The sequence below is a fragment of the Saccostrea cucullata genome, unplaced genomic scaffold (genome assembly GCF_032062105.1).
Source record: "Saccostrea cucullata isolate Sc308-1 unplaced genomic scaffold, CSIRO_AGI_Scuc_v1 ctg212, whole genome shotgun sequence".
Classification (NCBI taxonomy): domain Eukaryota; kingdom Metazoa; phylum Mollusca; class Bivalvia; order Ostreida; family Ostreidae; genus Saccostrea; species Saccostrea cuccullata.
In genome coordinates, this window is record NW_026928197.1 from 1 (window position 1) to 57,341 (window position 57,341).

A 57,341-nucleotide genomic window follows, 5' to 3' on the forward strand; every position below is an offset into this window, starting at 1 on the left:
ATTTTTACGTGTATGACTTTATAAAATTCAATGAATATTTTTTTTTACTTTTGAATACTTTGTTACCATAGTAACGTATGTAATAGTTGATTTACCAAACATGTTTATCATGCATTTGAGATATCTGACCTTCAACTTTTGGAAACAGTCATTGCCAGTTGTTTGCTTTGCCGCAAATGTTAACTATGGGGCTCTAAACATGTTAAAAACTGCCATTTTTCGAACTTTAAGACATGTTGCCATGGTAACTATAAAACATAGCAACCAATTTTTGCCTGATTTCAGTTTAGGGTATCAATGACTTTTATCATAGAGAGTTTGGAGAAATTCTGAGACTATGCGTGCCACAGCTTGTATATAAAATTTCAAATCATTACAGAGAATGGCTCTTAATATATTTGTGGTCTTATTGCTTCAATCTGATAAAGCATTGGTTATTTATATCTTTTAAAGTTATTATTAATGCATCATTTACATCTTTATTAAGTAACTTTAAACTGGCGTCATAATTTCTTTAATAGAATGGATTCTGTGGAAGATTACACAAGGCAATGAGCAAAACATGAAAAAGAAGTCCTTGACATGTTGTCAGAATAAATTATTTGTATTAGATGTATGTTAAATAATCAAATTATATACGCAATTAAGGGACAAAATGAAAACTTATTATCCTTCTGTGTACAGTTATTCAAAATAAAGTGAAAAAAGAGGTAGATTACACGGTCATTATGAACTGGTCCCTGCTGAGAAGGCAGGCAACAACATTATCTTCGTATGTTAGGCTCGTTATTTAATTGTATTTAGCGGAACTTCGATCCTACTTATGGTAATCCAACTTACACCCATAGCTCACTTTCTAAGGAGGGATTTCTTCAAAATCATATTTCAGTTTTTAAAATACCTTTTTTAAATATTTCAAAAACACAAAAACATGAACTTGAACTAAACTATCTATATTGGATTCGAAAACATTATAAAATACTTAGAAACAAAGAGAAATAGCGGCTTCCAGTAAATGTTTTAGCAAGCCTCTTTCTTTACCCCTCTCTAAAATGTTAATAGCTGTAAGGAGAAAACTTAAGGAATAATACTGTGCAACAATATATTCGAGATTTGGTGTTAATCAGATGTAGATACTCATGAACAATTTGAAAACACAAGATTTTACCAAAATCAACAGCTTAAAAACTGACGACTTTTCAACTTGATACACAACCATTCTCCACGATAAATTAAAGTCCAGGCTTTTTGATATCATTGATAGGTGCTTTTCATTAAAAATGGAACTCATAAATTTACTTACCTGCAAAATTGTTTTTGTTAAACACATTCTTATTGCATACACAAATACTCTGAAAGTTGACATAAAAAGATGCTTGAGTTTCTGATTAACAATATCTTTGTGGTCTTTGGAGACCAGGTCTTAAAACAATCTATTGGAATTCCCATGGCTAGAAATTGCGTTCCTTCTTAACAGTTCTATTTTTGTATTCATATGAAGCAGGCCCCGTGGGGATCCGGGTTAGAATAGGTCCTCAGTACCCCCGTGCTTGTCGTAAAAGGCGACTAAATGGGGCGGTTCTTCGGATAAACCGAATAAACCGAGGCCCCGTGTCACAGCAGGTGTGGCACGAAAAAGATCCCTCCCTGCTCAAAGGCCGTAAGTGCCGAGCATAGGCCTAAAGTTGCAGCCCTTCATGATCACCGGCAATGGTGACGTCTCCATATCTGTGAAATATTCTGGAGAATGACGTTAAACAGTATACAATCAATCAATCAATCATATGAAGCAGAATTTTTGCAAAAGCTTGTGTGTGAAAAGAAGAAAACACTTGTTTTGGCCTTCAAATCGACATTTAGATATATCGACGACGTATTGTCAATTAACAATGGTAATTTCCATTCCTACGTCGATACGATATATTGTGGTGAGCTTGAGATAAAAGATACCACAGAGTCTGACACATATCTTTCATAATTGGATATTTTACTTGATAAAGACGTTAATGGTAATCGAACAACAAAGCTCTATGATAAACGTGACAACTTTAACTTTTCTATCGTCAACTTCCCTTACTTATGCAGCAATATACCTTCATCACCTGCATACGGAGTTTATCTATTTCAGTTGATTTGATGGATTTTCTCGTTATTTCCCGATCATGACAAAGGAGCACATGGCGGGTGTGACTGGTCGGCAGAGTATCCTCAATCCTCCATGACATCCGATCCCACCTCTGATGGTTTGGAAGTCCTTGTTTGCTCTGCTCCTACCGTATAAGTGGAAATTTTAGCGAGACGCAAATTTAGCGATTTGTCCTTAAAACCCGGTAATTTATTTTTAGCGAGATGTTAAATTAGCGATTTTAAAATGCAAATTCAAGAAACTATTACAAATAAGACGCAATTAATTTTTAGCGATATTCAATTTTAGCGATCTCGACACCCTCGCTAATAATGCCAAAATTAAATCCTCGCTAAAAATTCTACTTATACGGTATTTTGTATTGATTTATCGACTTTTGCTCTTGAATAGTGTTTGCTTTCTCCATATGTTTCACCTATAAAAGTCGATCCTATCATAAAACATGAATTCCGCTATGGACTAAGAGGATCAAATTATCGCTTTATCGACTGCATAACTTTATATATATATACTAGTACCTATTTCTTCTTATATGTCTCTTTGTCCTTTATTTGGTTTAAGTAATCTTAAAACAGTAGTCAAGAAACCAACATTAAAATTGCACTTGAAAATTGAAAGAACCAAGCCTTTAAATGCTATTTAATAATTTACAATAAGTCAAAAATCAAAACATAACAGATGAAAAAAAAAACTCCTCTAAGTGCTTTACTTTGATGACTGATGTTTGATATAACCGAGGAGTGAAAAATTAATGAACATCGTGATCGATTCTTACCAATGTATTTTGTTGATATACCGAAACCAATCCATTTCTTTACACTAAAAAAATACATGGAAACTTACAAATTCATACAGCTTCTATCGAAAATTGGACGAGTTTTGGACAGTTTTACTTGTGTATGTGAAAACTTCTTTGAATTTTCTTGAACAACCTAAGAGTGATCCTCAGCATTTTTTCCCCGAGAATCAAATTTTAATGACGCTTTAATCTGCTGGAGGTGGTAGCTGAGAACAATTTCAATATACAGGTAAAAGTGGCTGACTTTTGTCAATAATCTTCTCTTCTGCTTACCAGATAATATTATCAATTATTTATATTGAAAGTGTAATGCAGCTTCTTTGAATATGTCTTTTGTTAAATGACATGTTTTGTTTAGAAAATGTAAAAACCTAACAGACTAGGTTTTAACTACAAAATCACCTTCAATAAATTGTGGACTTGATGAAAAAAGGGTAAACAAACACATGATTGTTGGGAATTTTTTTCTTCAGATTAAAAGATTACTATTAGTATGTGAAAAATACTGTGAAACGATTTCAAAGACTATTGATGAAAACCTTTCACTTTTACATATTTCAAAATTAATCAAAATGGAAGAAAGATAAGCCTCCAAGCGTTTGTTTGTCTTACAATTTTGTTTTAAATTTACTTATATTACTTAATTTTAATTTTTAGATACTATCGTGGATTAAGATAAGATAAGATAATTCGAGGATAGAATGTAGGCGAGTTTTAATACTGCAATATTGGAATGAGGGGTTTTCTATCAGTCAGGAGGAAAATCAAAAAGATTCTCAAGGAAATGTTGAAACTGAAAACAATGTTTGAAAAGATTTCAAATAAGAGATCCTTTATTTCAAAGATATCTTTAAGAGAAACATCCCAATTGACAGGGAAAGAGTATTCTTTTTTGAATGTTTTATAACAAAGATAATGTTGGTAAGATATGAACTGGAAGAAGTTTGTCCTTGTAATTAGGAATGGATAAGAATGGGGATGAAATTGACAAAAATCAGCTTAAACACTAGTCATTATATTAAAAACAATTACACGACATACGTGTAATAACGATTAAAACGGTTTGTCATTTAGTCGATAAAAATAATAAGCTAAGTCACTTTCCACGCTTAAAATTGCTCTCCCAAAGGAGTGGCATTATTGCTCAAGTTTAAATTCATCTGAAATGATTTTTAAACTCAATCTTGCGTTTTAAATCATCAAGTATCATATATTCAGTCAGCAGGGATATTTATTTGTTAGTTTTTGTAACCTGACCAGACATAAAACTAATGGTCAAGTATTGATGAGAAGCATTTTGTTTTAAATCTAGATGCAATTTAAAGTCTCCCCTAACCCAAACCTTTTTAGGGGACAATGTTTCTTTCTAAAAAACAAAAGCATGCTGTGAAAAATTATGCCCTTAGCCTTCTAATATAGCTAGATAGGAATTGTCCCAAACTAATATCAGTTTTGGGTATCAGGAAAACAAACTTAAAATCAGCTAGATTTTGAATAGCGTCCGAGTTTTTAACATCTGAACAAAAATATTTATACTTGTTCAAAGTACCTCTTGATTCGCACAATTAATCCTGTATAATGAATATTTTATGTATGGATGTTTCAAAATTCGTTTGACATTACAAATGTTCAATACGTAAATCGAAAGTTTAAGAGAAGCATGTAGCAGAAAATATACGCATCTATACTTCACACTTTGATTTATTAATGAAAGCATAATCTGGATTTAGAGAATTTCACTCATGTCAGAGAGCTCTAACAAAACTAATTGATAATTGGCTGCATGCAATAGATCAAGGAAATTTCGTTGGCATTACTTATTTGGATTTTAGCAAAGCATTTGATCTTGTAAATCATGATATACTTATTAGTAAACTCAAATGCTACCACTTCGATCCAATATCAATTAAATGTTTTCAATCATATTTAAATGATCGAACTCAAAAATTGGTTTTGTACACATCTGAATCACTGCCCGTCACAGCAGGTGTGCCACAGGGCTCTATTTTAGGTCCCTTGTTATTTCTGTTACTGTATAGGGGGAAAATAACTCGCGGTGTTAATATTCGCTATATTCACGGTTATAATAAATCCGTGAATTCAAGAAACAGTGAATAATTTTTCAAAAATCTCAATGTTTTATTTTGAAATTTGAAAATACCGGTAGACTACGATAGGTTTAAATGCATGTACCATTGACAGTAAATGGTCATTTCACTAACTACGAGTAGTACTTGTCATTCAATTATTTTAATTAGCACATTTTACATTAATTCAAATCAACAGATAATAACCTGTATTTGTTAAAAGGCTTTTTAATAGCTAACGCTACATGTTTCATCAATTAAAACACGTGGGCCTTGAGTTTTGATTACCCGTGCGTAACTAATGTTACCACGCACAGTGTATTTGTTACCTGCATTATCATGCATATTATAGTTTTTATCGACATTTTGATTTTTAAAAATTGTCAAATAAATATTGAACTTATTGACGATGTGGAAGGATATTCTTTCGTCAACCTACATTAACACATTTATTACCGTCCAGTGGTTTTTCGCCGCGTTGTTTTGAAGATCTTGAAGTGTATACAGACAATTCATTTGACGTTTATTGTCAAGGACTTTTGATAATAGCACCTGTTTTAATTAATTGTCAATTATTTGATAAGTCTAACTATTCCATTTTAACTTACCCTGTTGTTGGTGAAATAAAGACATACCAATAAAAAATGTCGTTTACTACGTGTAGCTTTGCTATGGATTAAACGGATATAGACACGGGAGGTAACTTCTATGACATAAGAATTCCGCGAATTCAAGAAACCGCGATCGTGTCCGATGAGAGAAATCCGTGAAAATTACAACCCGTGAAATTAATCCCCTATACAGTATATATTAATCATTTACCATTATCTGTTGAACATTGTAATGTTGATATGTTTGCTGATGACACAACAATGCATTTTCATGGTAACAATATTTCAAATATTGAAGCAACTCTCAATCATGACCTGTATCAAATACAAACCAGGTGTCAACAGAATCAGATGATTTTGAATACTGATAAAACAAAGTGAATGTTAATGGGAACACACCAAAAGAAATCAAAATTAGAAAACGTTAATTTTATCTACAACTTTCTGACCATCCCCTTGAAAATGTTAGAACAAAGAAATTATTAGGTATTCATATTGATCATACTCTTCAATATACTTGTCATGTAGATGCGTTTGCAAAACCCTTACTTATAAATTATTTACTTTACGGAAAATTAAAAAGTTTCTACCATTGCATACGAGAAAGTTATTTTATAATGCATTTATTTTGCCATCAATTTTATATTGCCTTTCTATTTGGGGTAACTCTCCTCAAACTCACATCGATAGAATATACAAACTTCAGAAACGAGCAGATAGGATTATTTTAAATGAAAAATATGATGCACCTTCAATGCCCTTGTTTAACATTTTAGGCTGATTAACAGTATACGAACTTCTATATTTACAGAAAAGCATTCTGATGTTCAAAATATTTCATCATATGTCTCCGGATTATATGAATGATTTTTTTTGAATTTCAAAGTTCTGGATCATACATGTTACGCTCAGAGACAAATTCAGAACTTCGTTTACCAAAATATTTTTATTCAAAAATTCTTTACAATATTCAGGGGTTATTATCTGGAATGAGTTGCCTATTAGTATTAGGAATTCCCAGTCCCTTTCAATATTTAAAAGTATTGTTGAAATTTTTTTACTTATGAAACGTACTGGTTCTACATAAAATTTATGTTTTCCTTTCCTTTCAATGAAATGTCAATATTTAATTTATTCTGTTTTAACAAAGTGTTTATATTTTATTGTTTCATGTTTGTAATTATTGTCTTTATTGTATAAAACATTGTATATATGTTATAAAGAAGGCCCTGAGGAAGACTAGTGCTTGCACTAATCGGGTTACCTTCTGTAAATAAAGTATTATTATTATTACATTATTAATATTATTACTTTATGATGCTTCAATCCTGAAGTCTTTTATCAGGAAACAAAAAAACCCATTTTAGTTCATTGATCGTGAAATACTTAGGTTTGTTTTAATTTTTAATATTCATACATGCTGAAGGTTTTCTTCTGTTTTAGAACTTTTTCTAATGGAATAAGGCAACTTATGCCCTGTTCACACGGAAAGTTGAATTCGAATTAAACGTAAGTTACTGTATCAAATATTCTTTACACTAGTTGCAGCAAATCAGCAGATACTTTTATTGTCTACATATGCCTTTCTTTGATTGTGATTTCAGAGGGGAATTTCATGGTTAAATATGAAAGAAGAAATGATAGCAGTGGTGTTTTTCCTTCTTTTACCATACATCAGAGGTAATATAATTTAGGAAAAATTTAAATAAGATAATAAGAACCCTCTTTACACTGCACACTAAAAGAGTTTTGATTCTATGGTATTTTTCTGCAGTTAGAGTGATCTGCCCTTAGATCTTAAGTCTAAAAAATAAAAATTTACAGTATATTTCTCAATTTGTGATCACTACAAGTGTTAAGATTTTAAAAGATTTTAAAAGGCCAAGATAAATGAAATGACATGTAATTAACATTCATTTTCTCTATGGAAGTAATTAATACTGATTTTTATTCCTTATTGTATTTGAACATTTTTCCTGGGAGTAAATGCCGTATACCATACAGTAAAAATTAAATAAATAAGCACAATATTAACACTTTTATGAAATATATTTTTTTAATGTCAAAAAACATTTTATAATGGTGTAGAGAGGGTCCTTAAGCCACTGTAACTTTTCCGAAACGATGAAAACATAAATTATGATCTTCAACAATGCAGTAATCATTTCAATAAACTAGTGATCAGAATACATTCTATTTTAACTGTTTGTGAAGAATTTGCATTTTAGAAACGTTAAGTGTTACTCCCTCTGTGAATAATAAAAAAATGGTTAATTAGATATTTCACTTTCTTTGGAGAGATTGTTTTTATATTGTACTTGCCACACTACTCTTAATCTCCATTAACTTAAATCACTAAAATGAGTATTGCTGTAAACACAGGTAGTCCCGTCTTTGAATTCGCTAGCCAAGGGTGACGATCTGCTCTTCTCTATTTACAGGAGTTTTCATATTGAGCCTTTTTATACTCCGTAATCGAAATACGGGGTTATATAGTTTTTGCTCTGTCCGTCTGTCTGTTAATCTGTTTGTCTGATTGTCCGTGTGAAAAGAGGAGATGATCGTCACCCTTATCTAGCGAAGATGAGGAAGTCCACACTACAGTTTTGACAACACAAAGTCACATACATGAAACATATGGAGATAACGAACAGTATTTAAGATCGAAATTCCGAAAAACAATACAAAATAGGAGAAGAGCAAACTCGGACCTCCAAAACATTAGAGGTGGGATCAGGTGCCATGGACGAGTGAGCATCCCCTGCCTACCGGTCACACCCAATTAACGTGTGCTCCTTGTCATAATCGGGAAATAACGGGAAAATCTGTTGTCAGTTCAGTGTATAAATGTTTTAGCGATTTAAATTTAAGAGGACTACTACCAAAACGACAAAATAAGCATCCCACTAAAATAACCCTCTAGATGGTAAGTCACACAATCAGAAAGATGAACTTTAAAAATGTTATTTAGAAAGAAGAAAACAAATTTGTTCAAATGATTTTTTAACAATTAGGATAATCACGTATCGATCTCATGCAATTAAAACCCAATAAAATATTGTCCATATATATATCAATATGAAAGTTCACTCCCTTCAGTTCCACACTATACGCCAAACCTCCGGGGCTGTAGTCCTCGGCTGTTGTCGATTCAGTTGGTGCTAAAATATTTACTCTCCTTATAATCCGAAAATAATTATTTACTCTACGTATGGCAATATTATTGTACAGGTATACTTGGTTTTCATTGAAATATCATTTAGTCATGTTTAAACATGACTTTTGGGCTCAATTTATGATATAAACATTTAGATATTTTCAATATCATCGTTTTTTAGCTCACCTGAGCCGAAGTCTCAAGTGAGCTCTTCTGATCAAAATTTGTCCGTTGTCTGTCCTCGTTGTCGTCGTCGTTGTTGTCGTAACCTTTTCACATCTTCATCTTCTTCTCAAGAACCACTGGACCTATTTCAACCAAACTTGCTACAAAGTATCCTTGGGTAAAGGGAATTTACGTTTGTTCAAATGAACCACCACGCCCTCTTTCAAGGGGAGATAATTATGAATAAGTGAAAAATTAATGGTATTTTTAAAAAATCTTCTTCTCCAGAACCACTGGACCAGAAAAGATGAAACTCATTTGGAATCATCTTCAGGTAGTGTAGATTTAAATTTGTTCAAATCATGACCCCCGGGGCAAGGGTGGGGCCATAATGGCCGATCAAAGTTTTGCATAGGAATATATAGGAAAAATCTTTAAAAATCTTCTTCTCAAGAACCATTGGGACAGGAAAGATGAAACTCATGTTGAATCATCCTCATATAATGTAGATTCAAGTTTGTTCAAATCAGGACCCCGGGGGCTAGGATGGGGCCACAATGGCCGATCAAAGTTTTACATAGGGAATATATAGGGAAATCTTTAAAAAAAATCTCTTCTCGAGTACTACAAAGCCATTATTAGTGATATTTATATGGAAGCATCCTCAGGTACTGTAGATTCTAGTTTGTTTAAATCATAACCCCCAGGGGTAGGGTGGGGCCACAATGGGGGATCCAAGTTTTACAAAGGAAGATAAAGGGAAAATTCTCAATATCAGAAAAGCTATGTTAAGTCATATTGACATGTAAGCATCCTCATGTATTGAAGATTTAAATTTGTTCAAATCATGAGTATACCCTTTGGGGTAGGGAGGGAAACAATGGAGAGTCAAATTGAAATTATTACAAAGCAATATATACAAACAAAATGATTTAAAGAAATCTATAAAAATCTTGTTCTCAAGAACTTCTCAAGAAGTTATATGCAGAATTGATATGGAGGCATTCTCAAGTAGTATTAGAATTCAAGCCCCCTCCACCACCCCCTCAGTAAACTTTTTAATATTCTGATCTGATCTGTGCTTTTTCCTAGCCGATGTGCTCAGGTGAGCGATGTGGCCTCTGGGCCTCTTGTTTACAGTTGGCATAGATACCAAATCGCTTACAATACTTTCGGTCGATTACTTCCGCTTCTTCATTTAAAAGAAAAAAAGTATATATACTTTTGTATATATAAGATATAGAATCAGACTTTATATGTATAGAGTCGTCCGCTTGGCACAGTGGTTGAGTGTTTGCTCTAGATCGCAGACAAAAGAGTTTATCCTTATGTCGCGGGTTCGAAGCTCACTGTGAGGCATGGAAACCGTTTCTTCGGATAAAACCGTATAAATCAAAGTCCGTTGTAACAGTAGATGCTGGTTCGAAAAAGATCCTCACTGTTTCCTGAGTGTCGAGCATATGTCGAAATTTGTAGCTCTCCATATGAGTGAAAAATTCTCGAGAAGTACGTGAAACAACAAACAAACGATCAAACACAAATGTGAAGAATTTTGTTTGTCTGTTTGTTATTTAACGTCTCTCTCGGGAATTTTTCACTGATATAAAGACGCCACAACTTACCGGTGGAGAGCTGCAAATTTTTTCCTATGCTCTGCACCTACGACAGGGAGAAATCTTCTTCGTGCCAGCACCTACTGCAACATGGGACCTCGGTCTATAGGGTCTAATCCTAAGGACCGGTTTCCACGTCCCAAGTGGGATTCTAGACCGCAACGTACTGTTAAACAGGTCTAGACGATTTCCAAATATGGAAGTCAAGAACGATAACCGAAAGTTGCTATAAATGGACATCAAGTAAACGCAATTATTTTTCTGACCAATCAGACTACAGCATTTTAACACACCCCAAAACATATTTTAAAAGAACAAAAAGAATTAACACGTGCTTTTGTTTTTTCCTCAGAAAGACATTTTCAACAAAAAATCTGTAGAAGTGAGACGAAAACTTTTGAAGAATAAGGTATTCCCCTACGGAAGCCTGTTGAGGCCACTTTAGAGAGAAAAATATTTTTTATTTAAACTTTGCGTTTAATCGCAATAATCATTGCGTTTAAACGCAAAACACTTTGCGTTTAATCGCAATAATTATTACGTTTAATCGCAATAAATATTGCGTTTAATCACAATAATTTTTTGCATTTAATCGCAATAATTATTTGCATTTAAACACAGTAATTTGTTGCATCGCAATAATCCTTCCTTTTTAGGATTCATTTTGCATTTAACCACAATGATTCAGTGCTGTAGTTTGAAATCAAACATCGGCTAGCCAAAAACTGTTATGAATACTATGATCTGATTCTATAAAGAAGAACCGTTTGGTTCTGTGTCTTGTTGCAAAATGTTGCAGTGTATGAGATTTGAAGTTGGCATCCTAAGTAAACAACCAGAGTTTCTTAAACCTGTTAGAATCCAACAATTTTAAAGCAGCCGTTAATCAATTCCTTAGGTATCACAGCAAATTAAGAATGTTTCAGTGGTATTAATAGCCATATCAATTTGGTAGTACAAATCGATCAATCTGTTTTCATTTTATTTATTTTTGATTTCATATGATTCCATCTCCTAAATTTTCATGTTCTCGTGCCTACTGTATGTGATCAAAGGAAAGGTTTTGAATATACAGGAATATAGACATCTATACATTCTAAAGCTTTGTTTCATTCTAAGGTTGTCTTTGTTTTTACAGACCGTCACCTCTTTCTCCTCTTTAAATCCATACCAATGATTTAATCATTCGGAAAATGCTTGTTCAGAAGAATCTGATTCTATAATGCTTAACAATACACAATTCTCCTCATAGGTTATGTACAAAAGAAAAAAGAAACGAATATCAGCGTGGATCCATTGCACTTTTCAAAAATCGATAGAAATGATTGCTTTTAAATACAAAGATTATTGCGTTTAAATGCAAAAAATATTGCGTTTAATCGCAATATTATTGCGTTTAATCGCAAAAGTATTGCGTTTAATCGCAATATTATTGCGATTAAACGCAAGAATTATTGCGATTAAAGGCAAAAATATTATTGCGATAAAACGCAATATTATTGCGTTTAATCGCAATCTTTTGCGATTAAACGCAAAGTGCTTTGCGTTTAAACGCAACGATTATTGCGATTAAACGCAAAGTTTTGCGATTAAACGCAATAATTATTGCGTTTAAACGCAATAAAAATATTTCTTTCTCTGAACTGGCCTCAACGGGCTTCCGTATTCCCCACATATTTACCGTGAACAACCTTGACATTTTTATCTCATGATAGAATGTAATCGTTCAGTACAGAGGTATAGATCGCACCAGCAAGTTCCTATCACATTCAATTATAACATAAACCAGAATATATCATATGTTGGTAAATATAATTATGCTTATCCGCCGAATACTAAGCTATGCAGACTTAAATGAGTACAAGTTTGGCTTTCCAGAAAGCCTGAAATGTTATCTCTTTGGCTTCGTTAATGTCACAGAATAGACAGTGAAATGTAACTTTTTCTCAGCTATTACATACACTGTATTTTTCTATACTATTCCTCCAGGGAAGGGGAGTGGCATTTTATCTGAACAATATTAGATAAAGAAAATAAGAGTTAAAATCCTATATTGTGGATAGGAAGGAAATATCTTTTTATTTGGGGAAGCTGTATATTCATTGCGCACAAAAAAGTGCGCTGTTTTCTTATTATTTCTCCATTCTCCTCCTGGCCCTGAAAGTAAGATGATCGAAAAAAAAATTGTTTGCAAGATAAAAAAAAAATCATTTTATGCATATATATGCATATTTGTTCTGCGAAAAGGTCTGTTGATTATGCATTGTATATCATTTGTTAAGTTTTTATGGTCATTGAAATTAAAATAATTGTTTGTTTTCTCATTATGGTAATTTTTGCCCTTTCCGCTGCCCATAGATATCTATTCGATAAAATTTTTATGTCAGGCTATAAAAACTGAAAATTTTCCGTATTTATATCAAATTTTTAACGTAAGTTAAACTTTTAGGATTGCTACCTCCTAGTGACAGATTTTTTTAACCCACTTAAAAGGTATTCTAAGCTTTCAAGTCGTGTTTGTCCACGGTAGAATTGTCATAAATATTATATTATTCCCAAATGCGCTTAAAGTTTACAAAAATTTTGTTCTAAAAAAACATTTAAGCAAAAAACTTATTAACCACGTGTTTTATTTATTTTCTCATGGGTTTGTCTAAATGCTTTTATCTGATTGGTCAGAAGGACTAGCTCCTTGTTTATTCTGTGTATTAATAGCAATTTATGGTTATCGTTCTTGACTTCCTTATTTGGAAATCATCCAGACCTGTTAAACTTTGGACAAGATAACCTCCTCAAACACCCTCGCTAATGTCACACCTGAACGCACACACAGGTAACTCACTGATTAGTACATGCAAGGGTGAATTTTAAAATTACATCAAATATAGCTAGAAATACTGCATAATATACTCACCACGGTATATTATGCTAAACTTATACAATATAACATTTGTGCTGTCCCATTAAACTGTGTCTTGATAACTGAACAGTTCTGCCGGTAATGACTCATTATCTATTGTTATCTGTCGACTGAATTTGTTTGTATAGAAATCTGGGTGCTAATAAAGAGGTTTTTGAAGGAGTAAAATTTGCAAAAAAAATAAAAGGAGTACTCAAGGGATCAAACTAGTGATTGTTACATACAGCATAAAAAGAAATCATAAACTGACGGTAGAATGCACGTTCATGTGCACTGGGAAATACAAACTTTTAATCTATTTCAATCTGTCTCCATAGTGACAAATAAAAATTGATAGATTAAAATTTTAAGAACGATTTGTATTAAAAAAAATTGTAATCTCTTTGTGATGGTTTTGTCTTAACGCTTTTCTTTTTATCCTACAGCTTCCGCAATCATCGAAGTTTTGACAGAGGATGATACGCAATATATCAAGCTTAGTACGCATTGTATCACTGCAGCAGAAAGATCATTCTTCTCTTTTGAAGTCAAGGCAAAAAATGATGCTCACTTTGCCTTAATGAGTGCGGATGACGACAACGAGCCTCTGTATGAAATCGTTCTTGGAGGATGGACAAATACGAAGTCGTGTGTTAGAGTAGAGAAGCAGGGTACATGCTACGGTACAAAACAAGCCCAAGTTTTACAGGAAAGCAGCTTTAAGACATTTTGGGTGTATTGGCTAAATGGTAACATCACCGTTGGTTTAGGAAATATACGTGATGGAAATGTATTTTTGAAATATTATCACTCTACTCCATATCCCGTGAATTACTTTTCTGTAATGACCGGCTATGGTTCAACGGGACACTGGAAATTTACAAACGGTTAGTTTTAATGTATTCTTATAAAACCACGAGATAGCAAATTCTAAGCAGAGTTGTGATAAATAAATATTAAAATGAATTGTGATAACGAAAAATAGAATTTTACATATTAGAAATACTGTAGTCCATTATTTAAAAAAAAATATTTTTTATTGAAAAGATGTTCGATGCAATTTTGAGGTCTTTAACAATACCAAAGTTGTCGAGAACAACACAAATTGCCATGGAACCGTGAAGTATGAGTGCGACCAAGGGTTCTATCTTTACAGTGGAAACATACAACGCACCTGTTTAATGAACAGGACATGGTCGGGAGAACCCCCTCATTGTAAACGTAAGAATATGTAATATTTCAGCTAAAACTATGAAAAGAGAGAGTTCTTCCTCACATGGGTTCGTCCCTGGGAAGATCAGGAATATTATGATATTAATCAGTTAATCTCTTTCGGTAAAAATATTGATTAATGAATAGTATAGAAAGTAAACAACATGAATTATTGATTGTATTGTAATTTACAAAATGGTTATAAAGTGTCAATATTTTTTTTATCAAACATAATCAACACATCAATTTTAACATACCCCATTTTATTTGAACCGTAACATAGTCAGTGATAAGATAACCTTAATTTGTGTTCTAGGAATTTTGTGTCCACAGCTTTCGTCGACAGCCTCGTACACAATTCAACACCAGGACACCTATGCTGGGGGGAATGTCACTGTCGCGTGTTCTAATAACTTTCGACATTTCTCGGGTCACCTGACCAGGAAATGTGCATTAAGTGGATTATGGGAAGGCGAGGAACCTGTGTGCTTTCGTAAGTTTCAGACAGGAGTTTGTGGTATACCTGTTTTTGAATATATGCTTGAATATCTATATACTATAAATTACCCTTTTCTCTAAATTACAACACCTGGATAATGATTGTATATTGTTTTATGCCCCTCTCGGGAATTTTTCCCTCATGTGGAGACTCCACTACTTGCCGGTGGAAAGCTGCAAATTTTCTCCTACACTCGGCACGCATGGCCATTGAGCAGAGAGGGATCTTTTTCGTGCCAGCACCTACTAAGACACGGGACCTCTGTCTCATCCGAAAGACCGGTCTCCACGTCCCACATCCGCGATGATTTATCCGCGACGTAACGACAAATTCCTTACTTCGCTACTCTAGAGCAGTACCTGGGTGATGAAGACCTATTGAATTCCTTTGCCCTGAAACCAGAGGAGGAGGAGAGGCTGTCCCATATTTTAGGCGTCACATTAAGTCACCCTGAACTATTGCCTTCCTATCTGTTGTATACTGCGACGACACCATCTTTGAAAATCGCCGGATTTCATTATCGAAAATCTGCGTTTTTTATTTCATTTCCGACAATTTTTTTTTCATCCGACACTTAGAAACAAATTTAGACAGGATTCCGTACTGTTAAAACATGCGAAATAGTAAAACAACAAAACGGAAAGAAATATACACATGTATCGTACAGCTGAAGCAAAATTCTCTCGCTCTCAAGTGTTCTTGCTCTTCTTCTTTCAACTACAGTCCCTCTAAACAACTAGTCGTCAATATAGTTGACAATGAAGATCCTAGAGCACACATCTTAAAACAAGAGGCCCAGGGGCCACATCGCTCACCTGAGCAATTGGCTAGGAAAAAGCACATATCAGATCAGAACTGAAAGTTTACTGAGGGGGGTGGGAGGGGGCTTGAATTTTAACCCCCCCAGGGGGGTCATGATTTGAACAAACTTGAATCTACATTACCTAAGGATGATTCCCTATAAATATCACTAAGCATGGCTTTGAATACTTGAAAAGAAGATTTTAAAAGGCTTCCTTACATATTCCTATGTAAAACTTTGATCGGCCATTTTGGCCCCATCCTACCCCCGGGGGTCATGATTTGAACAAACTTGAATCTACACTGCCTGAGGATGATTCCACATGAGTTTAATCTTTCCTGGCCCAGTGGTTCTTGAGAAGAAGATTTTTAAAGATTTTTCCTATATATTCCTATGTAAAACTTTGATCAGCCAATTGGCCCAACCCTACCCCCCGGGGGTCATGATTTTTGAACAAATTTAAATCTACACTACCTGAGGATGATTCCACATGAGTTTAATCTTTCCTGGCCCAGTGGTTCTTGAGAAGAAGATTTTTAAAGATTTTTCCTATATATTCCCATGTAAAACTTTGATCGGCCATTTTGGCCCCACCCTACCCCCAGGGGTCATGATTTGAACAAACTTGAATCTACACTACCTGAGGATGATTCCACATGAGTTTCATTGTTCCTGGCCCAGTGGTTCTTGAGAAGAAGATTTTTAAAGATTTTTCCTATATATTCCTATGTAAAACTTTGATCAGCCATTTTGGCCCCACCCTACCCCCAGGGGTCATGATTTGAACAAATTTGAATCTACACTATCTGAGGATGATTCCACATGAGTTTCATTTTTCCTGGCCCAGTGGTTCTTGAGAAGAAGATTTTTAAACATTTTCCCTATATATTCCTATGTAAAACTTAGATCAGCCATTTTGGCCCCACCCTACCCCCGGGGGTCATGATTCGAACAAACTTGAATCTACACTACCTGAGGATGATTCCACATGAGTTTCATCTTTCCTGGCCCAGTGGTTCTTGAGAAGAAGATTTTTTAAAAATGCTATTAATTTTTCTCTAATTCATAATTATCTCCCCTTGGAAAAGAGTGTGGCCCTTCATTTGAACAAACTTGAATCCCCTTTACCCAAGGATACTTTGTAGCAAGTTTGGTTGAAATTGGCCCAGTGGTTCTTGAGAAGAAGATGAAAATGTGAAAAGTTTACAACGACGACAACGACGACGACGACAACGACGACGACAACAACGACAGACAACGGACAAATTGTGATCACAAAAGCTCACTTGAGCCTTTGGCTCAGGTAAGCTAAAAACCTAAATAAGTAAATTTATGAATATTCGAACCATTTGTCCTTTTCTGTTTTCACTTAATCAAAGAATTAGAAAGGCTAGCTAAACAATGATTCCATGTAACCGACAATGGTTGTGTCAATATCGTCTTTCTTTGCATGGCTTGTAATTACCAAAATTTAGAAGAACTTGGTTTCGATTTAATTTATAACATATACTCACAATTCCCTTTATATCAATCTTCTTTAAATAAAATTCTTCAAGATCATATACATATTACAAAATCAATAGTTATGGGAGACAATTATTATTATTATCAGATTATAGTTAACCTCAAGAGAAATTCTGGGTAAATCCAGGATCCTGGATTTACACAATGCATTTCAGTTTAGATACGCGCCGATAACTCGATAGATTAAATGTTAACAAGAGGCAATATTATCCTTGTCACATGATTATATATAACCAATAAAAATGCTCTATCGCGACATTTCACCAATCACGACGAAGAATGACACTGTACAAAATAAAAAGAAAAGAAAAGTTTATTATAAATATTATTATTTGTACATTGTTTTATAGTTTTCCTTTCTAAGAGAAAAGTTAAAGAAAAGTAAATATACTCATTAATATCACGGCGGAGAATCTACGTCATCGGACGGGATTAGGACACACAAAAATGGAGGACAAATGCTCCGCTTCGACGTAAGAAGTTGATATTTTTGCATTTATAAAGAATGAATATTAAATCAGTATCCTGCCTAAAGTATGCCAAAGAACGTCAACTACAATAGACAATGTACGTTTGCTCGTGATAGAATCTTATTGTTCCAAACACTTCGACACAGTTTGAAAACAAGTGAGAAAAAACCGGGATGTGGGGTACACATTTTTAAAATTCGATCAATTATTCGCATGTCCAGATGTACTAGACATTTTATTCTTCCGCGTTTACACTAGAACTAATATTTTTTAAAAATCCTGATTTTTAAAATAGTTTATTATGCTTTAATTATCCAAGAAAAAAGTATAAATCATTTTGTTTTCAGAAATGATGTAGGGCACACCAACACTAAAACGGATATGGGACACACAATAAGTTACTTTCAAATTGAAACATCGAGCATTCACATCTTAAAGTTTCCATTTAAATGACTGCCATTTGATAGTATATGAACAATAACCTGTACAACTCATCTTTGTAATACTCATCCAAATACTTGATTCCCTTGGTTTGCTTGTATCCATACAAAAATTATAAGTTGAAAACGCTGGTCTGATCTCCAACAAAAGCTTCCAACATGAATTTTAAATTTTGACTTTTATTAAATTCCATGTAGAAATTTACAGGTGTTCACTTCTGCAGATCCATAGAAAGAGGGGGGGGGTTCGAAGTCCGGAGATTGTGTTTATTTTATGATATTTCTATTTAAAGTTTCACGACATCCGCCCCCCCCCCCTTGGAAAAAAAACACCCCCCCCCCAAAAAAAAAAAAACAACACACACACACACACACACACACACACACACACACCTGTACAAACTCACGAAATAAGTTTTTTTTAGCTTTGTCTTACTTTTCTGCTTGTCAAAATAGTTTTGAGTCAGAAAAATCTTTAATTGGAATTCCCTTGGTTTGCTTGTATCCATACAAAAATTCAAATATTATAAGTTGAAATGGCCGGTCTGATCCTCAACAAAAGCTCATTAGCTGCCAAAATGAATTTTAAATTTTGACTTTTATTAAATATCATATTGAAAGATACTGGTATTTACATGTGGGGATCTAAAAGGAGGGTTGAAGTCCGGAGTCTATGTATATGATTTTACGTACTCTACGATATTTTTGTGTTAAGTAACACGACCCAGACCCAATTAAATACATATAAAATAGCTTTTTGAGGTTGATTGTTTAATTTCTTTGCTTGTAAAAATATTTTGGAGTCAGAACTTCTTTTTCTTTCTGATTTTGTGTGGACACCCCCCCCCCTTCGAAAAGTTTCTGTATTTGCATATTCAATGTTTGTTTTTATTAGATCTTTGTAGGTAAGACTCTAGTATGTCAGCTGATAGGAAGCGGAGATTAGGGAATTTTTCTTATGCTCAAATATTTGCAACAGCTGACAAACTTCTTTCAAAATTCTAATAGTTAATTACCGACTCCATATATTTGAGAAAAAAAGACAAAATTGAATATTGTACTTCGAAGTTAACATCATCGTATTGATTGAAAAAAAAATTATTGTTTTATTATGTGTCTTTCCTGATATACTTTATTTTATCAAATAAAATATACAACATGACTATATGAAGATAGTCATGTTGTATATTTTATTTGATAAAATAAAGTATATCAGGAAAGACACATGTATGAATCAGTGATTAAATATTACGTACTCATAAAGCAGTTCATGTCATCTTATTTACATTCGCTGGAATATTAGCCAAAAGCAATGATAGGAGCCGGCTTAAGTAAACATTACCAGCCGTATAAATTGGGATTTTTTTGTTGTAAAAAGTACTTTCGTAGCTATACATAAAAAAGAAATAATGTCAGGCTCTTTTATATGATAAGGTTTGAAAAGGGGGGGGGGGTCATTATCAGAGAAAAATGACAGCTAAAAACCTTTGATTGGCACCCACGAAAAGACAATTTTTAACTTCAAGTTTTGTTTTGGCCCTGCCCATCACTGACAACCACTTTCATACATTCGATTTCTAATATTATGTTCACCTGAGTGCAAGCTAGGAGCAAATAAAATAGTTTTCCAAAACTATTTGTTGCAATTTGGAATTTCCCGATCAATTTTTAGACCACTGTGTAGGGAAAATAAATTCTTATTATCACCTGGAAGGTCAGTTGTTGCAAATATTTGAGCATAAGAAACGTTCTTGATCTCTTTCCCATATTAAAAGACATGCTAGTGTCAAAGATCTTATTAATACCAATTTGCAGATTTAAGAACTTTTTCGGGGGGGGGGGGGGGGGGGGAGTCCACACAAAGTCCAAAGAATTTTCTGACTCCAAACTATTTTCCAAACTATTTTGACAAGCAATAAAGTAAGCAACAAAGCTAAAAAAAACTTATTTCGTGAGTTTGTATGTGTGTGTGTGTTTTTCGTGTTTTTTTTCGGGGGGGGGGGGGGGGGGCGGATGTCATGTAACTTAAAATGGATATATCAATAAACACAATCTCCGGACTTCGACCCCCCCCCCTCCCTCTTTCTATGGATCTGCAGAAGTGAACACCGGTAAATTTCTACATGAAATTTAATAAAAGTCAAAATTTAAAATTCATGTTGGAAGCTTTTGTTGGAGATCAGACCAGCGTTTTCAACTTATAATTTTTGTATGGATACAAGCAAACCAAGGGAATCAAGTATTTGGATGAGTATTACAAAGATGAGTTGTACAGGTTATTGTTCATATACTATCAAATGGCAGTCATTTAAGTGGAAACTTTAAGATGTGAATGCTCGATGTTTCAATTTGAAAGTAACTTATTGTGTGTCCCATATCCGTTTTAGTGTTGGTGTGCCCTACATCATTTCTGAAAACAAAATGATTTATACTTTTTTCTTGGATAATTAAAGCATAATAAACTATTTTAAAAATCAGGATTTTTAAAAAATATTAGTTCTAGTGTAAACGCGGAAGAATAAAATGTCTAGTACATCTGAACATGCGAATAATTGGTCGAATTTTAAAAATGTGTACCCCACATCCCGGGTTTTTCTCACTTGTTTTCAAACTGTGTCGAAGTGTTTGGAACAATAAGATTCTATCACGAGCAAACGTACATTGTCTATTGTAGTTGACGTTCGTTGGCATACTTTAGGCAGGATACTGATTTAATATTCATTCTTTATAAATGCAAAAATATCAACTTCTTACATCGAAGCGGAGCATTTGTCCTCCATTTTTGTGTGTCCTAATCCCATCCGATGACGTAGATTCTCCGCCGTGAATATATACTGTAGATAACGAAGCATTCTTATTTGTTTTCGATAGGTTGTAAATGCCCTTGTTCATTGACTGGTCAGCAGAAGTTCAACTCATCAATAGAACTAGAACAAAAGATTGAAAAACTAAAAAAAGAACTAACAATCCTTAAAAACTCCACAAATTCCTTTTATCGAAAGAAGATCTCTGCTCCAGACAATCGGCCTTCATCCGCTGGACTTGGATATTTGTTTGGTTATGGTGTTATTCTTTTCATTATGTTATCTTTGGTGATTTCAGATATGCCGAAATGGTACCGACATATTCGATTTGGAGCAAACTGAAACTTTTTCAAACCGGTTTTTATAAACACCATAATCAAAACAATACTTTCATTTATAATTTATATATTTTTCAAATCTAACCAAAAAGGAAAATGATTGTAATTAAAATGCCTACTGTAATCGCCCTTAACAAAACATTCACCTGCGTGTATATAAGGGGGGAAATGTTATATCTATTTAATTTTAAGGTTAAAGAATTGAAAGAACTGGAAAATTCAAAGTATCAGGTAGAGTGCCCTCCAGCCGTTATAATTGTTTAAGTGGTAGAAATGCAGTTATCTCGAAAGAATAAGCAATTCAGAATGGCAGTATCTGTCATGGCTTTATTTTGTTTAAGATAGGTTATTACATAATAAATCAATGGTATCAAAACAATGGACAATGATCAAGTATTATTGCAAGTGTCAATGAGTAGGCGCCGATCCTCAATCTGGCATTTGGCGCCTACGGTTTGCAGAAACGGAGCCATATGGTGCTGACAACCCTGGAGGGTAAACAGAAGTTGCCAGCGATGGCTTGTTGCAAAATTCTGCCAAGTGGATTGCTGTGCACGAATTTCGAGACTGCAATCCATCCGCCAACAAGTGGCGGACAATTTGGCAAACAAGACATCATGTCTTATGCAACGCAATGATTCTCAAAGCAATTCAAAAACAATATGCAGGGTAGCAACAATGAATAATGTGGCAAAGCAATATAACACAACATATCAAAGCATCAAAAAGCATAACTGGGGGGAGGGGAGAGGATAAGGATGCAATGCAACTCAGTGCAATTGCGACTACTATCATGAATATGGGATGGTGTGAGGGTTTCTTTTACAAGCCATGCACAGATACTGTGTTTTATGGGAGTGTGGGGAAAACCTTTTGACAGGAAGTCAGAAACTTGGACAATGCCGTTTGAATTGTAGTTGTAAAAATAGAATTTCCAATATCTGATAAATGAACACAATCGAGGAATAATTTGGGCTGATCAATTCTAATATCAGGGTAACGAATGAGGGCCCCATTTAACTTTTGCACAACAAAGCAACCAATGGAATTATTGATTCTTTTTCTAGATTTCTCTGCAGCTTCGCTCGAAATCATGTAACGCCAATATTTGCGAGGAAGTATATTTGACCATACAAGAAGAGTGTTTGGTAATTTTTTATGAAGGGAGGCTAATAATGATTTCATGGCTATTTGTAATTTTTTAAGGGACTGAATGCCAATACTGTTGCCACCACAGTGAACTATTAGAACTTGAGGAATGATTTCATTATGGCGATTTAACAAACTAGCAATGTGTTGATCGAGTTGCTCCCATTTTAGTCCCCCAGATCCGGACCAGGTTACATCTATGTTTAAGTGCTCCAGAGACAAGTTTTGGCCAATTGGTGAACGTGTGCAGTAATCTTCAGCTCGTCTGATGATGGAAGATCCAACAATCCATACCTTGCAGCGAGTTCCTGCAAACTTAGCTTACAGTTAGTAAGACTGACTATCTACAAGACTACAGTATTAGGGCGAACATATGACTTAAAAGCGTTGGATTTCCATCTACCCATGGTTTTGATTTCTTGCTCTGGAGTACCTTGCATATACAATGAAGTTGCAGCCCCTATGCGAAATGAATGGGATTTGAATGTTGATACATCAAGTTTGAGGAATGATAGAGCTTTCTTTAGTATTTGATTGAATTGATAGTAAGTCAAGGGTGAGCCATCCATGTGGCACAGAAACTGTGATGTTTGAGTTTGTGATGGTCTATGGGTCGCGTACTCTAGAATGTTGTGGAATAGGACTTGATTTTGCTTTGTACTGTTAATGTGCATTGTTGTGCCCTTGCCATGCTGATCTGTTTTAGTTTTCCCTAATGTGATCTGAATGGATGATTGGGATATTGATACATTTTCTATTGATAATGGGGAACTGTGGGTATTTGCCCTAGTGGTGGTTATTTCACCAACTCGAAGTAAAGCAAAGAATGCGAGCCCATATGCTGAGGAGAACAGTAATTTTTCATAATAATTGCGACACACATGTTGCAGCGAGTCTATTAACTTGACTAATAGGGGAAATGTTATCGGGCTTCTTGAATCTTTTCTATGTTTTAGTTGTTTAAAGCCATTTAGTATTTTCTTGACTATGAAAAATTGGCATGGGTCTGGGAAATTACCAAGTTTTATGTTGAAGCTTAAGCCAGCTAGGTAGGTTTTGGCTGTAGAGTATGTTGTCCCCTTTGAGGATAGGTTAGCAATATAGTTAATGAATTGGTCTATGGGAGGGGGCCATACTTCCGTTAAGTTAAATTTTTTTCTAAATTGTGCAAATGAGTCAAGACCTTTCTGGTATATTTCTTGAGTGTTATGAGAGACTGATGCTGAGAGTAGCTGTTCTACTTCCTGCTCAAATGGTTCCAGAATTCCAGAGGAACTTGGCAGGGATAATAGTCTGCGTGGGGGGCCAGCTTCCTGAACTTTTGCCACTGAAAACGAGATATGGCATCAGCTATAGAATTAGAATGACCTGGTACATGTTCGCAGCGGACTTGGATATTGTATTTTAATATTTTATAAAGAAAAAGCCTGAGGAGGGACATAACTCTTGGTGACTTTGATGTTTTTTGGTTGATTATCTCGACAACAGCCATGTTATCAATATGCAAGATTATTTTTCTGCCTTGTAGTTTGTGGCCCCATATGTATATTGCAAGGGCGACTGGGACTAACTCCAGATAAGTCAGATCTCTACAATCGTGTTGTGACCATTCTGAAGGCCATTGTAGGTAGGACCATTGTGTACCAAATATGACCCCACACCCAAGTGAACCAGAGCTATCCGAGGATATGTGAATAGTGTCTTTATCTGACCAGTGAATATCTGGGAATACAGTTGTGCCATTAAAGTCGGACAGGAACTCGAGCCATATATCTACATCTTCGCGAAGTGCCCTTGAGATAGTGATATAATGGTGTTGTTTACATCCCTGTGATAGGCTGTCATAAAATCGCCTACAAAAGGCTCTCCCTGCAGGTATTGCCTTTGAAATAAATGCCAAAGATCCAACTAATGATTGCATTTCTTTAAGAGTAATTTTGCGACGTGAGGCAACGTTTTGTAGTTGGGCTTTAAGGGCGTCGACTTTATCTTTAGGGACAAATATAGTTTGGGTGATGGTATTAATCCCTAACCCTAGAAATGTTAAACATGTTGTAGGACCTTCAGTTTTTTCCTCTGACAGAGGAACGCCGAGTGTTTCACAAGTTATGTCAAATGTTTGCATGAGGTTTTTGCACACAAGGGTGTTTGCAGGGCCTGCAAAAAGGAAATCATCGAGGTAGTTTACTAATGTGTCAATATTGGCTCGATCTTGAACAATCCAATGGAGGGCTGTTGCAAATTTTTCAAATGTGGCACATGCTATAGAGCAACCGAATGGGAGGCACTTATCGAAATAATAGTTGTTAAAATAAAAACCAAGCAAGGAAAAATCTTCGGGGCGAATAGGAAGGAGTCTGAATGCGCTAGAAATGTCTTTTTTCCCTAACAAAGCTCCCTTGCCTAGTTCTTTTATCATTCTTACTGTCGAGTCAAATGATGTATAATGAACGGTGCATAGATCTGGGTCTATAAAGTCATTAACACTATTTCCCTCCGGTGCAGATAAGTTACAAATCATACGCCACCCCCCTTGCTTTTTGGGAACAATGCCTATTGGGCTACACTTGATATTTGACATGGGGATATTCTTGAACGGCCCAGCTACTCTACCTAATTTAACCTCTTGATCAATTTTTTCTTGGAGCTGCTGCGAATTTGTTTGTGCGGATTTCATGTTTTTAGATTTTTGATATTCCCGTATACCCGAATAACAAATGTTGAAACCATATTGAAAACCATTGATTAATTCATGAGCAATATGTTGCAAGGGGTAGTCTTTTAGCATTGATTTTAGGATGTTAACGTTGACTGGGGTTGGGGCCAAGTCCCAGAGGCCTTGGTTGGTTTGGGGGGAACCCTCTACTCTGAAATCTGCTTGGGGGCTGGCGGGGATGTTCGGCTTGGGATGGGCGAAAGTTTTCTGTGCGAAATGCCTGACTGTTGTGCCAGCGGCAGTTTATGAGTGGGTGATTATTGGAGCATTTAATGCAAGCGTGTTGATAAGTGCAGTATGGTCTTCCACATGTGCCTTTGTAATTGAAGTCAAAGCATTTTGGAGATTTAGATGTATAATTTGGGGTTTGCTGTGATAGGGTGTTGTGGCCATGTGACACATACAAGAGCCATAATTCTGCGTCGACACACCCCCAGTCGAGAGTATGGTTCCTGGAGCGCTTTAGTCTAAACTGTATGTCATAATTGAGTCAGTTTAAGTTTGATGATCGCTGTGCAGCAGTGCGTATGATGTTAATGTATTTAAGGATTGATTGAATGTGTTCAGGGAACTTAGTCAAGTAAATGCTGCTGAAAATGAGGAAAGCATTTGTCCATGTTTCGATTGAAGTTATTTTGATTTCCTTATGCTTAGCCTTTAACACTAATTCGCCAGCGACAAATGCGAGCTGTTGCTGGGGCTCGTCATTTGGTTTGAGAGGAAGTAATTTATGCAAGTGAATGAATGCATTATCATATATGTTTTGTCTCAGGTTATCTGGGACATGCACGCCCAATGCGTCTGAAACGCTACATAATGAATTTGGTGTTGTTGCACTTGAATTAGATAATGTATTAGTGCTGCCTGAAGTACCTGTAGAAAGCATTGTTGGCGATGCCTCAAACTCTGAGGGGTCAGGGATGTCTATTACTGAGGAAGTTGTAGGCTGATTTGATAAGGCTGGAGGTATGGCGTCAGGAGTGACCTGGTTCGGTCGATTCACGGTGCTTGCAGCAGGGGTGACCTGGTTCGGTTGAGTCACGGTGCTTGTAGGCCTGGATGCTTTGGCCTTTTTGGTGGCAGCTTGAGCTCGGCCGGGCCTGGCATATGGAGACTTTGTAGTCCTTTTTGCACGGAGCATGTTTCGATGACCGGTGGAACGATACCTGTACAATATAGTAATCCACGTAATGGGTTGCAACTTGGAGGTGATTTTTCTGTCGATGCTGTCTGATCAAAATCGTCGAGCGGAGAGGATGTGTGCGCAAGCGCATTTAAGACTTGTGGCTATTTTGGAAATTTGGTTGAGGACAGGGGAGTTATCGCGCTTAGGCTATTCTTCTTCGATAACTGGCATTTACCGCACATGGCGGTATATGCAGTTATTTATGCCGTATTATTACAACGTGTCGATTGCAGTCTTATCTTTTCATCGTAAAACTCCAAGCTTTATATGGTGTCACTGGACGCATTTACATGAAAATAAGTAAATCAGATGCGCATTAACAACGTAAATCAAAAAATCAATATGACAATGAGAAAAAATTGAGATTGAACACTCTTCGTTATCTCCTTATCCTTCTACTGAATAAAAGAAAAAAGAGAAAGAACTTCCGTGATTAACATATAATTTACCTATAACAACACATTTCAGACGGAATAATTAATTTCGATTTCATTAAATTTGACTCAGAAGTTTAATCAATAAAAGATACTGCTAAGTTGAATTTCCAAAACTGCATCATAGAAAAAAAGATCAAGAGTTGTATTGAATATCATGATACGATCAGAAAGTTATGACTGCAAGTTAATAGTTTGATAAATAAATAAAAAAAATAAAAAGCTTTGTCAGACCCTGTGATGTCTTTTATTTCAAGTTCACCTTTATTTATTGATTCGACTGAATGGAAGTAAGTTTGATATTTCTTTGTCAATATCTACAGATCTATATGTCGAATTAGAGACTAAACAAGTGTTTTCTTCTCTTGTGTTTTTGAATACGTTCTGCTTCATAGGAATATAAAGACAGACCGGCTAATGTGCCCAATTAGTGCCCATGGCAACTCAAAACGTTTTAAAGACTGGTGTCCAAAGACTTCATACACATTTTAAGTTTGGGAGTCAGGTATTCTTTTTTCATCAACCTTGACATTGACATTAAAACCTACACTTGTACACTCTAAACAAGCTTTCTTCACGACAAAATCAAAACTATACATTTTTTACATAGACAACTGCTTTCTCAATGAAAATGGAACTCGGAAAGTTTTGCATCTTGAGATAGGTCATCAAAGAAAATCACTTTGTTAAAAATCACCCTGATTCTACCTAAAGTATCCTTGGGATAATATTAAAAGGAAACTGGAGTTCCCCATCGACACCTTTTTGCAGTCTTTGGAGACCAATTCTTCCTTCAAAAGTTTGAAATTCGATGGGCACTAATTGTGCTCCTTTATTGCCGACCTGTTTTAATATTTCTATGAAGCAGAATCAGAGTATATTTTTTTAAAAAACTTTACATGACAAGAGAAAAACACTTGCTGTGGGGTTCAACTCAACATTTAGATACAACGATGACGTATGATCAAGTAACATTAGTTACTTTAGTTCATATGTCGACTCGATATATCCCAGTGAACTTTAAATTAAAGTCACCACTGAATGTGCCACAACTGTTTCATATTTGGAAGTTTTACTGCATATGGAAGATGAAGGCCAACTGAAACTCTCCTGTATTAGAAAAGAAATGATTTCCTCTTCATCTTTTCCAAAGTGAACTTTCCGTATTTGTAAAGTAATATTCCGCTATCACCTATTTATGGTATTGCGGGTAAAACGTTGCATTATTATACTTTTTTGATATTCTTATTCAAAAAGTTTGTTTTCTTTTTCTAAACCATGTCATTCCTGTTCGATAAAATATTATTCCCATTCGATTAAATGTTATTCTTGTGCGAAAAAATGTTATTTCTGTTCGAAAATTCATCACCTTTAAGTTGTTATTCTGTTTGAAAATATATGATTCTTATAATTCGATAATTTTTTCATTTGTATTCGATAATAAAATGATTTATATTCGAAAATCATGTAAAACATGTCGTTCCTATTTAATTGAATTTACCACCAGTTCTAGTTTTGTCATATTTCCCAGAATGCAATTATTGAAAAAGAATAAGAAAAACATCGCAGAGAAGAGATAAAATTATGCAATAAGATTAGAAGTTTATCGAATAAGAATCGTATTTTTTCGAATAGAAATGGATGCTAGTATGTTTTCGAAAAACAACTTTATTGCATATAAAGCAAATAATAATCGAACAAGAAAGATAAAATTATCGAATAGGAATGACAAAATAGGAATCACATGTCTTCTAGTGGGATAGAATAGGAAACGCATGTTTTCGAGAAAAATGATATGATAATAGAATCATATTGAATTTGTCATATTTCCTCCAATGGGAATAGCAATTTTTAAAAAAAAAAATTTACAAATTATCGAATAGGAATACCATTGTATCGAATAGGAATCACATTGTATCGAATTAGAATGATATGTTTTAGAACAAGAATCTCATTCTCAAGGTTATGCTTATGAAAACAATCAATTTTTATTAAGTCGAGGCAGGCTACTGACAGATACGTTTTTTTTTTTACAGAGATTTCACCAACCTTGTTTAAAGTCAGCATTACTTACATGCTATGGTCGCTATCTTGATCTTTTTCATAATTATAACTTGTCATTGGATTCATTTTGACCGATGTGTTTCATTCTAAATCTAATTTTAGGCTTTTAATTTTTTTAATTTTTATACTGAATTTGACTAGATGGGATGTTCTGCCCACCTGATCAATAATTTATGGGACTCAATTTTAGACACTAGATTTCCAGGATTTTTGTTTAATGCCCTATCCTAGTTTTGTAGTTATTTATGGATTTTAGAAAGTATTGTCAAACATAAAGTTGTCATGCTTGAAGAAAACTGAAATCGTGCACTTATCAAAATGTACATAAATACGCGGGATGATAGGTTTATTTCTATCATTCTTGAAAAGGGAAAAATTGAAACCGAAAAATAAATATACTGATAAATCCCGTAAAACAACTTCCCTGTTCAAATAATGTTCAAACTCTGAGTCACGTGACAGGTGTGAACACATCCGTGTTCGAAAGATTGAATCTCACTCTTTGCCCCTTTTGTCTGCAATTTATTTTGTGTATTTTTGCTTAATAAATGCAAGTTTAATTCCTCCAGAGTGAGACTAATAATCAAATTACTCATAATACCCATAATGCTTTACGTCAAAAAAATTCCTGTTGGAAATATCAATCCAGCTTTATTACTTTTTTGTTTCATTTCTATCAATGCCATCAACATTTTAATTGAAATGTATTTGAGAAATTAGTTAATAATGGAAACAGGTAATAAATACGTATACGTTTACTTGACATGTGTAAATTCTTGCAGAATTTCTAATATATTTGTGGTGTTGATTGCTTCAATCTGATATGGGTTATCTATACCTTTTAAAGTTATCTTTTACATAATTTACATCTTTTTGAGTGTCTTTTAAATGGCGTCATAATTTCTTTTAATTGTCTTGCATATGTAAACGCGATGTCTAATTCTCCAATCTTTTCTTACTTATGCAGCAATTTACCTTCATCACCTGTATACAGGGTATTACTTTCAGTTGATTGGATACGCAAGAACATGCTCTACCTATGTACAATTTCTAAAGCAAGATAAATCATTGACAAACAAGTTGATGAAAAAAGAGTATCAGAAGTCTCTTTTAAAGTCATCATTTCGTAAGTTCTATTATCGATACAATAACCTTGTCAGCAAATACAATTCATCATTGAGTCAAATTCTGACTGACGTTTTCATACTAATTGTTAGTGGTTGGTAATTTCCATCCTGCGTCGATACGATATATCCTAGAGAGTTTGAGATAAAAGATATCACAGTGTCTGTCACACCTGTTTCATACTTGGATATTTTACATGAAAAAGACGTTAATGGTAATCTAACAACCAAACTGTATGATAAACGTGATGACTTTAACTTTTCTGTTATATGCAAATTCAATTATACTTATGCAGCAATATACCTTTATCACCTGCATACGGAGTGTGTCTATCTCAGTTGATTCGATATGCAAGAGGATGCTCTACGTATGAACAATTTTAAAAACGAGGTAAACAAGAATATCAGCAGTCTCGTTTAAAGTAATCATTTCGTAAGTTCTATGGTCGATACAATGACATTGTCAGCAAATACAATTTATTATTAAGTCAAAGGCTGACTGACGTTTTTCATACTAATTGTTAATCTATTATCTATACATTGAATTGAAGATGGATTTTTCTGTTATTTCCCGATCATGACAAGGAGCACACGGGTGACCGGTCAACAGGGGATTCTCACTCCTCCATGGCACCGAATCCCACCTCTGGTGTTTTGGAGGTCCGTGTTTGCTCTGCTCTGCTCCTACTTTGTAATGTTTTATGGACTTTGATAATGAATACTATTCGTTATCTCTATATCCTTCTTGAGCTTGAATAATGTTCTTTATCTTCATATTTCATTTCAAAACTTATCCAATAACAATGGTAATTTCCATTCTTATGTCGACACAATATATCTTGGTGAGCTTGAGGTAAAAGATACCAAGATTCTGACACATCTACTTCGTATTTGGAAATTTGACTTGAAAAAGACGCTAATGGTAATCTAACGACCAAACTCTATGATAAACATGATTACTTTAATTTTCTATCGTCAACTTCCCTTTCTTATGCAGCAACAATATCTTCATCACTTGCATGCGGACTATATGTATCTCAGTTGATTCAATACGCAAGGGCATGCTTAAATTCATCATTTCGTAAGTGTTATGGTCGATGCAATGCCCTGTCAGCAAATTAAAATTATCATTGAGTCAAGTGCTGACGTTCTTCATGTTAATTGTTAGTCTATTATTTATACACTGAATTGACGACGGGTTTTTCCGTCATTTCCCGATCATGACAAGGAGCACACGGCGGGGTGACCGGTTGGCAGGGGGTGCTCACTCCTTCATGGCACCTGATCCCACCTCTGATGTTTTGAAGGCCTGTGTTTGCTCGGCACCTACTGTTTTATGGATTTTGATCTTGAATACCGTTCGTTATTTCTATAATTTCACTTTTAAAAGACGGCCCTATCATAAGGCATGGATTCTGTCATGAACTAAGAGGATAAATTAAACTATTATTTGTTCGACTGCATGAATTTATATATACCCTTTTCCTTTTACAGGTCTCCTTGTCCTTAATTTGGTTTTCCTTATTTTAAATAGTAGTAAGGAAACCGACGTTCAATTCTGTACTTCAAAATTGAAAAAACAAACCTTTAAATGCTATTTGATAATTTGCAATGTCAAAAATCAAATATAATAGATGGAAAAAAACTCGCCTAAGTACTAGTAATTTACTTTGATAACCGATATTTGACATAACCGAGGAGTGAAAAATGAACATCGTGATCGATTCTTACCAATGTATTTTGTTGATTTGCCGATACTGATGAATCCATTTCTTCACGCTCACAATTTACCTAAAATCTTACACATTCTGGCCGCTTCTAACGAAATTGGGATGAGTTTTGGTCAGTTTTACCTGTGTTAGTGAAAGTTTTATAAATTTTCTTGAACAACATAAGCATGATAAGTTTTTTCCCTCGGAAATTAAATTTTAATGACGCTAAATGTACTGGAAGTGATTGCTGAGAACAATTTGTTTGCAGTGAAACAGTTTCAATATACAGGTAAAGTGGCTGACTTTTATCAATAAACTTCATTCCTTTATAACGGAAAATATTCTAATTATTCAAAATAATGTGTATTGTTTGATAACATGTAAAACCTGTCTATGAGGAAAAGAACTGTAAAACCTTTTTAAAAATATTTAATGACAAAGGCGTTTCACTTTTACGTTTTTCAAATTAATCAAGATGGAGGTAAGAGCGCTTGTTCCTAAAATTTTTTTTTTATTAATGGAATTATTTTTCAGATACTATCTGGTTTAAAAAGATATACAGGGGATATAATGTAGACCAATCTATTTCTGCATTATTGAAATGAGTTTTTTTTTTTATGAAAAATCAAAAATCATAAGATTAATTTTTGGAAACTAAAGGCTGAAACTTAATTCACGCTTGAAAACATTTTAAATTAGAGATGGTTTATTTCGATGATAGCTTTGAGAAAAATGTCCCGAATGACAGGGAAAAAGGTATCTTTTGAAAACTTTTACATTATCGTGGAAAAATATGGCCTGGAAGAAGTTTATTCCTGTAATTCGGAATGGACGAATGAGGGTGTAGACAAAGATAAAGGTATTGACAAAGATCAGCTTAAACATTAGTCTTTTTTCATTTACACGGCATTTACATGTAATATTTCAAACGGTTTGTGTTTCTTCGATTAGAAGAATAAGCTGTCACTTTCAAGCTTGAAATTGCTCTCTCTCTCTCTCTCTCTCTCTCTCTCTCTCTCTCTCTCTCTCTCTCTCTCTCTCTCTCTCTCTCTCTCTCTCTCAGAGGATACGTATTATTATTCAAGTCTTAATTCATGTATTATTTTATCTAGATCATCTGACTATGTGAGAAAACGAGGAGATATTAAATCCATGTAAATTCACGAAAAATGCATTCTCATGAACTACCAAGAAGCAAAAAAAAGTCTTCACATGATATTCATATGAAACATTTTTTTTCACATTATTTCATGCGAATTTCTTTTAGCATTATATTCGTGCCAATTTCATGTAAAATCCGCATGATATTTTTATGCAAATATCATGTGTGGTTTTTTCGTCTCCTTTTCATGCGAAGAATTCAGTTGATATTCGTGCGATTTTCATATGAAGTTCATGTGAACTACTTTTCTTTATGTACCTGTACATCAGAAGATACACTTTTCATATATTATGATACATGTATATTGTAATATACTTTTATTCTCTACAAATGTATTTCTTTGAGATTTCAGAGGAGTATTTCATGGTTAAATATGAAAGAGGAGATGAAAGCAGTGATATTTTGCCTTCTTTTGTCATACATGAGAGGTAATATGATTTTTAAAATAATATTTTAAAATTTAGCGACCAAACGCATCGTAAAAGGGATAATTAAGTTGTTTAAGAATAATTTTTTTTACATATTCAATGAATGACTTATCAAAATTCATGGGAAAAAATATTGTTTCCCATGTACATAAACGTCTATAATAGTTGTTTTCCTTCATATAAGAGAGCTTGTCTTTTAGAAACAGCCACTGTCACTGTTCTGCAATGCTGAAAAAGTTAATAATGAAATTATTCTAATAATATTCAAGAATGCAGTAATCATATCAATAAACTAGTGATCAGATTATTGAGCTTAGAACCTAAAACTGGTTCTATTTATCTGTTTTTTTTTTTTTTTTTGAGAACCTGATGTTCTAGAAAATTCGGGTGTATCTCCCTCTGTGAACAATAAAAATTACATGGTCACTAGATCTTTTACTTTACTTAGGGAGAATGTTAGGTTTGTATAGTTTTTATATTGATATAACTGAGGCCAGCATTGCGTTTGATACAGGAACTAGTACATGTATGTAACCCTTCGGCAGGGGATACTCAATCCCACATGGCACCTGATCCCACCTCTGATGATTTAGAGTCCTTGTTTGACAACCTCCTGATTTGCATTGTTTGATAGATTTTTGAGTTTGAATACTGTTCGTTATCTCCGTATATTTTACTATACATACTTGTGTTAATGAAATTTCAAAGAAAATAATTTAAAGTTAAGGCAACACAAAGTCACATTCATCTAATTATCCGAACAAGATAACATCTATATGGTACAGAGTAACGAGAATGAATTATGTTTCCTTTTCAAACCAAAACTGACTTTTTTCAGGAAAAACAACAATTTATTTACAAGAGATCAGAGAGAATGGAAAAGATAATTGAACAAATGCCGTATAGCGATTTTTCTTGGCGGTTGTAAAATTTGCCTTCATGATTGGCTTAAGTATGCCAATTTCTTTGGTGCTGGCCCTTTATATGATGTTACGGAATTATGGATATAATGGACAGTATTCAAGATCAAACAATACAAAATATGATTAGATGCATAGCAAACACGGACCTCCGAAACATCAGACGTGGGATCAGGTGACATGAAGGAGTGAACATCCCCTGCCGACCGGTCACAGGTTTAAAACTCTTTGCAGAAGAACACTTAGAAGAAAAATATTTTAGCAATTAAAATTTTTACTACTACGAAAAACGCCTAAACAAGCATCCCGCTAAAATAACCCACTATCATTAATTAACACAATCACACACGCACACTCACTTAAATTATACCAAAAATGTTATTAAAAATGAGGAATAAATCAATATGTTCAAATTTTAACAATTATCATAAACACTTGTTCTTAAACTATTGATCTAAATTCTAACCTGTTAAATATTTCCTGCAATGCCCACAAATATATCAATATAAAAAGTTCACTCCCTACATCTCTACACTATACTCCGAGCCAACGTAAATTCAGTAGGTGCTAAAATAAAAACGCTCCTTATAATCAGAAAATAATTATTTCCTTTTCATATGGCGATATTATTAAAAATTTATGCTTGGCATCAATTAATAACCATTTAGTCATGTTTTTGTTTCAATATAACATAAACATTAAGATATTTTTAATATCACCTGTTTCATAATTACGTATTTACAGTTAACATAGATACAAAATGGCGGACAATACTTCCATTCACTTACTTACGCTCATACATTTGAAAAAAAAATAAAATCCAGGAATAAAAATACAGTAAATATAGAATTAGACTGTTCTTTGAATTGTATAGAGTTCCCCGCTTGGCGCAGTTACTAGAGTTTCTGCTATGGAGTCACAGAGTAAGGAATTATACGTCTCGGATTCGAATCCCACTGTAAGACATGCAAACCGGTCCTTCGGATAAAACCGAATATAAACCGAAGTAACTTCATTTCGTATATTATATGGTCGATACAATAACCTTGTTAACAAATACAATGTATCATTGAGACAAATGCTGACTGACGTTTTTCATTCTAATTGTTAATCCATAATTTATACACTGAATTGACGACGGATTTTTCTGTTATTTCCCGATCACGACAAGGAGCACAAGCGGGTGTGACGGATCAGCAGGGGATATTCTCTCCTCCATGACACCTGATCCCACCTCTGATGTATCGGGGGTCCGTGTTTTCTCTGCTCCTATTTTGTATTGTTTTGTGGATTTCATATTGAATACTGTTTGTTATCTCCATATCTTGTAGTGGTAGGTGCTGGTACGAAAAAAGAGCCCCACTTTTCCCCGAGTGCCAAGCATAGGTCAAAATTTGAAGCTCTCCATATGAGTTAATTTTTTTAGAAGGACGTCAAACAACAAACAATCAAACAAAAAAGTATAGTTTATTCGTCGTTTTTTTTTTTTTTTTTTTTGTTGTTGTTTAACGTCCTTCTCAGAATTGTTCACTCATATTGAGACGCCTCCACTTGCCGGTGGAGAGCTGCAAATTTATTTTTTCCTATACTCAGCACTTTTGAGCAAGGATGGTCTTTTCCGTACCTGAGAACCTACTGAGACAACGGACCTCGGTTTATACGGTGTCATCCGAAGGACCGGTCTCCAAGTTCCACACTGGGATTCGAACCTGCGATGTACAGATGTAAGGATCAATTCATTACTTCCAGCTAGAAAAATATTGTTAATAAAATGTAGTTTGTGTCTCATTCAGAACACTAGCGCTTTAAGGGTAAGGAAAACAAGCAGCATCTCCTATGCCTTTCAATGAACAAAACATTTTTTCTATAAATGTGCTCGTGGTCAGGTGTTTAGGCCAGGGAATCAACTTGACAATTGTATTCACCGATAGTACAACAAAAGAACAGACGCATATCGCTTTGCAGAATGAATTTGAGAAACCTAGACTTCCACAATTTATGCAACAAATGAATTGTTTGTCATTGTGAGTATGAAAAAAATGGAACATAAAAAAAAGGTTTTCAGTTACGGTATGGATGTGCCTTTCCGATCATCATAAGATTTCCCCTTTTCAAGCGAAAATTCCTGTTGTATTCGTAGTAACCCATAATGCAATTCTCATTCATCTGATTTGTCAGTTAATATCATATTGGTGCTTCATTCTCTAATCTGACGCCAAAAAATATTGTCCCGGTTCTCATTCAAAAATATTTGTCCAAAAAGAAACAATAATTCATTACTGCTGAAAATTGTATCATAGAGAATACTTATTTAAGTATGAATAAATTCAAGTGAGATCAATTGAAGTACATTTCTACAGATATTAAAGGGTGTTGAAAACTGAAACGCAACATATCTTTTCTGTTTACCATGTCTCCACGTACTAATCTCTAGCCACATTTCCGTGAATAATTTAACCTCTCGCTGTAGTCACGCTAACTCTCGCCAGAGCCACCGCCAGAACTATTCTGAACTAACCGGGTATTATAATTTGCAGAACACCGAAAATAGAAGGTTCCGAACATATTAGTGACTTTAACTCACAAATCAGCTGAATGAGAATTGCATTATGTGTTACTATGAACACTACAGGAATTTTACGCTTGATAAATTCCTTTATTGTACTATCAGTGAATACAATTGTCAGGCGGATTCCCTGGCTAAAACACGTGATCACGAATATAGTTATGAAAAAAATGTTTTGTCCATTTACATGCATACGAGAAGCTGCTCGTTTTCCTTACCCTTGAAGTGCTGGTGTTCTGAACTTCACACTAACTACGTATACATTTTATTAAACATATTTTTTCTAGTTAACAACAAATTAAAAACGCCCGTGACATCTTTCATAGTTTCTAATCTGTTCATTTTGCACTTCATTGACATGATCATAGGTTGACCTGAAAACGTGTTCCAAGTAAAATGTGAACATGTATTGGCGTAAACGTATTCAATCAGCAATTGGTCAGCTGCTCGTGGTTAGATCCTCTGTGCGCATTAATAACAATGGCCATATAAGGCAAACAAAGGTTTGTCATTGTAGATGATATTACACATTATTTTTTTTTTATACCACCGTATAGGTCGCTAGTGAGCTCTAATTTTTGACGTAAACTATGATAAGATGTATTGTTATTTACCAACCACCCCCACCCCCATCCTTTAGCCACCCTTTTCTGTTGAAAATCACGAAAGTGTTTCAGAAAGGCCTGGAAACACAATTTTCACATGGCATGTTTTCAAAAGAAACAAACTATAGCAATTTCCTGTTTACTGCCAATTTTATTTATAAAAGCGGTTCTACCCTATAACCTTTGAATAGATAAACCAAAACCACGTGTCTTGAATTTAAATCACAATATTTCCATTTCTAATTTTTCTCTCTATGTTAACTCTTTGAAAGTTAGCGGAGTTAATTTCTTGATAATTCTACCGGAATGTAAATTAGGCAGGTCAATCGGTCAAGAGCTATAAGGAGGCCTAATATGCATGCAAATCTCGTGCACATCTGTCTCTGAGTCTGACGCTAAGGAGACCAAACATAGATTATCTGATAAATATCTGAAAATCCCGTGTGGCTGCCGTTGTGATTGACGTCAGTGGGCGAGGACTATTGAAATTGGGATGGGAATCCTCGTGTAATTTAAATCTATGTCTACATGTTTAAAGTCTAAGTCTACAATTTTATTTCACAATGAAATGGAATTATAAGGAATCACTGTCTAGTTAGTATAGTGTGCCAGGGCATCAACATTAGTGGGAAACATAGGATAATTTGCATAACGGGCAAATCCCGTGTGGCTGCCGTTGTGTTTGACGTCAGTGGGCGAGGACTATTGAAATTGGGATGGGAATCCTCGTGTAATTTAAATCTATGTCTACATGTTTAAAGTCTAAGTCTACAATTTTATTTCACAATGAAATGGAATTATAAGAAATCACTGTCTAGTTAGTATAGTGTGCCAGGGCATCAACATTAGTGGGAAACATGGGATAATTTGCATAACGGGCAAATCCCGTGTGGCTGCCGTTGTGTTTGACGTCAGTGGGCGAGGACTATTGAAATTGGGATGGGAATCCTCGTGTAATTTAAATCTATGTCTACATGTTTAAAGTCTAAGTCTACAATTTTATTTCACAATGAAATGGAATTATAAGGAATCACTGTCTAGTTAGTATAGTGTGCCAGGGCATCAACATTAGTGGGAAACATGGGATAATTTGCATAACGGGCAAAGCCCGTTATGCAAATTATCCCATGTTTCCCACTATTGTTGATGCCCCTGGCATACTATACTAACTAGACAGTGATTCCTTAAATTACTATAGTAGGGGTGATATTAAATCACATGCTGAGGATGGAGTGTTTTTTAAGTGATGTAAAGTAGCATCCAGTTGTTAATTTATTAGAAATGTTTTATTGTTCATGTTAATTCATTATCTTATCATTTACTTGAATTATTGATGCAATACACATTGCACTTCGACATTGTAATGTAAACAAATGCTGTTTTTGTGTTACTAGACAATCTACTGATATATTGTTGAACAGACAGTAAGGTACAGTGATACTAAGATGTTACATGTCAGTTTTTCATCATTATCTACCATATTACGACTGTAATATACTTACTTATTTCAGCATCATCACATGTGTTGAAAATTGGGCGCCTGTCATCTTTCTTACGGAGATAGTAGTCATGTGTATGGCACGCCAAATTCACAAAAATGAGATAATCATAGTTTCACAATTGATAAACTAGGTTTATCGACTGTAAACTATAGTTTACAAACCGTAAACTATAGTTAACGAGTTAAGTATAGTTTTCATCTGTAAAACTATATTTAACGGTTGTTAACTATTATTTACGAATGTTAATTTAAGTTTATCTGTCTGTAATAAAGCGTTAACAATAGATTTTGTTGATAAACATAGATTCACGTTTGTAAACTATAGTTTACAATCGTAAACTATAGTTAAGAGTTGTTAATCATAGTTTCACAAATTATTTATCAGATCGTGAACTATAGTTAACGGTTTGTAAACTATAGTTTACAAATCCTGAAACTGTATTTATCAGATAATCTATGTTTTGCAATCGCAAATGATAGTTTTCGGTGTTAAGTATAGTTTACGGTTGTGAAACATAGATTATCGCGTTAACTATAGTTTACAGATGAAAAATATAGATTAACGTTGTTAACTATAGTTTACAGTCCGTAAACTATAGTTTACAACCGATAAACCTAGTTTATCGACTGTGAAACTATATTTTACTCATTTTTGTGAATTTGGCGTGCCATACATGTGACATAAACATTCATTGTCGTTTTACAATTGAGAAGACCGAAATAACACTGTCCGTGTCCTCAAATGCTTATAATTGAGAGTTAAATGTTATTTTCTTGCAGTATTGTCATTTAATTATGTTTTATTTGACGAAAAGTTTTGGAACTTGAATATGTAGCGTAATACTTATGTGTGCGCTTTATTGTCCGGTATTACTACGCCGTGGATTTTGTGTGTTCGTTTTATTAAAGATTGTTTATTGAACTTATTTTATTATGTATATCGAATAGAATTTATAGCTCCCACCTTACATGTAGAAAGGACATTCTTGGCGATGTCATTTTCTTTGTATTACACAACAGCCTCAGGTATGTAAAGTAGTTCTAGGGGGCTCCAGAAAGGACAATTATTCATTGGTTTGTTGTGATCACGTGACCATTATAGAAGGTTATATATATACTAGCAGCAAACGTCAGTATCATCATAACAATCATCAGATCATAATACGTCATCAACATCACTGACTGTATATAAGCTGTAAATTACTAGCGACTTAGGTATGAGAAAATAACGTAAACTTTAATACAAATTATGTAGCGTATAATTTCTCCACCACACGGACACCGTAATTAGGCCAGAGATGTTAGATTTATTAAAACTTATTATACCTACGAAACGAAATGAGCATTATCTACACTACAGCTAGGACTTATACTCATAGATGTACTGACTGTTTTGTTATATTTCATTGAAGTCTTTATTAAATGAAATATTTGAAGTGAGATATGGAACTTAGTTACGATTTACAAGGATGTGAAGTAAATTATCAAGGGTGTTTAAATACCTGCGACGGGGCTGAGGATGCCCTCCCCCCTTTTATATGTGGACGGATGTCTTGAGTAGTCCTGATAAAAACTAATTAACTGAATTTACATGGGATGGATCATAGTAAGCTGTTTGGCATTTGACAGGGTGCTGAGGAAGCTTACAGTATATTAAGCATGACTAGGAATACTGCAAAATATAATCACTACCTAGGGTCCGTTTTTCCTGCAGAACTATGCTAATCTGTGCTGTACGTTTCAGGCACATGCTGGTGCAAAAATTAATAATATTTGATTTAAGGAATCACTGTCTAGTTAGTATAGTATGTCAGGGCATCAACGATGGTGGGAAACATGGGATAATTTGCATAACGGGCGATGCCCGTTTTGCATAAATTATCCCATGTTACCACTATCGTTGATGTCCATGGCATACTATACTAACTAGACAGTGATTCCTTATATTTCCATTTCATTGTGAAATAAAATTGTAGATTTAAAACTTTAAAAATGTAGACGTAGACTTGAATTACACGAGGACTTCCATGCCAATTTCAATAGTCCTCGCCCACTGACGTCAAATACATAGGCAGCCGCACGAGATTTACATGCATATTTTGCCTCCTTAGCGTCAGACACAGAGACAGATGAGCACGAGATTTGCATGCATATGAGACCTCCTTAGCTCCTGACTTATCAACCTGCCTAATTTACATTCCGGCAGAATTATCAAGAAATAAACTCCGACAACTTTCAAAGAGTTGTCACAGAGAAAAAAATTATAAGTGGAAATATTGTCCCATTAAACTGTGTCTTGAAAACTGGAAAGTTCTGCCGGGATTAATCTATTAGCTTTTGTTATCTTTCGGCTGAAATTGTTTGCAAATAAATCGGGGTGCTAATAAAGAGCTTTTTGAAGGACGAAACTGCAAAAAATAGAAGGGGTACGCAAAGGATTAAACTTGTGATTGTTACAAACAGCATATAAAAAATATAAACTGGCGGTAGATTGCACGCTCATGTGGACTGGGAGACATACTTTTAATCGCCATGGTGTCGAATAAAAATGATAAATATAACAACTTATATATTATTTGTATTACAAAAATTGAAATGCTTTTGTCTTAACGCATTTTTCTCTTTACCCTGCAGCTTCCGAAATCATCGAAATTTTGACACAGGATGATATGCAATATGTTAAGCTTAGTACGCATTGCATCACTGCAGCAGAAAGATCATTTTTCACTTTTGAAGTCAAGGCCATACATAATGCTCACTTTGCCTTAATGAGTGCGGATGACGACAACGAGCCTCTGTATGAAATCGTTCTTGGCGGATGGGAAAATTCGATATCGTGTATTAGATTAAAGAAGCAAGGTATATGCTACGGTACAGAACTAGACCAAGTTTTACAGGAAAGCAGCTTTAAGACATTTTGGGTGTATTGGCTGAATGGTAACATCACCGTTGGTTTAGGAAATACACATGATGGAAATATATTTATGAATTATTTTCATTCTACTCCGTATCCCGTGAAGTACTTCGCTGTAATGACCGGCTTTGGTTCAACAGGACACTGGAAATTTAAAAACGGTAAGCTATTAAATAAATGTATTCTTATAAAACCACGAGAAATCAAATCCAAAATGGATTTATGATAAAGTAAATGATAAAATTAATAATGATAAAGAAAAATTTAATTTTATAAATTAGAGATATTTTTTTTTCAAGAAATTTAAAAATTTTTATTGCAAAGATGTCCGATGCAATTTTGAGGTCTTTAACAATACCAAAGTTGTCGAGAACAACACAAATTGCCATGGATCCATGAAGTATGAGTGTCACAGAGGGTTCTATCTTTACAGTGGAAATTTAAAACGTACCTGTTTAAACAACAGGACATGGTCGAGAGAACCCCCTTACTGTAAACGTGAGAATGTCGTTTTCTTTTACCTAAATTATATAGATAAGAACGAGTTCTTTCTCACATGGGTTGGTCCCTGGGAAGATCTGAGAATATATTTATTTATCAAACACAACCAACAAATCTATTTTAACATACCCCATTTAACCGGTATTTTAATCCTAATAGAGTGATATGATAAATTAACTTAATTTGTGTTCTAGGCATTTTGTGTCCACAGCTTACGTCGACAACCTCTTATAAAATTCAACACCAGGACACCTATGTTGGGGGAAATGTCACTGTCGCGTGTTCTAATAACTTTCGCCATTTCTCGGGTAACCTGACCAGGAAGTGTGCATTAAGTGGATTATGGGAAGGCGAGGAACCTGTGTGCTTACGTAAGTGTGAGACAGGAGTTTGTGGTATACTTGTATTTAAAAATATGCTTAAGCATAAATATACTAAAAATTACCTCTTGCTATAGATTATTACACCTGGATACAGATGACTCCTTTAACTGATTTGCCCTAAATCCAGGGGAGGAGAAGGGGCTGTATTAAATTCAGGCTTCCACATCAAGTCACCCCTAAATATTCGCATTCCCATCTGTTAGTACTGCAACTACACTGTCCTTGAAAATTTGAAGAATTATAGTTTTCTAAAATGAGTAGATAATTTCACCCAAATTTGAGTTAGTACAGCAGGGATGGATAAGTTGGATTTTGCAGACCAGGAATGGGCAAAAATTCTTCAAAACTATTTCACGTTCTATCAATAAAATTCTTCAAGATCATATGCATATTACAAAAGCAATAGTCATGGGAGTTAATTATCTAACATATTCCTCGCCTGCGTGTCGCAGTGGTTTGAGCGTTCGCTCTGCTCAAGGAGTTGATCCTTACGTCACGGGTTCGAATCCCTCTATGGGACACGGACACGGGTCCTTCAGATGAGACTGTATAGACTGAGGTCCTGTGTAACAGTTGATGCCAGTACAAAAAAGACTGCTCAATGACCTAAGTGCCAAGTATCGGACAATAATTTACAGCTGTCCATCTGCAAGTGGTGGCGTTTTCATATGAGTGAAAAACTCTCGAATGGAAAGTTAAAATTAATCAATCGAACATATTCACACATAGAATTTTAGTTTAGTTCAATTTCTGGGCAAATCCATGATTCTGGATCTACACAATGCATTTCAGTTTAGATATACGCGGCTGACAGGGAAAATTTGTCACATGATTATATATATAGCAAATACAAATGATCTACGGCGACATTACACCACTTACGACAAAGATTAGAATGACGCCGTACAAAATTAAAAAAAACTAGAGGAACTTTGAGCAACGAGCTCACTAAATGATACCCCCGCCTCCATATAATTATAATGACAAAGTTCCTGTTTTGATCTTGGAGACCCGAAATAAGAGTCAGATCGAAAAGAAAATAGGAGGTGCACAATGGCATTATGTATTAAAAAGTATGTGAAAGTATCATTAAAGCAATATGCGCTGTAACTTTGATGTCAGAATTTTTTGTTGCAAAATTGCGAATAACTATTTCAATGACAAAAAATAATGTTAATAGACGTCTGTTGTTCATATTTGTGATTAAGGAATTATTTATAAGCTTCGATTGAATCAAAATCACATTATTGTCGTCCTGTACAATAATGATTTTTTTTTATATAAAACTGTATATTGGATTGTATATAGAAGTCTTTCTTCTGCTTTATTTTAGTCTAATTGATCATAAAGGTTTAAGTTACATACAAATTTATCATAATAACACATTTTAACAGCAAAATAAAATTTTCAAAAATGCAGCTCATATTGCTTTAAGTTTTATTCAGCGATATAGGAAGAGTTGCAGATAAGATAGGTACCCTTTAATATTATAGAAAAAATGACAGTGTCAGTGTTTCCTCTGGAAAGCCTAAAATATGTGTCGGACCAAAATGTAAATCAGGAGGTGCACAATGGCACTATATAAAGTCTCATAAAATTTCATTCAGTGGTAAAAGAGGAATTGCAGATAAGAGATAGGTACCCCAAAGCGTAACAGACGGACATCCCGATTACTATATACCCTCCTGCTTTTTAAGCGGAGGATATAATAAAAGAAAAGTTTATTATAGTTTAAAAGCGGGAGGATATATAATAATCGGTATGTCTGTCCGTCTGTTTGTCTGCCTAGATGAGTGTCTGTCCGTTCGTCTGTTAGGCTTTGGGGTACACATCTCTTATTCGCAACTCCTCTCATACAAATGAATGAAATTTGATGAAACTTTCACATATTATTTGTTACATATTGCCATTGTGCACCTTCTATTTTACTTTTTAATCCGACACATATTATGGGTTTTCCATGGCAAAACATTGATACTGTCATTATATTCATATGGGAGGCAAGGGTATCATTATTTTGTTGAGCTCATTGCTCACAGTACTGTAGTTATTATTATTTGTTTTTGTTTTTTATTTTCAGTTTTCCTTTCTATGAGAAATGTTCAAGAAAATTAAATGCACTCATTAATACACTGCATACTTTGTACATACCAAAGCATTCTTATTTGTTTTCAATAGGTTGTAAATGCCCTTGTTCATTGACTGGTCAGCAGAAGTTCAATTCATCAACAGGACTGGAACAAAGGATTGAACAACGAAAAAAAGAACTAACGATCCTTAAGAACTCCACAAATTCTTTTTATCGAAAGAAGATCTCTGCTTCAGACAATCGGCCTTCATCCGCTGGACTTGGATATTTGTTTGGTTGTGGTGTTATTCTTTTCATTATCTTATCTTTGGTGATTTCAGATATGCCGAAATTTTACAGACATGTTCGATTTGGAGCAGATTGAAACTTTTTAAAACCGTTTTTATAAACACCATATTCGAAACATTACTTACATTTATATTTTATAATGTTTCAAATCTAATTAAAAAAGAAAATGATTTTAATTAAGATGTATACTGTAATTGCCCTTAAAATCGTTTACCTGCGTGGATACAAGCGGAAAATCTTATAATATATCTATTTTGATTTTTAGATTAAAGAATTGAAGGAAAAAGAAAATTCAAAGTATCGGGTACTGTGCCCTTCTGCCACTTTATTGTCTAAGTGGTTGTAATGCAATCATTTATGCCATGTTATTACAGCCTTATTTTGTATGTCCAGTGTCTTGTCTTTTCATCATAAAACTCCTAGTTTAAGATGGTGCCATTGGATGACTTTACATGTACATAGATAAATTACATGCGAATGGATAACGTACATTTAACATAAATATGACCAAGTTTAAAGGAATGTGAAAATAATTTTTGGCTGAAGGAAAGAGAAAAAAAGAGAAAGGGCTTCAATATTTGACATATAGCTTATTTTGACAACACATTTCAGACAGAATAATCATACAGTGTGTATTTGATTTCATAAAGAACTCAGTTTACTTCATGCATAAAACAGCCCTGTAGATATACAAATTTATTTACCATCACTTCCATATTAAACATTAAAATAAAGTAGAGACTTGGTACTTTCATTTCCTATTAGATATTTTCTTCTTAAACTCGACGCCTTGGAACACATACTTTTATGAAATTGCAATGTTCTTGAATTTTAATGTAAACACGTATATTTGAATAGATCAGAGAATAAAAATAGTATAAGCGCACCCTCTAACATAAAAATAAAACATGTCTTGTTACCCTCAGAAACAGATCTATCATTCACTAGTTGCTTATTTTGATCAGAGGTTGCGTTCTATATTAAATATTGAAAAATAGCTTTAAGGCCCTTTCACAATTGGCGCACGATCAGAAGCGACAAAATATTCGTGCGACCGAATAATTTTGGTTAGGATCGTAAACTGTTGCCAAAACAATCGCATATGAAAAAAGTGTTCGTACGAAATTTGCACGATCCAAAGCGATTTTTTTGTGCATTAAATCTTGCGATATATCTTCAAATATATGCGACTGTTGTAGAATGAATGCGAGTGTTGTAAGATAATGCGATAGGATTGCATGATCGTTCAGGAAATCGGACGATTGAACGTGCGACAATACGATTGAACGTGCGGTGCTCGTGCGCTCATGCATTCCATAGTACGAATGTTCGTGTGAGTCAGAGGGCCGGGTATACCACCCGTTTCCGACGCTCTTTAATTGACATAGTTTAAGATGCTTATAATTATACACGGTATATATACCTGTTGCAAAGCATGGCAATTGAAGGTGATAAATCAAGCAATGATAGTAAAACGTTGCAAGATTACATGAGACATGTTGAGCAACAGTCTCATGGTCGCAAAACACACGCAAAGACAGCTGCGATTCATCTTACGATCTTAAAAAATTGATCACAATTAATATACATAAAACGTTGTAAGACCTTCGTACTAATTTAAAATCGTTGAATTGCGATATATTTTGATCGCATTTGGTCGCGTCTGACATAGTGTGCATGTTGACTATTTTGAGGAGACTTGATGCGACCACTAATTTGTAAACACATGCAATGAATGCGAGACATCGTGCAACATAAGCGATAGCTCGTTGAAAATAATAAAGCTAAAATTTTCCGATCGCAAAGTGTTGTAAAGTGCTCGTGCGCCAGTTGTGAAAGGGCCTTTAAAAATTAACTGTTTTTGTAGACTTTTCAGAATATGAGGAAATTGACGCATTTTGTGACGTCATAATGCATTGACTAGCAAGAAATACTTGATATCGCGATTTATTATATACCTAATGTGTATCACCCAATTTTACTGTTGAATTTACGCTATCACGTGACGTCGTGATCCGATTTTCCGGATCACCAACATGTTGTTTTCTGAATCCATATCACCACTCTCTGAAACTGATGACGTGGTACGCAGAAATATGACGTTATTTTTTTGCGCTTTAAAAAGTCCCTTGTTATTATGCTTTGTTTTATGGATAAATGTTGTGCAATTGATCTCTAAAGCTTTCTTTTGCTATATTTTGCTAGTTATGAGGGGGTATATAATAAATTTATCATTATAACAGTAACCTGATCCGAAGAGCCGTATCACGTCTCGTTGAAAGGCGCGGATCATCAGATCAAACTCGACGCTTCGCGTCTCGTTAGATCTTTGATGATCCGCGCCTGTTTTTATACGACCCTTCGGATCAAGTTACTGTTATAATAATATATATTACTTAACTTAGCGGAACTCTTTCGCGATGGAGGTAGGAAACGTCTGTTTGGTGGGGGCAAATGTGCTATTGTATACAATGCAAGATCGATCATTGTAGAATTTTAAGGATAGATAAGTAAAAAATCCTGGTGGAATACCTTTCTAAACAATTGCTGAACTAGCCTAATAAATTTTTGAGAGAAGCCAATCCTAAATTGTTACATTTTTAACGATAATTTTAACTAAGCGGACTCTTCTCGTTAAATTTTCATTGCAAATCGACATTTTAAAGCAGATAAAATATTCTAAACTTTTCTTATTTGACAATCTACTATTTGGAGTTCTATATCTGGCAAAACATTGTGCTTTCGGCATTAAATTGTTCAAATTATTCGATTGTCACTACTGTAAACAATGTCATATGCCCCAGAAATTTAGACCTTTCTCGATTTCCGCAAAAGAGCGGTAGTAAGTTAGATAACTGCGAGATACTCATTGGTATTCGCGATATTACGTATTATGTCATATTTGACTGATATGCAAGCACCAAAGTCTTAATGCTATTTGATGCATTGTTAAATAAAATTAAAAAGTTTCAGTTTTTCGGAAATTCATAGGGCCAAAAAGGTCAGAAGTGAACCTTGTTCTTTGACTCAGAAGTTTCATCAATAAATTTTAAAGATTCTGCCTTGTTAAACATCCAAAACGACATCGTAAAATAAAGATCAAGAGTTAAATCAAATATTATGATACACTCAGATCATAGTGATGACTGCAAGTTAATAGTTTGATGAATGGATCAAAAATAAAACTGCTTTTTCAGATTCTATGATGTTTTTTTTATTTCAAGCTCACCTGGATTTATTGATTTGGCATATGAATGGAAGTAACTATGATATTTCTTCGTCGATAAATATGTCGAGTTAGAAACCAAACAAGTGCTTTCTTCACATGTATGTTTTTGATTACATTCTGCTTCATAGGAATATAAAGATAGGCCGGCTTATATGGACAATTAGTGACCAATGGAACTCCAAAGGGTTTTTTTTTTGTCCAAAGACTTCATAAATATTTAAAGTATCCCTTTTATCATCAACTTCAGAGTTCCCGTGTGAAGAATCTGAGGACTATCGTGATCTGACCTATTTTCGATCGCCATTTCTAGGAGTCCCAAGATTAAGCAATCTACACAAATTTTAGTAGGAAAGTTCTCATAAAGTCTAGTGCTCATCATGCAACAATTTATTTTTATCATATAATAATTAATTATATAAGTACTAATGTATGGCATTTGGTAATAAATTTTGGATTGCAACAAATTGATCGTCTTTTAACATACGCAGATTACTAAAATTTGATAAATTGGGTGAACAGATAACTATTCTAATCAGAGTTTAATGGCTTAGTAAATCGATGCAAGATCTAAATACTTTATGATATATAACTTGCCTATTTCCAGGAATTCTACTTAAATGGTACAGTGTAGCTTTGATTTCACATATCTATCCAGAACAGCATATTTATGCACACATTCGTAGACAATAGAATTTCCTTATTGAGTTTATCAAACACTTTAACTTTTAAAAAAAAGGTTGTGATGTTGAGATTTAAATTTTCATATAATTGTACAGGGTAGAGTTTTTTTTAATATGACAATTGCATGTATTGATTATCAATATTAATTAGATAGAAGAAAAGGCCGGAAAAGGTCATTTTTAGAGATATCTGCAGTACTTTCGATTAGCTAAATAATATGTATTAAATTCGAATTTTGTTCCTTATTCAGATAGATTATTTTTTAACATCCATTTATCATTTAAAATTAATGAGATTCAATGAAAAAAAAACTGAGCAGTTTCTGTCTTTTGTTAGATGAAAGTTAATCTAACCGTTTAGGTCTATCAATATATGTCACATTAACATAACCAAGCTTTTTTATGAACTTGATTACATTAAACATGATGAATTTAAATTTTGAATCGTCGACTTCCCTTATAAATGCAGCAATATATATAACGGGTTTATATCTCTCGGCTGCAGGGGATTCTCTGCGTATTTAAAACGAGGTAAGTTATCGAAAAACAAGTTGATGAAACAAGAACATCAGCAATCTCCTTAAAAGTCATCATTTTGTAAGTTATATTGTCGATATAATGACCTTTTTCAGCAGATACAATTAATCGTTAAGTTAAATGCTGACTTACGTTTTTCATACTATTTGTTAGGCCATTATTTGGACATTGAATTGATATATCCGTAATTTCCCGATCATGACACGGATGATTCCATCTCTGACATTTTAGAGGTCTGTGATTACTCTGCTCCTGTTTTGTACTGTTTAATGGATTTTTGAGCTTGTATAATATTCCTTATCTCCATATATTTCGAATTTTGAACTCCGACCAGACATGTATATTTTCTTTTATGTATTAAAAAACTCATATTTTCCAAATGAGTGCATGACCAAGATGCAGATTTTTTTTGCCAGCAAACCGTATGACTTTTCTGAAACAAATTTGCTTGGGTTACTGATTGACAATATCTATCTTGTTCTTTAAAGAATCTATTGAATTTCCCATGGGTACTAATTGTGCCCAGTTATTAGCAGACATATTTGTATACATATGAAACATTTAGATATATTGACTACGTATTGTCAATTAACAATTGTAATTTCCATTCTTAAGTCGATACGATATATCCTGGTGAGCTTGAGATAAAAGATACCACAGAGTCTGACACATCTGTTTCATATTTGAATATCTTACATACAAGAGATGTTAATGGTAATATAACAACCAAGCTCTATGATAAACAGTATGACTTTAACTTTTCTATCGTCAACTTCCCATACTTATATTCAGGAATATACCTTCATTACCTGCATACGGAGTTTATGTATCTCAGTTGATTTGATACGAAAGAGCATGCTCTACGTATGAACAATTTCTAAAATGAGGTAAATTACTGACAAACAAGTTGATGAATCAAAAATATCAGCAGCCTCGTTTAAAATCATCATTTCGTAAGTTCTATGGTTGATACAATAGCCTTGTCAGCAAATACAATTTATCATTAAGTAAAATGTTGACTGACTTCTTCATACAAATATGAATGTTACATCCATGGATGCATACAGACTTTGTATCTGGTCTGCATTTTTGAATGAGAAACCAGGCAAGGATTTGTTTTCTAATTAAGTATATTCCCAAGTAACTCAAGTTTTACCTGGACCCAAAAATTGATGCATCTAAGAATCTAGAATATTTCTTAATTAAAACACAGCTCTGCTCTGTAAATTTTGAATACATGCGTTTTATAGGATTAAACATGTCAGAAAACAAACTCTATTTAATAGATAATTCATGTAAATATTTGGTTACATGTTATATTTCAGTCAAAATAGAGTTATTTATTACTACATGTTTAACTTTTCAAAGCTGGTTTAAATGACGGTTAAAACGGTTTTAGCTAATATTTTTAAAATTCATAAATTTTCCTCTTGCCTATCAGAATAAGTAAAATAATATATTAAATAACCCTGAAATATCATTTAGAATCCAGGGGGAAGGTGATATAAAGCCGATATCATCGATCTTTGAAAATCGATGTCATTTTTTCCATTCTCGAGCTTTACACAAGTAGAGAACGGGCATGTTCTATATAAGACAAAAGTACATAAATATAACCAGACTGGTCTATATCCAATCAATCATCACAAGCAATAAATGCAACAGACCATATAAATGAATTTAAATCACGGCAGTTGCAGTAGCTTAAGGTATATGCCATCAATTCCTCTAGGAGATAGAGCGGCGTTCCAGACCATCTGAAGTCGACCAAAAGGATTCATCACAGATACAGCATAATAGTTTTATGATGTATTTCTTATTACTTGGTTTATGACTGGATTAAAAATAAAGGTATGTAAAAGGAGATGAAAGTTGAACTTAGGAAGATAAATACTCATTTAACCTACATGTACATGTATTCTACGATAAACAGGTTTCCTTTCCCGTAATCATTGTCTAAAGTTTGACGTTTAGTGTCAGAAAGGAAATTTGAAAAATAAGGTTAAATAAAGCATTGATACGCTTTAATTTTAATTGTTTAATGGTTGTATAAATAGTTGAACAGTTATAAGTTTTGAAGATATGAACATTTTAATTCAAAATTTTCCTAAAGCTTATTGGGATTTTTAGACATCCATATCTGTTTCACATCGCTTCTCGAATATATTGCTGCACAGTGCTCCTGAAGCTTGTCCTTTATTGTTGTTAATATTTTTTGTGAGGAGTGAAGAAGGCGCCTTGCTTCATCGTTTATTAGACTCCGTTCGTGTCTTTGTTTCCAAGGTTCTTTCAGAATTTTCGGAAATCAGTTTAGGCATAGTTGTCAGTGAACATTGAAAATATATTCTAAACTGACTTAAGATTTCGAAGAATTTCCGCCTTAGAAAGAGAGTTATATGTATAATTGGATTACCAATTGTACTCGTAGAATTAAATCACAGTTTCTATAAAATACAATTAAAACAATGAGCTTTGTAAATATACAGTCGATGTTGTTACCAGTTTTGTCAGTTATAACAAGTTTACTGACGTGAAATCAAAGGGTCATTTAGTCAAAATTCGATTTATCTATCCCATATACTACGTAAATAGTAAAAAGTTCTTGTAAGCTATATTGAAAGCCAAAGTATTTATACCATGATGCATATACTAGTATCCTGATAATTCTTTGAGAAATAGACATCTCTGCTTTGCAACAACATGATCTTTTCCCACAATTTCTCTTGTTTTGAAGAACATCCTCAACAGAAAAGTATTTAACAAATGACTACCCTCGGGCAATCCATCATTGATAGATTTACTTCTGGATATGAAAATGATGAATCATACGATATTCACCCTCTGTTTGATTAAAACTTAGATAGATCTAAAAAGTAAAACTTGCAAAGGTCTGACCATGCAAGGACCCATACTACAATTCCACCAAAACAGATCTCCATCCATAACTTCTTGCTGATAACATCTGGTAATTATTTTGTTGTTTGAAGTTAAAAATAATTCTAATTTCTACTGTATATGTATACCCTGTGCTCAAACCGTAACTAAATCCATTACATAAAAAGTTTGTCTCTTCGAAGTCACATCTCAAAATGAAGTGATGTTATCTACTGCGATGTATTGGTGTTGTACCATTTCTTTGGATAAGTTGCCTATGAAAATTATGTAATACAATTTTTTATGATAAAAGTAGATTATGAAATTGATTTAATTTTCCTAAGCCAAGACCCACGGGTTTCAGACAGTCATTTTACTCTTAAATGTATTGAAAACGATGTTTCAGTGAAAAGTAAGGTGAGGATGTTTTACAAAGAGATAATGCTTTATTGTCTTTATTGTTCGAAAATTCAAGTTTTCAAGCCTTTGGATGTAAGAGGGATATTAATACTTTCAGTCTTATTGGATATTCAGACGATTGATAGGCCTTTAAAAGAAAACATTCGGGGCATTTTTGCAAAAAATTTTTAGAACATTAAACAAAAATTAACTTTAAATGTACCGTTTATAAGTTTCACCTTTCGATGTAAATTTTTAGTGAAGTACTTTATTTTGTTATTTCTTTACATCTAACTCAATTTTACTTTTATGCAGGTTGTCTACGATGATGAATGTTGAAATATCCCGATTTGTGATGTTTGTCCTTCTACCACGAATCAGAGGTAAGATAATTATATTGTCTCAATAAGGCAAGTTACTACTAAAATATAAACATTTTCTGCTATAGCAATTGTATTTTTCTATATTCTTTTCATTGTTTTCTGACTTGTTTTCAATGCAGGTAATAGTTAAACAGATATAAATGTATATATTCTTTTCTCGTCATTCAAGCTGTGGACATTGAGGTCTCGACGGCGGATAACAGGCAATATGTGAAGCTGAGTACGTATTGCATTATTGCTGCAGGAAGATCATTCTACACATTTAAGGTCAAGGCAAAGAACGATGCACATTTTGCCTTAATGAGCGATGACGACGACACGCGTCCTTTGTATGAGATTGTTATTGGAGGCTGGAACAACAGAAAATCATGTATTCGAACAGGGAAACAGCTTCCATGCCTCAGTACCTATAGTCAAACCGTACTCAGTCAAGCTGCCTATAGGTCATTCTGGGTGACTTGGATTGGAGGAAACATCGTAGTTGGTGAAGGAGATACCATTAACGTGAACGGAATCATGAGCTACCACCATTCAAGCCCGTATCCTATAAATTTCTTTGCAGTTATGACTGGATGGGGTGCTAGTGGACACTGGAAATTCAATAATGGTATAAAAAAAAAATATAATAGTCATAAATAAACGAATTATTAAATGATTTTTTTTTAAAAAATCTTTTTAAAAAGAATGTTCTGCTTAAGGTCATGCGCAACATAGTTTGAACATTATTGAGTTCTTCCCTGGAGTTGAAGAGTTCCACTAAATGAAGGTCCTGTGTGTAATACTTTTAATGTCTGAATATGGATTTGTACACCTTTTCTAAAACAAATTTTCATGAAAAAAATCTGGAATATATATTTTGTATTTTTTGTATATTTTTCTTTGAATAATGCAAAACTTTTCATTATTTAATATCTGTTCAAAATCCCTGGTAACGCAAGCTGATTTTTTGTCTAAGAACATGTATTGGTAGTATGACTTTAGAGTTAGGATATCTTGAAAAATTATCAGTAGGTAAGGTAGCTGCAGATCTGTAGCGTTATGGTTTTATATATTTGTCTTTAACCATAACGCTACGGATCCCGAAGTGCAAAAAAGGTGCAATTTACTTCGCAATATTTTTTGCGCTCTTTTGGGGAGAATTTCTCCACTTTGTAGCATTGGTCAATCAACTACCTTTCACTCCCTAATTCTAGACACATTCTGTATCCAATATGTATAATTTATCCACCTCCCAACCATTTATAGTTGTCTCTACAGGCAATAAACTCGCTTAAAGTGAATTTTCTACGAAAGACGGATAGGGCCATATAGAAAAATATTTTTATCTCGTAATTACGAGATAATTATCTCATTATTACGAGAAAAGATCTCGTTATTACGAGATAATTATCTCGTTATTACGAGAAAAGATCTCGTAATTACGAGTTCATTATCTCGTAATAACGAGAAAAGATCTCGTTATTACGAGATAATTATCTCGTTATTACGAGAAAAGATCTCGTAATAACGAGAAAAGATCTCGTTATAACGAGTTAATTATCTCGTAATTACGAGAAAAGATTTCGTTATTACGAGTTAATCATCTCGTTATTACGAGAAAAGATCTCGTAATAACGAGAAAAGATCTCGTTATTACGAGACCTTAGAAAAAGCATATCGACCTCGCACTTCGTGCTCGGTCGATATGCTTTCTCTAAGGTCTATAGATAATTAACTCGTAATTACGAGATAATTAACTCGTAATAACGAGATCTTTTCTCGTAATAACGAGATCATTAACTCGTAATAACGAGATCTTTTCTCGTAATTACGAGATAATTAACTCGTAATAACGAGATCTTTTCTCGTTATTACGAGATCTGTTCTCGTAATAACGAGATAATTAACTCGTAATAACGAGATTTTTTCTCGTTATAACGAGATCTTTTCTCGTAATTACGAGATAAAAATATTTTTTATGTGGCCCTATTCGTCTTTAACTCGTAATAACGAGATCTTTGTTCGTAATTACGAGATAAAAATATTTTTGTTATGTGGCCCTATTCGTCTTTCGTAATTTTCAGTAATCTAACAAATAATTTTAATCAGGCGAGTTTATCCCTTGTACAGACAACTACGAGGGCTGTTCAATAAATAATGTCCTGAACTATATGACATACATTACAGATATCGTATGACATTAAACTTGACTTTCTCTCATTATTGAATCTTTCGTGAATTTATAACAGTTTATGTGACCACTTTTCATCACATAGTTTCATCATAAGAAGCTGGGAAACAAGGGCTTTTCGAGACACTGCATTATAAATGAATGGTAAAGAATCAGTAAACAAGAGTGAAAATAAAAGCTTCATTAAAGCTGCCGTAAAACTTGTAAAAAAATCCCAAAGAAATATTAACTGAAATATGTGACATTTAGAGCAACAAATGCCTGTTTTATAGACAAAAGAGCAGTTGGATTTCAATGATAAAAAATTATATAATGGGCATCAAAAATGGGTACCCTCCTTGCCAACAAAAATTATAACAACTCATGTACTGTTCGCTAAATTTCAACAAATAATATTTGATGCTGTATGATTGACTTTAAGACACATAGCAAATTTGATAAACATCACATCGGGGGTAGTTTACACTGTATTTAAGAAACTTTTGGCGGTAAAAAAGCTTGATACTCAAAGGTCACCCTATATTTTGAAAAATGAGTGAAAATGACAGCGTGTACGAAAGTCTTAACAATTATTTTAAAATATCAGTAATTGTAGTTATCCACGTTTGTTTTATTTTCAAACAGATATTGGAACATGAATCTATCGCTTAAAACCCTTAAAACAAAATTTACCATAAGATGTACTTGATAAAAACGGCGAATGTCTGAAAAGTGCACAGGTATGCAAGACCACAAAGACAGATTTATATGCAATTTTCTTAAACATTAGTGGTAATGTTGTTCAAAATCGTATTCGGAGAGACAGTTTAATTTCTGGAGGAATCTAGAAAGCACTTTTTTGGCCAAAAAATCAAAAGGTTTATTAGAGGAAGGACCCAGAATCAGGAATCCAGTACATTGAATTTCTTCAAGACAGCGTCCAAACCCGCATGCCCTGAAGAGTAAAGGGGTTTTCGGGATAAACAGAAAGTTAATGTTTTTTCACATTAACAATTTTTGCAAGATCTTTGACCTCTTGACTTGTTTCAATTTCCAAACTTGGAAAAAACACCTTTTAGAAGGAAGAAACAAGTCCGGGAAATCATTGGATCTGCCATTTTCCAGTATACTGAGGGACATACCTAAATATGAGTTCTACAAACGATCAGAAATTGGATAAAAAATGCTACGGACATGTATTTTACTTAAAAGAGATTAAATAATAAAATCATGAAGAATAAATAATTGAAAATCATCTTTTACTTCTTTCTGAGCACCGAGGACATTATTTATTGAACAGTCCTCGTATAAAGGGTTGGGAGATGGATAAAATATACAGATTAGTTCAATAATGTATCTAGAATTAGATAGTGAAAGGTAGTTGATTGACCTCTTCTGGAAAGTGGAGAAATTCTCCTCAAAAGAGCGCAAAAAATATTGCGCCGTAAATTGCACCTTTTTTGCACTACGGGATCTGTAGCGTTATGGTCAAAGACAAATATATAAAACCATAACGCTACAGGTCTGCAGCTATAGGTAAGGTACCTTGCGTATGTCCTTAAAGTCCTGTGGAAATGTAATATCAAACTAAAAATGTGAATACAACTAATACTTTGTGAAACAATGTAGCACTATAACCAATTACAATTCATATTCACCATTGAATTTTAAAGACGTGGGGTGCACTCCGCATGATTACAACAATACCAGAATAGTAGAAAACTACACAGAATGCTGTGGAAACATGACATACGAGTGTGACAAGGGATACTATCTACACAG

At 34.1% G+C, this 57,341-nt stretch overlaps 4 protein-coding genes across 4 annotated transcripts in view; 3 read left to right on the plus strand and 1 right to left on the minus strand.

Moving 5' to 3' along the window:
- Positions 1-7,088: 7,088 nt before the first annotated feature.
- Positions 7,089-21,843, plus strand: LOC134276742 (uncharacterized). The gene is made up of 6 exons (XM_062759017.1): positions 7,089-7,152; positions 7,248-7,323; positions 13,924-14,364; positions 14,525-14,698; positions 15,006-15,182; positions 21,296-21,843. Exons 2-6 carry the CDS (start codon positions 7,269-7,271, stop codon positions 21,568-21,570), a joined length of 1,122 nt encoding a protein of 373 aa, XP_062615001.1. The 5' UTR covers positions 7,089-7,152; positions 7,248-7,268; the 3' UTR covers positions 21,571-21,843.
- A 4,069-nt stretch (positions 21,844-25,912) lies between these two features.
- LOC134276743 (uncharacterized) lies at positions 25,913-26,804 on the minus strand. The gene has a single exon (XM_062759018.1). The coding sequence runs from the start codon at positions 26,570-26,572 to the stop codon at positions 25,922-25,924; it is 651 nt and encodes a 216-aa protein (XP_062615002.1). The 5' UTR covers positions 26,573-26,804; the 3' UTR covers positions 25,913-25,921.
- A 6,681-nt stretch (positions 26,805-33,485) lies between these two features.
- On the plus strand, positions 33,486-46,241 carry LOC134276726 (uncharacterized). The gene is made up of 5 exons (XM_062758997.1): positions 33,486-33,541; positions 41,768-42,208; positions 42,372-42,545; positions 42,743-42,919; positions 45,110-46,241. The coding sequence occupies exons 1-5, from the start codon at positions 33,487-33,489 to the stop codon at positions 45,382-45,384; spliced, it is 1,122 nt and encodes a 373-aa protein (XP_062614981.1). The 5' UTR covers position 33,486; the 3' UTR covers positions 45,385-46,241.
- Positions 46,242-53,347: 7,106 nt separating this feature from the next.
- LOC134276738 (uncharacterized) overlaps positions 53,348-57,341 on the plus strand; it is a 5,238-nt gene continuing 1,244 nt past the window's right edge. The window contains exons 1-3 of the mRNA XM_062759011.1: positions 53,348-53,410; positions 53,580-54,017; positions 57,233-57,341. The exon at positions 57,233-57,341 is cut by the window's right edge and continues 65 nt beyond it. Of these exons, the coding sequence (XP_062614995.1) occupies positions 53,353-53,410; positions 53,580-54,017; positions 57,233-57,341 (605 nt within the window). The 5' untranslated portion in view covers positions 53,348-53,352. The remainder of the gene's footprint in view (positions 53,411-53,579; positions 54,018-57,232) is intronic.

What these genes read in the sequence shown, in the direction of transcription:
- LOC134276742 (XM_062759017.1), top strand. Translation starts at nt 7,269, where the DNA reads ATGAAAGAAGAAATGATAGCAGTGGTGTTTTTCCTTCTTTTACCATAC. An exon ending in TCTTTTACCATACATCAGAG is followed by an intron (nt 7,324 to 13,923) that starts GTAATATAATTT and finishes TTTATCCTACAG; the next exon opens with CTTCCGCAATCATCGAAGTT. An exon ending in CGAGGAACCTGTGTGCTTTC is followed by an intron (nt 15,183 to 21,295) that starts GTAAGTTTCAGA and finishes TGTTTTCGATAG; the next exon opens with GTTGTAAATGCCCTTGTTCA.
- LOC134276726 (XM_062758997.1), top strand. Translation starts at nt 33,487, where the DNA reads ATGAAAGAGGAGATGAAAGCAGTGATATTTTGCCTTCTTTTGTCATAC. An exon ending in ACACTGGAAATTTAAAAACG is followed by an intron (nt 42,209 to 42,371) that starts GTAAGCTATTAA and finishes TTTATTGCAAAG; the next exon opens with ATGTCCGATGCAATTTTGAG. An exon ending in AGAACCCCCTTACTGTAAAC is followed by an intron (nt 42,546 to 42,742) that starts GTGAGAATGTCG and finishes TTTGTGTTCTAG; the next exon opens with GCATTTTGTGTCCACAGCTT.
- LOC134276743 (XM_062759018.1), bottom strand. Translation starts at nt 26,572, where the DNA reads ATGCTCCGTGCAAAAAGGACTACAAAGTCTCCATATGCCAGGCCCGGC.